This window comes from Giraffa tippelskirchi, chromosome 4 (assembly GCF_054371585.1).
Source record: "Giraffa tippelskirchi isolate mGirTip1 chromosome 4, T2T-mGirTip1v1.2.pri, whole genome shotgun sequence".
Lineage (NCBI taxonomy): Eukaryota > Metazoa > Chordata > Mammalia > Artiodactyla > Giraffidae > Giraffa > Giraffa tippelskirchi.
Genome location: NC_137278.1, coordinates 81586954 through 81659042, shown reverse-complemented (window position 1 = coordinate 81659042; position 72089 = coordinate 81586954).

Sequence of the window (72089 nt, the reverse complement as noted above, 5' to 3'; positions counted from 1 at the left end):
AATCCCAACTGTATGTCAGTAGCTTTAGCGGGATAAGATTCTGCAACTATGAAATAAGATCAGGATGCTTTATTAAAAAGAGACATTCACTGGGGAAAAAAAGCTCTCAGAAATTAAAAATATGACAGCAAAAATGGAAAACTCGATAAAGGAGTTGAAAGATATAGTTGAAGAAATTTTCTAGCAAGTAAAGCAAAAAGAAATAGAAAATAGAAAAGTTTTTAAAAGTTAAGAAATACTATTCTAAGGAGTCCAATATGCAAACAAGAGTCCCAGAAAAAAAGAAAAGGGCAAAATGAAGGTAGAAAATCAACAACAAAAAAATAATTTGCGACGATTTTCCTCAGTTGGAAGATACGAGTTTTCATATTGAAAGGATCCATCAAGTGCCCGGGCCGGTAAATAAAAATAGACTCATATCAGTGCAAATCATTGTGAAGTTTCAGAATGTTTGAGACAAGGATGAGGTCCTACAAGCTTTCACAGAAAAAAAGCACATTTAAAGAAACAACTTAGAATGGTATCATTCTTCTTAGTTGCAATGTTAGATGTTAGAACAGAGGAACCATGCCTTCATAATTCTGAAAGAAAATAACTTCTAACCCAGAATTCTACACTCAAAGCCTCTGTAAAGTCTGAACTTCCCTGATGGTCCAGTTACTAAGATCCTACCCTCCCAATTCAGGGGGCTCAGGTTCAATCCCTGGTTGAGGAACTAAAATCTCACTTGCCACAGCTAAGAAAGAGTTCACGCAACACGATTAAAGATCGAAAATCCTGCATGCCACGACTAAAACTTCGCACAGTCAAATAAATAAACAAAAATATTTTTTAAAACATCAGAGAAGTCTGAGGATAAAATAAGGACTATTTCGACTTTCTAGGTTTTTTAAAAGTGTACTTCTCTTCACCTTTTCTCAAGAAGTTTTGGTAAGTTACACTCACCCTAATTTGAGCTGAAGAAGAGGAAACCATAAGATTCAGGAAAGAGGGGACCCAACATGGGAGAAAAGCCCATGGCGTTCCCAGGATAGTGTGGAAGCATGACTCGGGATGACAGCTGTGACCCTTCTAGGAAGGGTAGCTGGACCATATAGGGATGGGTCAGAAGGCTCCAGAAGATTTCTCCAAGATAAAATCAATTACCCTTGTGATGTATTTGGACATACTGGCAAGAGACTGGGGCAGCTGATGGAGAGTTTGAGGTTGTGGTAGTGAAAGTGCATAAAAAATTAGATGAATAAAAAAAATTATTAGTTTTAGGGAAAATAAAAAGTTGTTCAAGAAAGGAAACTTATACGTTTACATGGCTTAGCTGTGGATACCATTTACACAGACATAAAAATGTAAACACTAAACATTGAGCTAAGCAAGATTATAATATAATTGCAATGGGAGGATGAGGAAACTGGATGAGCATGTGAAGATGAAGGAAAATAAAGAAGAGTTAAGTTCTCTGTTGTCCATGATAGAAAGTCAACAGATAATGCCTAAAACTGAAAGAGCAAGAAGTAGCAATATGAGTGTGTTATTTAGAATTAAATATGGAGATTCTGTCATTAGAGTTGGAAATCATTCCCAATGTGGGGAAAAAAAAGAGAAGGTATGGGAAATGTTCATTTCTATAACAAATCTGGTAGAACAGTTTGATTCAATAAAATATGACATTTATAACTTTGATAAACAGGCAAATGGAAAATGATTGAATAGTGTAGATGATTCTCCATGCCATCCCACTTACAAAGTGGTTTCCTCCCTGGGGTAAAAGTGACACCGAAGACATGGGTCTGCCCGCCTCTATCCCATATTGCCTCAGCTCCCACGTGCCTCTCATTCGGGGGTTTTCAAAGGTAATGCTAGCAACACCTGACTTGACCATACTTGCTGACTTTGGAACTCAATGCTTGCTTAAGACATGTCTACTCTTTATGAAAGGGACTTCCTGGCTTCAGTTAGAGGTTATTCTGTATTTCTTACACATCATATAGGTTCTGTATGTCCCATTCCTTTCAACTCCCAGAAACGGCATACAAACAAACCAACCACAGTTACACAGTCACATACCCAAGGGCCTATGAGATTGATGAATGATTGAAGTGGCTGGAGCCAAGGTTTAGGGAAGGCTCCCTGGAGGAAGCAGTCAACATTTTACATTCTGTTCCTTAAAAGAGTGCACCAACGATCTTCTTGCTGCATTGAATTAAAGCCTGCTTGAATTGATGCTTTTTAGTATTTTCTTTTTAAATGTAGTTGAACACACAAAGTCATAGCTGAAGGAACTGATATTTTCAATGCCTAGTACTGAGGCATTATGTAATAGGAGAAGTATGTGTCTGCTGTGTAGCTGATATGCCTCATAATGGGGAGAGGGGCTCCAAGAGAGTCTGCAGAAATGCCAGATTGTGAGCAGCAAGTGGAGAAATAATAGGACTTGGGTTGTTTGGTTTTCTTGGCTACATCTTTCGCTCCACTTCCCCCAGTTTCACTGTCACCTCCCAGTGGGGCTACCGGGAGCCACATGAGAGCAGTCTCTCCGGCAAGGCAGAAGCAAACAAGGAACGAGGGAACATAAGACTTGAAGCAGTAGTTGCTTTTTGGCAAAATAAAGAGCTTGTGATAACCTCATTCCAAGCTTTAACATATCTTGTGCCAAAAATGCAAAATGCCAAGTGGAAGAAAAGCACTCGACTTCTCAAGGGCCCCATCCAAGAACCCTCACAAACCCATTCAAACATGATTGCACTCATTATCACCTCCCAACATGTTCAGGGCCCCCATGAGCCCCCAGAGGGGCACTCGGGTTTCTTTCAGGCTGTGATCCAAGCTTGCAAAATTTTGTCAAAGAGCTCATGTGTGGTGATGTCTTAGAATGCCCCATTCTCAAGTTCAGCCACCCCAAAGAGGTGGCATTTTCGTGCAAACAATAGGAGGCTGCAAAGCACAATTTGGAATAGGATGTGTTGTAACGTTAAAGATTTTCCTTGGGGTGAGGAAGGGCACTTCAACAAAGCTAAAGTTAGGTGGGGAAACACTATACATGCAAGTTAATAACATCTCTCCACCATGTTTAAGGAAGAAAATAAATCTGATGAGGTATTGTGTAGGTATGTCAGTTTAGGTCCTCTAGGAAGCAGACACTGTGATGGGAAACAGGAGTGTAAGATTTACTGGGAATAATGTCTGTGAAAACTAAAGAAGGAGAAAGCAGTTTTGGGCAGGGAATGTCTTTAGACTGTGATACAGATCTGATCAAACCAGTCAATACAAAAGGAACTCAGTCCTGAATATAAATTGGAGGGACTGATGCTGAGGCTGATGTTCCAATATTTTGGCCACCTGAGGCCAAGAGCTGCCTCATTGGAAAAGACCCTGATGCTGGGAAAGATTGAAGGCAGGAGAAGGGGCAACACAGGATGAGATTGTTGGATGGCATCACCAACTCAAAGGACATGAGTTTGAGCAAACTGTGAAGTCCCAACACATTATTCTTTTTAAATTCATCATCAGCAATTTTTTAAATTGATGTTCTACTCTATACCAGGTACTATGCTTGGCCTCTACCTATGTAGAGTTCAGAGTAATAGAATAGAATAATTAAAACAATACATGATAAAGACTAATGGAAGTGCATGTGAATGGTAGCAGAAGCTCAGGGAAAGAAGAGCAAAAATATACAATGATTTAGGTGTCTGTTTGACCCTTGGAAGGGGCCCTGCCAATCTATTTCATACCACACTGACATGAGCATGTGTGTAACTCAGGTAGGCTCCCAAAATGGGTTGCAATAGGTTAAGTAAGTGATTAGTAAACATCTTTGCTTCCCTGGCGGCTCAGTGGCAAAAAAATCTGCCTGTAAGGTGGGTGACCCAAGTTCAATTGCTGGGTCTGGAAGATCCCCTGGAGAAGGAAATGGCAACCTGCTCCTGTATTCTTGCCTAGAGAATCCCATGGACAGAGGAGCATGGAGAGCTACAGTCCATAGGGTTGCAAATAGTCAGACATGACTGAGTGACTAACACACGCGCACACACACACACACACACAAAACCATTTCTAGAGCAGAAAATTTTCTGTTGAAAAAGAGGTCAAGGTCTCAGCTACTAAATTTAGACAACGCTGGGACCCAAAGCACTTCCCAGGTGGCTCAGTGCTAAAGAATTCACCTGCCAATGCAGGAGACACTGAAGATGCGGGTTTGATCCTTGGGTCGGGAAAATCTCTTGGAGAAGGAAATGGCAACCCACTCCAGTATTTTGCCTGGAAAAGCTCATGGACAGAGAAGCCTGGCAGGCTATAGTCCATGGAGTAGCAGAGAGTCCCACCAGACTTGGCGAAAGAGAGCGTGCGCACGCGTGCATGCATGCACACACAAACACACACACACACACACACACACACGCACACATGCGCACACACACACGGGACCAAAAGCAGTCCATTTTTAGAAAATGGAGTACCTATTCCAGCCCAAACAAACTAGACCTCAACTCCAGGTGGAAAAAGCCATGCTGCTTTCAGCCATGGAAGCAAAAAGTTCATGGGCTCAGAGACAATATTTCCACCTAGAACGGCTGTGTGTGCTGTCCGAATTTTTTCGACGCTATGGACTGTAGCCCGCCAGGCTCCTCTGTCCATGGAATTCTTCAGGCAAGAATACTGGAGTGGGTTGCCATGTCCTCCTCCAGGGGATCTTCCCAACTGAAAAATGGAGTCAGCATCTCTTCTGCACTGGCAGGCGGGTTCTTTACCACTAGCGCCATCTTGGGAAGCAACGTTTAGGGGACTTCTTTCCGTCATTGTGATTTCTTTTCCAGTTAGGCCTCATAGACATGAGGTCTGGGGAGTAAATGGTGGCTAAAAAGTTCACATGTTCAACCAGACCTTAATGTGCATTGTTCTAGAGTAAAGCTCTGTGGTCAGTTTTGGCGAGATGGCCTGGAGTATAAAACATGACCACTATTCTTAAGGGGCAAATAGTCCCAGGTCTTGAAAAACCCACCAGTTTCCAGGGAGCTCTCTTTTACTTTGGGACTGTTTCTGGGCTCCTTCACATCACATGATAGCTCAGATCAAGTGACTTCAAACTGAGTCTACTTCCTGCCTGGGCCTGGGATACCACTATTAGCACTACCACTTCCAAAGGGCTAAATTTTTTGGTCTGTGGCTTTACTGCTACTATTATCCCACTGATTTTACACTGAAAGGCCTTAACATTGCCTGAAGTCATTACACCCAACTGATGAGTTGGTTGGACCCCCTATTACTCTACCAATCATAGACCTGGATGCAAACTAGTCTTTGTCAACTCATATTAATGTGCAATTATCTGCAGTGGCTCAGAAATCATGGCATTTTTCAGAATTGTCACGCATGTCTTGAGCTGTTTTTATAACAACAGGGAAAAATAGATCCACCCTTTGTGAACTGATACAAAACCAACTTCCAAGTGCAGGATGACTTGCATCTAAATGCTGAAAAAATGTACAAAAATATATCATATTATATTCCCAAAGCTGACCCTTTGTTTCCTTGTCCTGGAGTGGGGTAACTGGAATTCTGTTATGTTTTCTTTATTCTTTTCCTTTTTAATCCTTTTTAATCCTGGGATTTTACCTATAAATCACCCCACTGGTGAGAGTGGCTCTGCTATGAACCACATGCTTCATCAAAAGTAAACCTCACTTGCTTCTTCTTACTGTGGCCCCCCAACAGATCGAGGAAAATAGTTCTGTTTTCACAGTGAAATCACAGACATAAATCTCTCAAATCTAGCTCATCTCTTTGTGAGGACTCCTTCACATTCATTTTCTGGCAAAGAGATTGAAAGAGAGATTCCTTCTAGAAAACTCAAAAGCTGGGGGAGAGGAGTGCTTTTAGCGACCCTTGGCTCCATGGTGACAAGTGCATTGGGATCCCAAATGGCAGGTCCAAACCTAAATTCGCATGCAAACAACAAGGCAAACCTCTCAGATTTTTTTCTTCTACTCCCTTATTGTATTTCCTTCACCCGCTCCTCCCTGGCTCTGCTGCTTAGTTTGTTTTTAACATACGATCTACAGTAATGGGGGAGATAGAGCACTAAGCTTGGAGTTAGAAAGAACCAGGCTCAAAGGCTCCTTCTCTGCTTTCTTACTATGTGACTCACAGTGCCATCTCTCAGCCTATTTCCATAGCTGTAGTTGAGGAATAATCACTTCTCAGGGTTATTGGGGGAATCAAATGACATAACATATATTAGGTTGGCCAAAAAGTCATTTGGGTTTTTCTGCAACATCTTACAGAAAATTCATACCAACTTTTTGACCAAGCCAATATAAACTTTATATTAATAAAACCCACCAGTTTATATTAATTAAACCCACAAGTCCTTACTCCCCTAACCAAATGCTTGTCAGAAATAAGACTCAACTAGTAGGTCTACTCAGGAGAACTCGCTTCCCCAATGGTGGGACAGCTGATTTGTCAACAGAAATCAGCTGCAATGACCAGCCAGGAAGGTCTAAGCTTAGAGTGGGGACCACTCAGCCCGACAGGAGTATCAGCTACCATCTGCTCCTGGAGAATCCAAACTAAAGCTTTCTGCAGGAGCTAGAGAATTCATTTCCTTCTCCTTTTTCTTTTTCCTGTATTTAGAGGGCCTAACATTGTCCCAGAAGAAGCAAATTAGATAAACCAGTTTACGTGAGTGAATAAATTGGTCGAACTATTTCCCCTCAGCCTGGCAGATATTCCTACCATACCTTTGCAACAACCTCTTCTTTACACTCTCTCCTGCCACACTTATACCTCCTTACTTCCTGCCTACATCATTGCTGCCAAAAATAATCACTTCAAAAATGGCCTAAAGGATTGCTAAATGAAATGAACGGGTTGCATCACTCAAACTAAGATTGAGGGAACCCCCACGAACTCTCTCTCCCATGATGAATCATGTGGAAAGTCCTCAGCCTTTACATCAAGGGCATCCGCATTTGGTCCCATTGGGCTTTCCATCCTCAGCTCTTGCTAGGTCCCAGTGTGAACTTGAACAGCAAGCAGAGGGGTCTTCCCTACTCTCCATCTGTCTTTACTCCTCTGCCCCAACCTCAGTTTGAACTTCTCCTTTTCTTCTTTCTATACCCAATTTTCACTCATTCTTCAAGGGCCATCACAACCCCTCTGTCACCGTGCTTTCCCATAGACAGGCAGCACCTGCGAACTTTGGGTTCAGATAGTTTGGGGTTTGAATCCGCCTCTCTGCTACTTGTTACAATAGTTGTAGAATGTGGAACAAATCCCTCATACTTTCTTTGCCTCAGATTCCATATTTATAAAGTATGTCCTGTAGGATAACCCCAGCTGACTGTGTTGTCAGAAGGATCAAATGAGATGAAATATAGAGCGTGGTGGCTGGTAAGTAGTAACCAATCAATAAACAAAGATCAGTATTCTTTTTTAATTAAAAAAAAAAACACTTTTTGTTTTATGTTGAAGTATAGCTGACTAACAATGTTGTGATAGTTTCAGGTGGAAAGCAAAGGAACTCAGCCATACATATGCAAGTATCCCTTCTCCCACAAACTCCCCTCCCATTTTAGTTGCCACATAACATTGAGCAGAGTCCCCTGTGCTATATAGTAGGACCTTGTCGGTTATCCATTTTAAATCTAGCAATGTGTACATGGTCATCCGAGCTCCGGAATGATCTCTTCCTTCCTTTCTTGCCCCTGGCAACTGTAAGTTTGTTCTCTAAGTTTGTGGGTCTGTTTCTGTTTTGTAAATGAGTTCATTTGTATCATTTCCTCCTAGATTCTGCATGTAAGGGATGTCACATGATAGTTCTTCTCTGATTTACTTCACTCAGCATGACAATCCCTAGGTCCATCCATGTTGCTGCAAATGATAGTATAATGGCCATTATTTTTATTTTCCTATAATATCTGCCACATCTCAAACTTATTGTCAGCTAATGGCAGTGCTGTACAACTTGATAGCATTACATTTAATTCATGACCAACTGCAGATATTAAGTTTGTGAAGACCTTTGTCGGGGAAGAATTTCCAGTTGAGAAACATGTGACCTTATAAGAAAAACAGGATTAGGGAAGCTGAGGTCATGTGTGAATCTATAAAATTTATTATACATTTTTACATTCATTAAAATAAGTCAGTAAAGGCAGAACATTAAACAAAGAAGCTATAGTCATATTTTATGAGTATCACATTAGTGAGAATTGATTTCCACCTACTCCATCTTGCTCCCTGGAAACTTTCTGGGGCACTTTGACCTGCAGAGTCAAAAGGATGCTTATGTATTCAGTTTGCTTTGTAACAGCTAATGCCGACGTCATGAGGTGTTCTGATCTGGGCCTGTTCCTTCAACGACATGTTTAATGCATTTTTGATCTGGTGACTTGGAACTACTGATTCCTGCTTCTCAGATTCTTTCTTCCAATCCTGCTCCCTCAGCCCATCTTATACCATCTCAGCAACCTTGAAGAAACTGATTCATACCAGCATTCTTTTCCCTGCTTCCCCAAATGAAGAATATACTGAATCTGGATGAAGAGTTAAGTCTATTTCCATGCAGGGTTTCTACCTCATTCTCAAAGCTGTACTCAGCTTAGGAGAGGAAATCAGGTGTTGTGTAGACACATTGCCTGGAAGGAGAGACCTCACTGCCGGGGGCTTCTGAGGGAGTGTCTTGGGGACATAACTTCTATTCTTAATAATCCCTTCCTTCTCTTCCCTTTTTTCTGGCCTCAGCTCTTTACCTCTTTGCCCTCCTCAGGCCTCCACTTGCCTCATTTTCTCCTGGGAGCCCTTTCCTGCTCCAGGAATAACTTGGCTCCCTGCCCCAAGACTCTTCTGGTGATGCAGCATTGGTGGTGTCTGGCATTCTCGAATCTCCTGGGTTTTCCTTCCTGTGACCGCGGGCTCCTGGGAAGGGAGGGAGGAGAGTGGTTCTGATTCTCTCCGGGGGAAAAGGTGCTTCCACTCTGTCCTGAGATTTCGCCTTCCAAATTTCTGAAGTTAAACACACCTCACTGTGGAGATTCATCTCTCTGCAGAGTCTCTCAAATGGGCTCCATTTGTAGCTCTCCTAGTAACATAACGTGATTCTTTCTCACCAGAACCTAGAGCCTCATCTACTACTATCAAGTGAGTATTTGATGGCAGCAGGAGAAAGAGAAGGTGAGTCACTAGGTTTGGGGGAGTGTCATTAAAAACTTTTGCAAGAAGCATTTGCAGCTACTTCTGGTTTCTCTCGGCTGGTTGCATTTGTTTTCTCCCAAGCCCTATTCTGGCAGGGCCATCTGTGACTTATGCTTGGAGTTATGGAAGGTGGCTTTCTCTTCCCTTTCACACACTAACTGAGTATCATGTTGCCCTTCTGTTTCCGTCTCTGCCTTTCTGCATCAATTTTCAGCTTATCTGAATTCTCATTGTGTATGCTCATGGGGGCCAATTCCATTACATTGCTCCACAAAAGAGTCCCTGGACTCCCTTTTCTAGAGTAATTTAGCTGACTTCAGTATGAATCAAAAGAAGCTGACTTCAATATGAATCAAAAAGGAAAGATGTTTGGCAACATTTTGATAGCAATTATAGCAATTAAGGGAGTACACTGTCATGGGCTAGCTGTGGGTGCCAGGCACCAATGCCTCAGCTACAGTGAATGTCAGATGAGAGCCTAGGGACCCCTGGGCATGGAGGGCATTGCTCAAGACTAACTCTTGGTGGTTAGAGGGGGGGCCTTTGACCTCACAGAAGGGTTAAGTCTCACATTATCATTTAAGGAACTTATGGCCTAATAACTGATAAACTTAATTACCTTAGCTTTCTTACTATCTTTAATAAAACTCCTTAATGATAAAGAGTTAATGGTCCTACAGGTTTTGTGTTTAACATGCTGTACAATTAATCAGCAAATGAGACCTTTCTTATTTTTGTGAAGGAGAATGATCAAGGAATTGAAAATAAGTAAAGATTTAAGAAGTTGCTAGACCAGTACCACCAACTAGAACTAAGGATGAGTGTTTTTCCTACTTCAAGTCCTGAGTTAGATTCCTCAGCTAGGTCTACATGAATCACGCTAAGCAGAGTTGTGAGAGTCATATCTGGTGAATTAATGACTGCTCAGCAGCTTGCTTCAGCTCAGCTATATTTTCCCACATTCACTGGATAATTTTCCAACACCTTTGAAATGATTAATTGGATCTTACCTAAGGGAAGCTGCATTTCTGAGTGGTGGAAAGTTCAAAAAAGTAAGACATTAAGAAGGTGTTGTTTTTGTTTTTTTTTGCAAACTTGAGGCCACCAATGCTTATTCCAAACTTAAAATCTTTCAAGATCAAAAGTCCGTCTTGAGGATAAAGCATACCAAAACCATAGAGAAACGTTAGTTTTGGCAAGATGAGCAAAGAGAAGTGGGCAGAAAGGAAGCAAACAAAATACAGAGAGGAAATTCTACCTTAACTCTCCTCACAGAAGTTTCATTAAAAAACAACAAACAATCATCCAGCCATCGCTTTATATCAATAAAAAAATAATTAAAGGGAAAATATTTAAAATGAGTGACCTCTGCAGGTTCTGATCTTTTCAACATATGAAATTCTGAAATTAAAAAGTTTTGTGACTTCCCTGGTGGTCCAGTGGCTAAGACTCTGTGCTCTCAATGCAGGGCACCCGGGTTTGATCCTGGTCAGGGAACTAGATCCCACTTGCCACAACTAAAAGATTCCCTGTGCTGCAACTAAGACCCAGCACAATCAAATAAATAAATATATATATATTTAAGAGAATCCATTTTAAAAAAGAGTTTTGTGAAATTTAATCCCTTAGGAAATTAATCAGAAGGTCCAAATGCTCACAGTCTCAGGGGTTGGCATGAGTGGTTCTCTCCTTCTAGGTGAGACATACACTCACTCTGTGTAAATGTGAGAATGCCATTACATGAAACCCCATCCCTGACACACAATGTTTCAATTTAGTGGGCTTTAGCAAGGGTACCAAGTCCAAGAATGCGAGAGAGTTAAGAAAGCATTAGGTTTTGTTTGCCTAACAGAAACAGCAGAAATACAGTTCCAATCCCATACCAAAGCTATTGACTTCCATTGACTTTAAAACATAAAACCACCTCTGGGACAACATTAAACACACCAATATTCGCTTTAGAGGGGTGTCAGAAGGAGAAGAGAGAGAGAAAGGACCTGAGAAAATATTTGAAGAGATAATAGCTGAAAACTTCCCAAACATGGGAAGGGAAGTAGTCTGTCAAGTCCAGGAAGCACAGAGTTCCAGGCAGGATAAACCCAAGGAGGAACACACCAAGACACATAGTAATCAAGCTGACAAAATTACAGACAGAGATAAAATGTTAACAGCAACAAGGGAAAAATGACCCAAAAAATACAAGGGAACTCCCATCAGGCTTTCAGCTGATTTCTCAACAGAAACCCTACAAACCAGAAGGGAATGGCATGATATATTTAAAGTGATGAAAGGGAAGAACCTACAACCAAGAATACTCTACCCAGCAAAACTCTCCTTCAGATTTGATGGAGAAATCAAAAGCTTTCCAGACAAGCAAAAATTAAGAGAATTCAGCACCACAAAACCAGCTTTACAACAAATGCTAAAGCGACTTCTCTAGGCGGGAATCATAAGAGAGGGAAAAGACCTACAGAAAATAAACCCAAAACAATTAAGAAAACAGTAACAGGATCACACATATTGATACTTACCTTAAATGTAAATGGATTAAATGCACCAACCAAAAGACATAGACTGACTGGGTGGATGAAAACATGCGCATGTATGCACTTCCACTTACCACATCACTCACCTTGACCACCCCCAAGTTGTATGTAATTATCTTATATTGTTAAGTTAATCATGTTCCCATTATTGCTTGCAATTGTAATTATCTTTTATTTTTTGTCTGGCTATTGATTGTGAAAACTGATAAACATCTTTTACTATTGTGATTATGTAACTATTACTCACTTAACACCATTGTATCATGATTGGTCAACAGAAAAATAATAGAACTCTGTATCACCAAAACTAGTATCTAATACAAAAACCTGTAATCACTTTCTAAAATTCAGATGTGTATCAGAATTATCTTGAAATTTTTGAAAAACGCAATGCCCAGATATTGCTTTTTTTCTCCAGAGCTCCAGATACATTTCTAATGATCAGTCATGTTTAAAAACAGTAGGACTATATGATGATCTTTTACTTTTATCTAGTTTGTTTCACTTTTTCTATTTCGTATTCAGTGCTCCTATTTCATTTAGTTTATGTCCTCCAATTTCTCCATCTGTTTTTGACATTCTTTCTCAACTCTTTATCAAGTGTAGTAGAAAAACTATTGTATACATATATATGTATGATATATATATATATTTTATAAAACTTATGAATTTTTGCCTAACTAAAAAAATTATGACATCTTGATTCCACTTGGTTGGCTTAGTATGAATAGAATGCTAAATTTCTAATTAAAAATAGATATGCAACAATAAAATAAAGTTTACAGTATAGCATAGGGAACTATAGTCAGTATCTTGTAATAACCTATGATGGAAAATAATTTCAAAAATAATATATGTGTATTTTGTGTAACTGAATCACCTTGCTGTGCACCTGAAGCATTGTAAGTCAACTACACTTCAATAAAGTATATATATTTAAAAAAACATAAAACCATATCAGGTTATATAATTACACTATTTGCAGAATTGAATCAAGTATAAAAACATTTTATCTGCAACAACAGACTGGTTCCAAATAGGGAAAGGAGTATGTCAAGGCTGTATATTGCCACCCTGCTTATTTAACATATATGCAGAGAACATCATGAGAAATGCTGGGCTGGATGAAGCACAAGCTGGAATCAAGATTGCTGGGAGAAATATCAATAACCTCAGATATGCAGGTGACACTTTTTATGGCAGAAAGCGAAGAAGAATTGAAGAGCCTCTTGATGAAAGTGAGAGGAGAGTGAAAAAGTTGGCTTAAAACTCAACATTCAGAAAACTAAGATCGTGGCATCCGGCCCCATCACTTCAGGGCAAATAGATGGGGAAACAGTGAAAACAGTGGCAGACTTTATTTTGGAGGGCTCCAAAATCACTGCAGATGGTGACTGCAGCCATGAAATTAAAAGACGCTTACTCCTTGGAAGAAAAGTTATGACCAATCTAGATAAAAAGCAGAGACATTACTTTGCCAACAAAGTTCTGTCTAATCAAAGCTATGGTTTTTCCAGTAGTCATGTATGGATGTGAGAGCTGGACTATAAAGAAAGCTGAGCACCAAAAAATGGATGATTTTGAACTGAGGCATTGGAGAAGACTCTTGAGAGTCCCTTGGACTGCAAGGAGATCCAACCAGTCCAATCTAAAGGAAATCAGTCCTGAATATTCATTGGAAGGACTGATGCTGAAGCTGAAACTCCAATGCTTTGGCCACCTGATGCGAAGAACTGACTCATTTGAAAAGACTCTGATGCTGGGAAAGATTGAAGGTGGGAGGAGAAGGGGACGACAGAGGATGAGATGGTTGGATGGCATCACCGACTCAATGGACATGAGTTTGAGTAAACTCCGGGAATTGGTGATGGACAGGGAAGCCTGGCATGCTGTAGTCCATGGGGTCGCAAAGAGTTGGACACGACTGAACGACTGAACTGACTGAACATACTTGCCAATGGAAAACACACAGGGGTGGGGTAGAGAACTGCTCCTTTTTCATGTTTTATCCCACTCCAAATTTACCTGGTCTCAAGGAGCTAGTACTCTAGGTAAGTTGAGTTCTATACATTCCACAGTGGTGATTCCTTTAGCTAGTAGAACTCATGAGAGTCGGGTAAATAATGGAAACTATGCTTCACAGTGAAAACTCCAAAAATCTGCCCTGTACAGAAAGTTTAAGCCCAACCATAGCATTTGGTCTGCTCTCAAAGAAAGAAGGAAATCCAACCACAGCCTGTACTCAGGTATACCTGAATTTATGGTTTATTTTTCTGCTTGCTCTATTCTCCATGGGACAGATCTGAGTATGTTTCATTTCTACTGAAAGCAACCCAACTCCAGGTCACAAAAATCAATAGGAGCCCTGTACTTATTTTGGCTGTAAAGCTAGAGAACAAGGTGAGAAATGGTCCCTAAGTTAATACAAGGAAATTGAGTACACAGACACAGACTCACCCATATACAGGCAATTGACTTCACTTCCATGCAGGCTGCCAGAGGAAGCTTATTGTTAACCAAGTTGGCATGAGCACAGAAAGTAATCAGCTGTCATGAACATAATAAAAATGACCACTCTTCTCCACTATCCTCCAAAAATGGTGAAGAGAGACTAACAAAATTAATCTGAATAAGATCTGCGGATATCATCAGCTACAGCAGTTCTCATTCCTGGCTGAGATTTCAGTGATTTGGCAAGTCATTAAAAAATATAGGCATATACCTACCTTACAGCACTTTGGGGAGAGAGTAAAGAGGGAGAGTAACAGGTTGATCTGTAATAGGTGAAGGGAGCATTCCTGTCCTGAAGTCTCAGATCTGGGTCCTCTCTCTAGAGAATATCTCAAGTGTTATATAGCAAGTTTAGATGGTGTGTGTGTACGTCTATGCGGGCAGGGTGTGTGGATGTTTAATATTAATATCCCAGGGGTATAGCTGCTGAGGAGTTGTTCACTCTCAGAAGCAAGTACAAAGAATCCAGACTTTATATATGATTCACCTTAGATCATTCTCAATATTAATAGAGTAATCTCTTTTCACCTGGACAAAGAAAGACCTTGCTCTGGGTACAGTATGAATATTTTTACAAAGAAACTTCCAGAGATCTGGAGCGATGCTTCATATCTGCCCCAGAGATTCAAGCAAACAACATTTATCCACATGCAAATATCTCATTGGGGCAATTCTGACTCCTGGTTGCTCTACTCCTCTGGGAAAGCTCTAGAAATCCATGGGAAGGATTCATTTCAACCTTCTGTGTGTCTCTGAAAGTTGCCAGAAGTCTCTATTCTGTCTGAAGTGTTAAGTCAGGAGAACACGCCCATCAGAGTAAGAGTGGGCTCTACTGCCACACGGTAAGTGCCGAGTTAACCTTCTTACAGACATCGTCACATTTCACCCTCACAATGAATTCAGGGAAGAACCTGATGTTTTCTGTGTTTTACAGACAAGAAGACTGAGACACAAAGGACAAGAGTGATTTGCCCAAGACTGTGTCACGCAGACACCTAACGCCGAGCTCCTGTTCTTAAGCACAGATTTCTCTGCATTGGGAACGGTTTCCAAGGCCAGCCCAGTTCTTGTCAGTTCCTGAACTAGGTAAGTGAAATCTCTGGGAAGGTCCAATTCCATGCAGCAAAACCCCAAGGGGGAAGTATGACATAATCTGCATGGAATTAAAAAGGCCCTTTCTTCCATGACCTACATGCTTCTTCTGTATGTTCTTCCTGACACATATATTCTCAACAATATGTTCCTGACACACACATTGTGGACCCTGACTTTAGCAGAACTATCTCTCCTGCCTAGCCGACCAGTTGCTAACCAAGGATCATTTATATAGAAGTTTATTTCTTCCTTTGCTACATGGTGCTAAGAACACGGACTTCTAAGTCACTTAAAAGTGTAAATGCTGGGCCACTGGCATAATTACCTTTGTTCAAGATGTGATTGAGCCAGAGGCTGGCCCAGCGCTGAGACCCAGTGTGGGGAAGGATCTGTGGGCCTGTGTACAAAACTGAGTGACTGAATGTGCACGTGAGCGCGCGCACACACACACACACACACACACACAGCACACCCGAGGTGTGACTGTGTGATAAGCTAGAGGCTGTGAACTGACCATTGTGGCTCAGGTGACAGACAGAGCAAAGTCCTTCAGCTGAGTATGTGGAGGGTCATCTTCCTTTGAAAACTATTGGGAAAGCATTCTGTATGCCAGCACCCGGGCAGCTGCCAGAGAAGGGACCCCTGGGATGGGGGTTCCAAGTGGAGCTCTGCCTCCCATGGTCCTCAGTTTCCACTGGCATTGTTTCTCCGCTGCCCGTGCCCATGAGATAACTGATTCCAAGCCTCTTCCATGCCCATCTCCCTGGGGCAACCTCATATTGATACTGTGTGCTGAGTGGAGGTTATCAGAAGAGCTTTAATGAGAAGGGATTTGGCCAGACAGATTGGGAGCCGCCTTCACTGCATGTAATGTTGGAAGTGAGTCAGGCAGGTCCCGAAGAATTCCAACTGCTTGAGGCAAGTTGGCACCCGGATGTCCAGGCTTCTGGGGAAGCAGAGCCCTGGACATCTGCCCTGCTTCAGTGTGTTGCACCCAGACTGCCCTGGGTACCGTCTCCTCAGCCATCAGCACCCCTCGGTCATGATGAGTGCTCCGAGACAGGCCTGGACTGGACATTTAACAAGCGTTGGGAGCCCTGGACTCACTGAAGAGAGGTTGATCTCTTGTGGAGGGTTGAACTGGACTTCTAGAAGGTGGATCACACAGTGGGTAGAGTCCTGTAGCTGAGTTCCTACAGCCTGGGTTCCAGGGTTGCCTTGGTCTTGGGATTAAGCTTTCCACACGGCCTGGAACAACAGACTGGTTCAAAACTGGGATAGGAGTATTTCAAGGCTATATATTGTCACCCTACTTATTTAACTTACATGTGGAGTACATCATGCAAAGGGCTGGATGAACTACAAGCTGGAATCAAGATTACCAGGAGAAATACCAACAACCTCAGATATGCAGATGATACCACTCTAATGGCAGGAAGTGAAGAGGAACTAAAGAGCTTCCTGATGGGGGTGAAAGAGGAGAGTGAAAAAGCTGGCTTAAAACTCAACATTCAAAAAACTAAGATCATGGCATCCAGCCCCATCACTTCATGGCAAATGGAAGGGAAAAAAGTAGAAGTAGTGACAGATTTTATTTTCTTGAGCACCAGAATCACTGCAGATGGTGACTGATGCTTGCTCATTGGAAGGAAAATTATGATAAACCTAGACAACATATTAAAAAGCAGAGACATCATTTTGCCAACAAAAGTTCATATAGTCAAAACTATGGTTTTACCACTAGTCATATATGGATGTGAGAGTTGGACCATAAGGAAAGCTGCATATGCATGCTCCATCATGTCTGACTCTTTGCGACCCCACAGACAGTAACCTGCCAGGCTCCTCTGTCCATGGAATTTTCCAGGCAAAAGATACTGGAGTGGGCTGCCATTTCCTTCTCCAAAATAAAACTGAGTGCTGAGGAACAGATGCTTTCAAATTGTGGTGCTGGAGAAGACCCTTAAGAGTTCCTTGGACAGCAAGGAAATCAAACCAGTCAATCCTAAAGGAAATCAATCCTGGATATTCATTGGAAGGACTGATGCTGAAGCTGAAGCTCCAATACTTTGGCCACCTGATGTGAAGAACCAACTCATTCGAAAAGACCCTGATGCTGGGAAAGATTGAGGGTAAAAGGATGAGGGGGCAGCAGAGAATGAGATGGTTAAATAGCATCACCAACTCAATGGACATGAGTTTGAGCAAACTCCGGGAGAAGGACAGGGGAAGTCTGGCATGCTGCAGTCCATGGGGTCACAAAGAGTCGGACATGACTTAGCAACTGAACAATGACAACAGCGAAAGTTCACCTCGATTGAATTCAACAGGCATTTCTTCCAAAGGACATCTATTCTCATTCTTAGTCATTTAAAACATCGGAACTCCCCAGCCATCCTGCCCTCACACAAATGCTGAGTAAGAGATTGCTTCTACAGTGACTCTGAGAGACTTCAGGACGACTCGGGTGATTTGACAAACTTCCCCACTGCACTCCTAAATCTTGGCCTATTAATGACTCATTTGTGACCAAGTATTAATTTTTAACAATGCAAACCTGCCTCAGATGGATAAATAGTGAACAGCTTTCCCATTCACATGTTTTTAGAGAAGTAAAGGGACAGAATACTGGATCAGCAGGTGAAACTCCAACAAGGAGAATGTTTGCTCAAGAAGAAGTGTCATCATTTTGCCATGTGGGGGTCATGGCCTCCCCAGGCCCTTACAGGTCCGGCCTTAGGAGTCTTTGCATTAGTGTCAGCAAAACACAGAGAAGGGGTTTCAACCTTCACTGAGACTCAGGCAGTGAACACTCTAAAAAATCTACTGTGAATGTGTGGGAAAAAAGGGAATTTTGAGCTGCTGTTTAATCAGGTGAAAACCATTTTGATGCTTCTCTATTTGACACTTTCCAATTTTCTCAGCCCCTGAATTTAGTCTCCTGGTTACTGGGGAAATACATTTTTTCCCTCTGAATCTATATCTGCCCTATAATTACCTCTAATCAAGAGCTGTAATGTTGCTTTAGTTTCATATAGAAGAATCATAAAACTGGTCAGAGAGGCTCTTGTGATAAAGACAGGAATCTGAAAATACCAGGAGGCCTGAGCATGGGCTTGTCAGATCAGGCCAGTTCCTGACCATGAGCCTGCTGGCCCCTTGGCTTCCATGATACTCACGCTTATTCTGCTGGGCTGGGTGCCCCTGCCTTAGAGATGTCACCTACACTTGCGTGTCACACCTGGAATCAGTGCCTATTCTGCTTCTGAGTCTTAAATGATGAGGAATTGACCTGTTTGTAGGAGGGGCCCCCGCCACGCAGATCTCTGTCCAGGGCTTCAGGGGCATTTGGGAAGCCATTGCCAGGGTTGTAATGCCTCGGGCTGGGGAGTGGAGATTTGCCCCACCTCAGAAATACCAGAGGGAAAGGCAGAGGGCAGGAAGAGAAGTGTGTCCAGGAGAGGTACCCCAAAGCCTGGGTCAATCAGCTAATTGAGGATTGACCCTGGAAAAAGGGCAAAGTCTGTAAAGCATAGTTTTTAGTCTACAAACATTCATTTAGCAACTATCATACGCCAAGCCCTGTAATAAGCCGTGGGGAAACATCAGTGAACAAGAAACAAGAAGTTATAGTTTAAATATCAGCCTGGAATCAAGCTGTCGCCCCACCTCCAGGGTCCCCTTCTTCTTCTCAAAAATGTCCCTGCACCAGCCAGCCTGTGTCACATGGAGACCAGACACCTACCTGCATTTCTATTCTTTGAAGACACCATTCCTAAGCTCCCCTAAATCCCTTTTCTCTTGCACCCTCATCCCTTGAGTTCTTTAAAATACCTATTTGCTGGGGAAGTTAAATCTAGTGACTGATCACTTAGATTCTGTTACCTTTATTCCCAAAGGTGTTTACTTTTAAAAGAGGGCACCCTGGAGGAGGAAATGGCAATCCACTCCAGTATTCTTGCCTGGAAAATTCCACAGACAGAAGAGCCTGGCAGGCTATAGTCCATGGGGTCGCAAAGAATCAGATACGACTGAGTACATACACACACACACACACATGCACCGGAGAGCAGAGTTTTATCCCAAAGAATCATACTTCTGATGGCAGAATTTCTGTCACAGGGACAGAATGGTTACAAAATTTTTTTTTAAATACTGACATTATTTTAATATTCCCTTCTATTCACTTAATTTCACAGCAATCATATGAAGTCGTTGTTAATAAGTAGATAAGAATATGAAATTCAGAAAGTCCTAGTTTTTACACAAGGTCACACATCAAGAGAATAACAAAAGTGAAACATGGAAGCAAGGTCTCTGACTCCAAAGCAGGGGTCTTTCCATTGCACCACAAGTGCTTCCCCTGGCAATTACTTCATGCAAGTGTTTGGGCCATCACCTGGCTCGAATTAGGGGCAGAGATAGACTTTGATGGGGTAGCAATATTTATGAGACTTTCTGTAACTCAAACAGGTACCTTGGGAATCACTTTTAGTTTTCCTAGGTGATCTGCCAAAAGTATTACCTCTTCTATTTTACCTCTAAACCTAACTTAAGCTCCCTTCTAAAATTTTGAGGTGTGAGGAAAGGATTGGATAGTGGCTTATGGAATCATGCCAGTGTTCTCAGTGTCCTTGGGCATGGCTTAGGGATCGGCCTGTCCTTCTCCTACCTTCCATGAATAGACGGATCAGTCTTGGTTGTTAAGAACGTCTCTGAGTGGTCCAGCAGCATGGGAAAAACATGGCCTGTCTGGTGGCCTTGGCCCAGCTCTGGCCATAAAAAGGGATTTCATATCATTAGCAGCTTTCCTTTCACAGTTTGTTGTCATGAAATGTCTTGGCAGCTGAAATGACAGTGGGGATTCCCTCCTCATCAGTGATTTCAGAGTGAGTCAGAAAACACCCCATACTAAGAGCAGCCATGGTGCAGCTGTATTGACTGCTTTAATTTGGGGCACTGACAATAGCAAGTTGAGATGCTGGAAATGCGTGTGGCAGTGGTCAGCTGGCGACCAGATGGCAAGTTGAAATTAACTTTACATGGCAGGTCTAGTGGATAAGCTGGTTGTGTCTGGATGCCTAGCTTTGTCAACATTACTAGTAGGCTCTGCTACCAAGGCTGAGCTGGAGATCGTGGGGTAAGTAGAGGCACCCTAGGTGGTCCCAATGAAGAGTGTGGGGTGTGTATGTACACACATATATTAAATATATATACACATATGTATATATACACATATGTACAAAATATAAATAAATAAATTTATTTTTACTCAGTATTTGTTGTCTATCTTCCAAAGAGGATGGAAAATATAATTATATCCACCCCTGAACAAGTTGCATTTGAGGTCAGGACATGAAGTTCAAGTATGCTTTCTAGTAGAACAGAGTATTTCACTAGTGTGTCAGAGTTGAAGATAATAGCTCCCAAGTTCATTTGAAATGTTCCCTCCTTTAAAGACCAAAGCAGAGTGAATAAACCTATTGGCTAATTGAGTCTCTCTGTTGACAACTAAAGTGACATCCTTGGCTTATGCTGTGAGTGAAAATTCAGGCACTGCCCCACATTAAACTTGAAGTTTTGTTTTCTTTTGCTTTGGGTCTATTGACTTGATTACCACCAATAGGTAGAGTTCACTCCAGTCCCACCTCTGCCTATTTACCAAGTAGAAGTTGCAGAATAGAGGTGAAGGTGGTTTAGTGTAGAATTTTAACTCTGCCGTTTGCCTGGGGCAGTGTGTAGCGAGTATCCTCCAAGGTGGCCACCAGTGACTTCTGAATCCTGGTATTCACACCCTTGTGTAATTCCCTCCCCTTGGCTATTCACTGGCATCTAGCAGATACAGAAAAGTGATGAGATGTCAATTCTGAGATTAGAGCATAAAAGGATTGTGGTTTCCAGCTTGAATGCAAAGGTTCTCACTTTCTCTCATTCTCTCTCTTTTTCTCTTTGATCTTTCTTTCTGTGGGAACCATGCTGTGAATTAGGCTGGAGAAAAAAGACAAGAGACTTGCCAGTAACTACATCAGGGAGCATGAAAGTAAATTCCCTCCCCTTTTTGTCCCCTCTCTGGCATTCAGATGAAACCACAGCCCTGGCCAACAGCTTGCCTGCAACCTCAGAGAGACCTTGACCCAGAGGCACTCGGTGAAGCTGTGCCCAGATTTCTGATCAACAGAAAGTGTAATAGATGTTTGTAGTTTGAAAACACTAAGTATTTTTTTTTGAACGAGGAGTGTCATTTACTAAGCAGGAGTAGAAAGCCAACACAGGGAGCACTGGACGACAAGGTGATTCCCCCATTAACCACTGAGTGGGTGGGCCAAGTCATCACAGGACTCAGTGGACAGTACACTCGAGTTCTAAGTGAATCCTGATATTTGTGGGGGAGTTTTTCTAAACTTGAGTAGTGGAATCACCACCTGTGACTCACTGTGCATACAGGGAGCTCCTCAGACACATTTCCACCACTGGCTAGAGTAGTTTAAAGGCAGTCTTGGTCCAGAGGCAAGGGTTCCACCACAGACTTACTAAAATAGAATCTCTAGGGTGGACCTGGATCTGTATTTCTGGAAAATCATCCCAGTAATTTTGCCGTTTAGTTCATTTTAGAAATCACTGGAATAAATAACCTTTCCAGATCGTGTTCTGTGTTGGATCTCTGTGGTTCTCTGTGTTAAGGGAGCTTCACATCTCATGCAGGTAATGCCCAGTAGTGAGCTTAGCATACTTGTGTGTTCTAAAAGTGGGTGTCAGATGCTTGTAGGACTCAGAAATTTGAGCAGTACTACAAAGGAATTCCCTTGTAGCTCAGCTGGTAAAAAATCTGCTTGCAATGCAGGAGACCAGGTTCAATCCCTGGGTTGGGAAGATCTCCTGGAGAAGGAAATGGCAACCCACTCCAATATTCTTGTCTGGAGAATCCCATGGGCAGAGGAGTCTGATGGTCTACAGTCCATGGGGTTGCAAGAGTTGGACACGAGTTAGCAACTAAACCACCACCACCCACAAAGGAATGCTTGTATATCTGAGTCTAATCATAGAAGTCATGAAGATTCTAGCATGATTCCACAAGTGGTTTGTTCTCTAACAACTCAAACATCAGTGATACGTTGCTGAAGTTAACTATTTTCAGAGACACTGTGGGGAAAGAGACACTGGAATTAGAGCCAGAATCAGGTTTAGTGCTGGCTCCTCTGCTTTGCTGCTGTGTGACCTTGGGCAAGTTAATTAATCTCTCTGAGCATACTTTTCCACTTTATTTTTAGAACTTTGTTGGGGTTTTTCCCCCCCGACTATAAAAGTAATATAGCCTCCTTCTAAAAATAGGGAACATGCAGAAAACTATTTTTAAAATCCAAAATTATACATAACCTAGAAACCTTTGATAGCTACAGTCCTATTTTCCCCAGTCTAGTTTAAATGGGTTTAGGCACATGTTTTTATATAACTATGATCATGCTATTAGGTAAGCCTTTCATCCTGCTTTTTCATTTAACCTTTGTATTCTGAACATTTTCTCACATCATTAAAAGTTCCTCAAAGATATCACTTCCAGGAGCCTTATAGTACTCTACTATGTAAGTGTATCATGACTGTTTTCTGTGGTTAAATATTTCAGTTATTTCCAAGTTTTCACCTTAATAAAAATATTGTGAGAAACATCTTTGTTTACAATATTTGTCCACAATTCCTATTACTTTCTTAGAAGGAACTCTCAGAAATGAAATCACTGCATCCAAAGGTTTAAATACTTTTAAAGGTTCTGATACATGTTGCAAATTGCCCTTCAGAAAGGTTTAACCAGCATGTGCTTCCACTAATAGAAAGAGAAATTCCATCTTGATGCAACCTTGCCAGCATAAATGTTATTTTTAAATATTGCTGCTTTGATGATCTACATGACTTTGTTAGTTTGATAGTTGAAGTATGCTTTCCTGTTATAATGCGTACTTCTTATATTGTTAGTAAGATCAAGCATTTTTCCTATATTTAGTACTTCTTTGGTAAAATGAAAATGATGTTCCCTACCTATATCATAGGGTTGTGGGGAAATTTTATGAAATGGTGATTGTGACTATTTTTTAATAAATGCAATGATATGATATGTTCATATAAATCCTATGGTCTCAATGTAGTTGATAGCTACTTTATATGGAGATAAGGCTGTGGGATTGAGGGTAAATCCCGTAGTCCTCCTGCATCCCATACATTTCTGCATCATATAATCAGAGTTCAGTAGCACTGAGCTGTAATAAAGGAATACTCATAGATAGCAAACATATGCACTACCCATTGCACAGCTATCTCCACATTATCACTCTCGGTAATGGTAGGTGTTGGGGGAGGGATGACTTGGTTGGTTATGCACGTGTGGTGCTCAGTTGTGTCCCACTCTAAGCGATCCCATGGAATGTAGCCCACCAGGCTCCTCTGTCCATGAAATTCTCCAGGCAAGAATACTGGAGTGGGTTGTCATTTCCTTCTACAAGGGATCTTCCTGACCCAGGGATCCAACCAGGGTCTCCTGCATTGCAGGCAGATTTTTTTACCACCCCTTGGTTGGTTATCTGTTTGTTAACATTACCTCTTCGTAGCCACTTCAACCTCCTTTGCCAGCCACACTCCTGAGTTACTGCTCAAATTTGGGTCACAGCAGCTGCAGGCACTTTCTACAGTAAGAACCAAGACACCACCCCTTTTGACATGCCCTAAAAACTGCCAGGGGCTTCCCCAGTGGCTTAGCAGTAAAGAATCTGGCTGCAATGCAGGAGACGCAGGTTTGATCTCTGGCTCCAGAAGATCCCCAGGAGGAGGGCATGGCAACCCACTCCAGTATTCTTGCCTGAAGAATCCCATGAACAAAGGACTCTGGCCGGCTACAGTCCATAGGGTTGCAGAGTTGGACACGAATGAAGTGACTTAGCACACATGCAAAAACCTCCTAGGTCTGCCTAGAGGTAGAAACTACTTGATTTCAATACACGGAATGAAGGTGAGCACCAAAAGAAAGCTACAATTCCCAGAATTTCTATGTTATTAATAAGTGAATGACTCATATAGTATTGTTTAGTCAGCTTGATTTTCTCACTTATTCAAAGAGGAAAATTAATAAAAAAATAAAATAAATTCTTAAAAAGAAATGAAAAAAGGGGAAATTAATGAATAAAAACCATTAGAATAAAAGCCTGAAAACACTGAGAAATCTCCTTCAACAAATTCAACATAAAGCAACTAAGATGTTAACTAATATGTGGGTTTCAGAGGAGAAATGCGGTAGATTTAAAATACAATCAATGTTCAGTCAGACTATAACTTCCCTTTCAGAGGCCTGGAATTCAGTCTTCCTTTTTTCCAAGAATTCTGTTCTTTGTGCTGGTGATCACAAGCTCAAAAGTGGAAGTCATGAGGGTAGAATCTGTTCTTTCTTATTTATAATTAAAAAAAATTAAAAAGGGTGTTTGGGGACCACTTGCGTAAGTGCCTATAAATCCACAGTAAGGAATTTTGCCTTAGTACCTCTAAACAGACTATTCCTTTTTCTCTAAATTTATGGAGGAACTTTAAAGGCATCTTGTGTACATAGTTCCACTGTCTGTGCTTTAATTCAATGGGACTTTTGGCCGTGTATGGATTGCGAAGTTAGATATTTTGGGTTCAATGTTCTTTGGTACATTTTTTCCAGATATGACTTCATTTTATTTATACAACCTCATAGTGTCTTATAAACTTGCTCTTTTTCATTATCTTCTGAAATCTCTTGCAATAAATAGTGGTTGCAGAGGGGGGAAAAAAAATCAGTCTCCTAAACTTTTTCACTGAGAGAGCCGCCATTTTGTCCAGAAGGGTAGCTCAATTATCACAGTCGTCATTCTGATGACCAGAACCTGCAGTCCCCTTGAAGTGAGGGTTTCTACGATGCCCAGCAAGTGTTTGTCAGGGGAGCCTACATTAATTGTCCCACATTGCACCTGGGGTTTGTAGAATTGGAGAAGATGGAATTAGGGTGGCACTGGGCTTACCACAGAGCAATGTTCTTCCAGCTTGCGGCTGGTTTGAAACAATCATTACCTCTGGAAACAGAAGGCATGATCAGATGAACCACAATGGAGAAAGAGTCCTCAGGGAATTCATCAGTTTGGAAACAGCCGTTTCTGAACTTCGTATCCCATATATGGCAACACCAAATTCTTTGGAGTGGGATGAACTCAAGGAAGGACTTGTTTGACTACTTAAGCTTCCCTCTTGCTGCAAGTTCTCTGGCCAGTGTAGAGCTTTCTGCCACTTTATTATTGAAAATACTATTACTATATTAAGGATGTAGTAGTATAATAACAGCTAGTGTTCATGCATACTAAGTCACTTCAGTCGTGTCCAACTCTTTGTGACCCAGTGGACTGTATCCCTCCAGGCTCTTCTGTCCATAGGATTCTCCAGGTAAGAATACTGGAATGGGTTGCCATGCCCTCTTCCTGGGGATCTTCCCAGTCCAGGGAATGAACCCACCTCTCTCTTGTTTCCTGGATTGGCAGGCAGGTTCTTTGCCCCTAATGCCACTTGGGAAACCCCAACTAATGTTCATGGGAGTTACAAAACGCCAGACACTGAGTGAAGGTTTTCCGTGTTTTATCTCGTTTAATCCTCACAATGCCTCATCGAGCCAGCAGCTACCATTATGTCACCTTGGAGCCGTGGAGACTGGGTCTGAGATAATATGTCCAGGTGCTTGTTCCACTGGAATTCAAACAGGCAGTCAGGTCCCAGAGCCCATGTTCCTCGTGATCATGATGACGGCAAGTAGTACAAACAGTGTGCTGACATTGAACAGTCCCAAGACTAGACTCAGCGTCGCTCACTTCCTATCAGAGAGTAAAGGGAAAGGCATCCACCTGGAGGAGATGTGCTGCAGACGCCAAGATCAGCACTTTGCATCTGGTCTTTCAGCACACCATCTGACAAGTAAGTTCCCCCTTTCTAATGCTGTGACTGGGAGGGGAAGGCAAAACAGAAAGAAATGGAAATGCAATATTTCTTTCCCTATTGGTCACAAAGGAAAGATTCTCTGAAAGTTGAGAAGCAGATGGTTCAGGGCAAAAATCAACAAGTTTGATGTCTGGGATTAAAGACCAGATGCCACTACACAACCTTTAGAAGCCTCTAGAGGGACTTCAGAGAAACGGCCCAAAGTAGCTTGTCTCCCTTCATGAAGAAAGCAGACTCAGTGTTCTGTGACCTCTTTGCAGCCAGGTTCTCCCCCTACCAGACTGTTCTCTGGACAACACTTTGGGAAATGAAAGTAATTTTTTAGGTGGCCAGGAACAGAGAAATCTTTTTTTTTTCAACTTTAAAACTTAAAGAAATTAAATTGCATAGTTGATTTACAGTGCTGTGTTAGTTTCAGGTGTACAGTACAGTAATTCAGAGCCTGTTTGAAAAATCCTGGAGACTGAGGCAGGGGCCACCACAGAGCTGGTCAGCAAGGGCCATATCACACAGACATGGCCCTTGGAGAACAAATCATGCGTGGGCCATTCTCAAAACAGGGACACTCTGGGGATTCAAACAACCATTCCACGTAGGCACAGAGGGTCTTCCAAAGACTGTCCTCCAGAGCAGGAGTCTCTTCCTAAATGATTTACCAGCAGCAGGGTAGAAGCTGCCCTAAGAAGACTCTAGAAAACCAAGCTTCCAACTCAGTGTTGTTCTATGTATACACTCTTTGCCCCTGACTTCTTGCTACACACATCTTAGTTAGCACTAATTATAAGCAAATACAAGGGCAGATCATGAGAGTGGAAAGACGCAGTCATTTGATAATGGTCATAATTAGCAGTTGAATACACTGCATTCTTCTAAATACACTATTTCATTTGATTCTCATCACAACTCTGTAGGGTAAGTAAAAGTGAAACAGTGATGAATACCCTATTGAGCACATGATACGTGCCAAGCACAAGTTTCTGCTGTACAATGAAGTGAATCAGCTGTATGTATACACATATTTCCTCCCTCTTTAGCCTTCCTCTCTCCCCATATCCCACCCTTCTAGGTCATCACAGAGCTCTGAGCTGAGCTCCCTGTGCTATACAGCAGCTTCCCACTAAATACCTATTTTACACATGGTAGTGTATATACGTCATTGTGTTCCACCTTCCCTTTCCCCTCTATGTCCACAAGTCTGCCCTCTTCATCTGCAAGATAGTGACTCTTTTGACCAGCACTTGCTGGGTTGAAATCTCAGCTCTGTTGTATTTGTCTGTTGTCACAAGAGAAAAAAAGTCATGTGACTGAGCATACCAGGTGCAGACACTCACCTGGGTGAAGGCATTTCGAGGGGTCTGATTTGTAGAGGTCAAATGTTGTGTCCAAGGTCACTCAGCTGCAAATGACGTGTTTGTTTCCTAGGGCTGCTCTAACAAATGACCGCAAACTGGGTGGCTTAGTTCAGTTCAGCGCTCAGTTGTGTCCGACTCTCTGCAACCCCATAAACCGCAGCACACCAGGCCTTCCTGTCCATGACTAACTCCTTAAGTCCACCCAAACCCATGTCCATCGAGTCGGTGATGCCATCTAGCCATCTCATCCTCTGTCGTCCCCTTCTCCTCCTGCCCTCAATCTTTCCCAGCATCAGGGTCTTTTCCAATGAGTCAGCTCTTCGCGTCGGGTGGCCAAAGTGGAGTTTCAGCTTCAACATCAGTCCTTCCAATGAACACCCAGGACTGATCTCCTTTAGGATGGACTGATTGTATCTCCTTGCAGTCCAAGGGACTCTCAAGAGTCTTCTCCAACACCACACTTCAAAAGCATCAATTCTTCGGCGCTCAGCTTTCTTAATAGTCCAACTCTCACATCCATATATAACCACTGGAAAAACCATAGCCTTGAATAGATGGACCTTTGTTGGCAAAGTAATGTCTCTGCTTTTTAATATGCTATCTAGGTTGATCATAACTTTCCTTCCAAGGAGTAAGCATCTTTTAATTTTATGGCTGCAATCACCATCAGCAGTGATTTTGGAGCCCAGAAAAATAAAGTCTGTGGAAATGTATTCTCTCACAGTTCTGGGGTCCAAAAGTCCAAAGTCAAGGGGCCAGCAGGGCCACACTCCCTCCAGAGTCTCTAAGAAGAAACACTTCTGTCTTATTCTAGCTTCTGGTGGCTCCAGGTGTTCCCTGGCCTGTGACAGCATCACTCCAGTCTCTGCCTCCATCCTCACATGACCTTCTCCTCTTCTGCATCTGTGTCTTCTCCTCGTTGGATACAGGACTCATCCTGCAGGGTGATCTCATCTCAGAGATCCTCAATGTATTGACATCCTCCGAGACCCTTTTCCCCAATAAGGCCACAGTCACAGGTTCCTGGGGTTAGGAGGTGCTCTTATCTTTTTTTTTGCAGGAGGCACCATTTAACCCACTACAGCTGAGCAGCTGGCGTTCAACCAGGCAGGCCAGCTCTAGAAGGTAGCCTCGTAACCATAATGCTACTCCCTCTCTCACACGCTGACTTTTCCCAGGTGTCAAGAAAATGCCTGCTAAGTCCATCTGAGCTTTTCACAGATCATCGCAGGTCTGAAGGGCTCATTTTTCTGGGTTGATATCCTGTCCTTGTTTTGGAAGAGCAACATGTAAAGTCCAGACTCTCCGACGCACGTCCTGATTGAGGAGAGGAAAAACAGCATATTGGGTTTCTTTTAAAAGAGGACTGAAGTCAACTTCGCAAACGTTAAAAGCTTATATATTTAAGAAATTTCAGGCACAAGTATAAAACCTCATTGACTCCAAACCACAGTTGACAGAACCACCATTGACAAAGAATTACTCCCCGCGCAGTGAAAATCTGACAAAACACAGCAATAGTCCAAATGACGGTGTTAGGTCATTACCCAGACGCCAGCAGAGTGAGACTTCCACCATCGTTCCTCTGTGATGAGGGAAAACAAGTTTTGAAATGAAGCCTGCAGCTTAAGTGTAGAAAACTTAAAGCTGTAGACAATCAATATTGTCATTTAAAGGGTGAACTTTATTTCTTTTGAGGTAAAGCGAAGAGCCCAGGCAAAGCACTCACTCTATCAGATATGATTTGAAACAGCTGAAAAATAAACTTCTGACAATAAGATTTTAGGACAGAAACACTGCCAGAGCTCTAAGTGCCTTCGAGAATAATAGAAAGTAAACAATGCCAGAGGCCAGACGAACAAAAGGAAAATTCTTACTTCGTTTGTTCTCATCAAATACCGTAGAAAAATAGTCTGTGCTTAGGCAGTTCTCCTGGAGTCCAAATTCCTGCCCTGTGATCATCATTCTGTTTAAGCTCCGTGCTTTCAGGCTGTCATAAAATGCCTTACACTGCTGGAAGGGGCCAAGATGGTTTTCAGTCTAAAGCCATTGAGAGCCTCAAGGCAGATTCTAAAGGCCTTCACCACCTGAGCCTGGCCATCTGGGCTCTTCCTTCCACTGCTGTGACATTGTCTTGGCATCTGACCCCTGAGGGAGAGCTGAGTCCATTAGTGGAATCCTCTTGCCTTCAGCAACTTCAATTAGCCAAGAGTATGGCATGAAGCGGAGGTGCTGGTAATAGAAAACAACAGATCATAGGAAAGCCCTCTGGATTAGGCCAGTAAGCAGAGGCTCTTTTTGTCCAACACCCAGACCTGCCTTATGAACAACCTCACTGGTCAATGAGGGAATGAGGAATGGGTGAGTGACAAACTGGGCTGTTGCTTCTAAACAGAGCCTTGACTGAATCAACATGCATGTGGCGATTAGCTGACTAGCAGCAGGATTTTATTAACACTATCTGTGCTGAAGCTTGCTGATGAACACGGTCCCAGAGGCACATGTTGGGATGAGGATCTCCTGATAACTTACTCCTTTGGATGGAGTCCAAGAGGGCCACGTGCCCTGTGGAACTCTACACCGTAACCGGGCAGGCTTCAGAGAGATTCCAGGGCAGTGATGACAGCACTTATTTGGGCTGCAGGTTATCTGCTCATCCTCCCCTGCTTCTCTCTAGGCCTAGGGACATGGTTGGTGTCAGATGACAAGGGTCTGGTTCCCTTTACTAGAACGAGCTTTTCATGTCATGCACCCTCCAGAAGATCTGAAAAGTCTTTTCTCTTGGCCACTAGTTAGGAAAGAAGGCATCATAACCTGGCATAGCAGTGGGGATCTCTGAGTCGGGGCTTGCTGTTCATCTTGGTACTATTTGTGGAAGCTCTTGGGACAAATGTCCAAAAACCTCTTTAGAGCTCTTGCAATTAATCCTAAAGTTCTGGTTGCCAGTCTTGGGTAGAAACATATGGATTACAAATGGTTTGGTTATTATTATTTCAAGAAAAAGCTAATGCATTATAATGACGGTTGTAGTACAATAGTGAGACAGTATGGGTAGGGAGAGAACTTGTCATATTTTTTGGTGTCTTTTGTTCCACTTGTGGAAAATGACATTTTAAAGGGAACTGACGGGACATTTTTATGAAGTCAATGTATCACAACTGTCTTTCCCCCATCCAAGTTCTGAACTATGTAAGAGACAAGGAATAAGGCAGAGGGTGGTTAAGATATCACCGTAATGAGAACAGCTGAGATGTATGGCATGGCTAGCTCTGCGCCCTGAATTAGGAAGCATTGCCACATGGGCAGTCTTAGAAAACTTGTCTCCCCTGAGGGACCAAAGACCAAGACAGCGCAGAGCAGAATGTGAGCTTCTACCAGGAAGGGAGAGAGGAAGGGCCTGGATGACACCTGTTTTCCCTTCCGCTCGTTCCCACCAGGAACTTGCACAATCTCCCTGGAGTGTTCGCGGTGAGGTAAGAAAATGCCATTTAGGGGAAATCTCCATCCCTGGAAACCAGGGAGGAGTGAGAAAGTGTTCTCCCATTAATAGGAACTTAAATGGTTAAATCTGTCTTCTCAATACAAACATTCATTTGCAGCCAAATAAATTCCTCTTGTGTTCTCGGGGTGATTTCTCCAGCAGAGGCCTGTGGCACATGGGGAATTTTCACCAAGAGCAGAGCTCTCATGGGTCCAGAGCTTTATCTACAGCTTAACGATTCTAAGATTTGTATCCCCCTCCACAAGCCACGGAGAAGGCAATGGCACCCCACTCTAGCACTCTTGCCTGGAAAATCCCATGGACGGAGGAGCCTGGTGGGCTGCAGTCCATGGGGTCATGAAGAATCAGACACAACTGAGTGACCTCACTTTCACTTCCCACTTTCATGCACTGGAGAAGGAAATGGCAACCCACTCCAGTGTTCTTGCCTGGAGAATCCCAGGGACGGGGAAGCCTGGTGGGCTGCTGTCTATGGGGTCACACAGAGTCAGACATGACTGAAGCGACTTAGCAGCAGCAGCAGCCACAAGCCACTACTAAAACCATCAGCTCAAAGCTGCCATGGATACATCCCATGAGGGCAGCCCCAGACCTGAGTTTCATTTGTTTGGAGTCTGACATTTTTCATTATGAACATTAGTTATTCACACCCCAGCTTCACTTAGAATCACCTAGGGAGAGCTTTCAAAAACAACTGATGACCAGGTCTTCCCTCAAGCCAATAATACTGGAAACTCTAGGGGTGAGCTTGGCATGGATGAATTTTACAAAGCTCTCCAAGGGGTCCTAACATGCAGTCTAGCTAGAGAATCCCTAATGGTGATGACTTCCATTTGTCAGGATTGGAAATTACTGCCACTCAGGTTGGCAGAATTCTGAAGTAGGAAGTGTAGACTCGTGGTTAAAACTGTTTGCTCTGGAGTCAGGCATTTTGAGTTTGAATCCTGACTCCCTTCCTTACTGAGTGTTAGTTAAGTTACTTAAACATTCTTAGTCTCTTCAAGATGACCAATGTTGCTGTTCACTTGCTAAGTCATGTGTGACTCTTTGCAACCCCATAAATGGCAGCATGCCAGGCTTCCCTGTCCTTCACTATCTCCTGGACTTTGTTATCTTGTGTCTATTGAGTCGATGATGCCATCCAACCATCTCATCCTCTGATGTCCTCTTCTCCTCCTGCCCTCAATCTTTCCCAGCATCAGGGTCTTTTCCAATGAGTCGGCTCTTTTTATCAGGTGGCCAAAGTATTAGAGTTTCAGCTTCACCATCAGTCCTTCCAATGAATATTCAGTGTTGATATCCTTTAGGATTGATTGGTTTGATCTCCTTGCTGTCCAAGGGACTCTCAAGAGTCTTTTCCAGCACCACAGTTGAAAAGCATCAATTCTTTGGCACTCAGGCCTCTTTAAGGTGACCAAGGACATCCATTAAAAGAAACTCACTCCAATGAGTATCATTGTGCAGCCTTGGTCTTCATCTTTTATGATCACTAACCCCAGAAGGGCTCCTTCTGTTTGACCCAACACCCCTTCAGGTCTGTTGCAAATGGTAACAGAATATAGAACACAGTTCTTCCATGCCCGAGTCCCTGTGGGTCTTAGGCTCTGGAGCACCTGAAATGGAAGGTGTCATCCTAAAGTCAGGAGCTGGGTTTCCCGTGTCAAAAAGTTTCCCTATCACTCACTGTCCCATGATATAAACTTTTTTGTTTATTAAATTCATAATATTAATATTATTAATTCATATTGGTTAAATTTTTAGACTCTCAAAAACTTAGTTGTTGGTCCATATTACAGCTATCCAGCCTGTAAGGATCAACTCTTCTTGCTTTTATCTTCAGAAAATCACATACTGATGACTTCACAAATAGTTCTTGAATATGGGAATAATTAGGGTCTTGGAAGAATTCTGTTCATATAACCAAGAACTCTTAGGTCTTAATTTTATAGCTAAAAGGGACCTAAGTGACCCAGATCTTGGAGCTGAAAGGTGACTTGCCTTGGGCCACGCAGGCATAGGGACAAGGCTCGAATCTGAAATCTTGTTCCAAGTCCATTTCTCTTTTTCACTTTGTCACATTGCCTCTCTTTGTGACTCTCTAAACTACTCCCCTCTCTTTTCTAAATCCATCTCTTTCCAGTTTCTCTTTCTGATGCAAATGTTCCAAATTCAGAGAAGGAAAATGGAAGAAATGTTTGAATATAAATTTGGGGCTTCCATGTTTGGGTTGCTTTGGAGAATTCTTTTTCTTGCTTCGTAGCTTGTTTCTGTGTCAACTCAAGGCCCAAACGTTTCCCCAAGCATTTGAATCAGCCACAGCTTGGTCCTCTGCCATCCTCCCCCTCAGCCTGGCAGTGCTAATTGTAACCCATAGGCAGTGACACTGCTGCCATGCTCCCTGGAAAGGAGCCAAATGAGCCAAATAGAACTGCAGGGATGGGGGGAACCTCTCAGTCTGGGAAGCCAAGGCAATACCTGTCACTGCTGTCATTGGCTTGAGGCCAGTGTCCCTTACTGCTGCTTTGATGGCTTTGGCCGTAAACACTCTCCTTACAAAGGAGGCTGTCACAGGCTCCAGCCGCGGGAGCCTTCCAGCCAGGGTTTCAGGAAACTGGGGTGAAATGGACAGAACGAGAGTTGGTCCAAAGACTGAATTAGACAGGAGGTTCCCACTGCTTGGAAATCTATCTGTGTGTTCCAGAGGCTTGCAGAACAAAGACCTACACATGGTTATTTTGGCAAGAACAGGAAGGTTTAGATTATCCTTTTCCACCCCGTGAAAGTGGCCACCTAAGATGTGCACACTGAAGGAACATCTGTTTTAGTACTAACAGAGCCTCAGTGCAGGCCTCCCCGTGGTCTTCAGAGCAGGCCCAGCACTAGTGATGGGAGAGCCGCAGCTGTCGGAGGCACACGTTGTGAATGGCTTTGTCTCTCCCTTTCATCTTCTGTTTCCTAAGTGACAGTGGACACTGAGTGTGCTCTGATGGGCTCCGTTCCCACCAGCTCCCACCAACAAGCAACTCTGCAATATCCCATAAGGCCATGTCTTGCCTCCCTTAGGTGTTATTTTTGGAGCAGGCATTTGGGAAGACCAAACAAAATATCCAGCATGAATCTTTGCACATCTTTCATATGCTGGGTGTCTGAGTGGTGGAATCGGATCTGGCGGGTTATGCTGCATGGAAGACAGCTTCCCCAGGGCATCTGGAGCCCAGGTGTGTGGTTTCACCCCTGAGTCCCAGGTAGAGATATGAATGAGCAGAGAAAGCCAGGCACATGCAGCTCACCCACCCTTATTCCACAGAAATGACTTTACTCTCTGATGTACAAGGTCAAGATCTAATTTCATTTGCAGGTCAAGGTTAGCCACAATTGAACAGACAAACACGTTAAGAATGATGGAATCTTGTACCTTCTTGTTGACCGTTTCATGTGACATAATGGTTAAGAGTTTGCATTCTGAAATCAGAGAGACCTAAGCTCAAGTACCTACTTTGACTGACTTTCTGTTGTGACCTTAGGAAAGAACGCAAAGCAATTTATCCACACTGCAGTTCTCCATCTAGAAAATAAAGATAATTACAGTTCTTACCCAGGAGTATTGTTGTAATGACTGAGAAGGAGAACACTTGTGAAAACCTAAAATGCCACAATGTCAGTCACGCCACAAAAGCACAATTAATTTATTATTATCCATCTTCAAAGCATGGACTTCCTTTCACCCTACCTCTTTCCAAATAGAGCTGTCCATTCTGTCCACTGTGAGAATGTCCTTATCCTAAACCAAAATTTCACTCACCTTATCCTCTGATCTTTGCATTTTAATCAACCTTTGGAGCCACTTGTTAAAAATAAAATCCCTTTTCATAATGGCGGTGACTGGGCTACTGCCTCGCACAGCCCTAAAGGATATCCTTTACATTGCAGTCTGTGTAAATGGCACCCCCTGGTGCCTGCCCTACAGGAGAGGAAAATAGGAAGGATGGAGGGGAAGAAGGGTTGTAGAGAGATGCACCATATCATTTTTAACGAAAATGCTAGAGAAGAAAAAAGGATGAGAATGTTCCTCCTTCTCCAGGCAAAGCAGCTACAACCCTATTAACACTTGTCCACATAAAAAGATTTCACATCAAAGCCCATTACCCTTGGATCGTACCCCTCTGAAAGTGAGACCCCTAGAATTAAGTCCACATTCCAAGGGAGACATGACCAGGGCTAAAGAGAACAGAGCTTGACCTCCTTTGTTTTGCTAGATACTATAATTAAGGCTTCCCTTACAGCTCAGTTGGTAAAGAATCTGCCTGCAATGCAGGAGACTGCAGTTTGATTCCTGGGTCAGGAAGATCTGCTGGAGAAGGGATAGGATACCCATTCCAGTGTTCTTGGGCTTTCCTTGTGGCTCAGCTGGTAAAGAAACTGCCTGCAATGCGGGAGACCTGGGTTCAATCCCTGGGTTGGGAAGATCCCCTGGCGAAGGGAAAGGCTACCCACTCCAGTATTCTGGGCTGGAGAATTTCGTGGACTGTATAGTCCATGGGGTAGCAAAGAGTCAGACACAGCTGAGCAACTTTCACTTTCATAATTATGGTACCACTGAGATAAAAGGCAGTCTTGGTACTTATAACAATTATTTTCCAGATGATGACTTTGGCCTTTAATCACATATTATCTTGCAATATCTCATTTGTTTTTAATTGTCACTCACCTTTTATTTATTTGTGTCTTTTCATACTGTCTATATTGGGAGCTCCTTGAGATGTATTTGTGTTTTGAATACTTTAATGACTCCTGTTAAGTCTAGCACAATGTCAGGATCAATCATAAAAAAAAAAATTGTATCTAATCTGAAAACTTAAGTAGAATCAAAGGAAAGACAATATTTGCTAAATTTAAAATGGCCACCGAGGCAATGGAATAAATCGATTCCGTGCGTATCCTAGCATTCCTGGGATAAAGAACCCTGGAAAAAATGGTGGTAATTTCTTATTTGGCTAGTGAATCATAATTCTCCAAAGTACAAGCATGACGCTTATGGGAGCCCTTAGTGATAATTCTTCACGTGTGGTTTTCTCTCTCACATGTTTTTTCATATGCAGTGATTTTCAAACTACACTCTGCGGAGCCCCAGGGGTTCCACAGGGATGTCCTGGGGATGTGTGGGAGTGGCAGAAAAAGAGCACAGAGGGTGGGGCTGCTGTCAGCCCTCTATCTCCCCCTGAGCTGTTGGCCTTTAACTGTTGTATGCATTGGACTTCTCTGTAATATTTCCTTTGGGAGAAAAAAAGTTTAAAAATCATCAGTTAAACCGCTCCCTGGTCCCCCTTCAGAGTGGTAGGGAATACGATCACTTCCATGTTCCCTCTTATGTAACAGATTTCAAGGTGAAGTGGATTTGAAGAAATTAGGTTTTTAATTGCTACATCTGGCCCTACTATGTTTAAAACTCTCAATAGTCCTGGTCTCCAGGGAAAACAGCCACCCCATCCCCATTCTTGTCAAGCCTTCCCGCTCCCCGCCACATACCCAGCTGGAGGTGGAATCAGATGGGGAGGAAGCCTGGGGATCTGACCGACACCGTCTAAGCAGTGTCGCCCATTTGGGATTTGCTTCAGGTTCAGGCAGGTTCTTTGAGAATACCAGTTCTCTTCTGTTTTGATGATGGGAAAAAAAGGATCTAGTCTACTTTCTGAAAGGGAACTCTCATGTATTTTCCTTACTCAGAGATGACAGTCAGATATCTAAAACTGGGTTATACACTGTCCCTTGGTTGGTGATCTTTGTGGAAGTTTCTGAAGGGAGAAGGCAGGGTGGGCAAATATATTTCCTTTCTCCACTTCTCAGCCAAATTCCTGGGGGTCCACTGGGGAGAAGCCAAGCTAGGGCACTCTAATCTCTACCATGGGCTCCCAGATTATATTTTCTGACTGTCAGGCCTTCTCCAAGAATCATATTTTAATAAGGATTTGGGGTTCATACCAAACTCTCATTATTTTATGTGCTATAAATATTTAGAAATATCTTAACTCTGCTGGTCCATTGTTTCTTTATCTGCAAGATGGAGATAATAATATTTTTCACAGAGGGCACTCGGCCTGTTTAAATGAAGATGGATGACAAAATAACTAGGAGAAGTCTGGAAGAATGTTGGAAGGGGTAAGTAACAAAAATGTATTGGCTGAGATGGGTGACCCACACTCTGGAGTACTGCGAAGGAGAGGGACAAGGAACCCCACGTGGTGAAAATGTCATCACACTAGAGAAGGGGACTTGCTGTGATGTCTTCACTCCCCTAATACTTGTGGAGCAGCAGGAAAAACCTGAACTATGTTCAGTATAAAAAAATACACGGACTGAAACATAAGGAAATATTTCCATTTGTCTTTTCTTTCAGCGTTATCACAAATAAAACCAGTCTGTGACCAATAAAAACATACAAGCTTTCCTCCTAATCTGTGTTGTGTGCTCAGATGCTCAGTTGTGTCTGACTCTGCGACCCCAGGGACTGTAGTTGCGTTTAACATACCAGGAAAAAGGAGCTTCTTTGAAAGTAACTTTAGTTAAGAAATGTATCTTTTCTTTTAGAAGGATTCCACCCAACTTGGTATTTTTGACTGCATTTGAGGGAACTCAAGATGCACTGTCTCCTATCTGTGCTGCTATTAAATTCAGAAGAGGGTTAAAGAATAATAGCGTATAAAAGCCTGTTAGACCTCTTTATTTCTCTGCAACTAATCTCATAAGTCCTCATCCTACTGGGCCAGGCATGGGGAGGGAGAAGAAGAGACAAAAGACAGAAACTTTTCTATTTACAGGAGTCTTTGGATTTGAAACAGTCTCTTAAAGTTCAAATTGATGCTTTAGGGTAACCTAGGTATCTTTGGGAAAATGTTTTATCACTTAGGTTTCCTACCTCCCTCAACCAAGATGGCATCTGGCTAAAGAGGGAAGCCGTGTCCTCATGGTGACGGGGAAAAGGATCCACCAACTGGGTCTCTGACCCAGTGTGCTTGACTAGGTCTGTACCCTGGGCTCTTGTATGATATCTGTGGTGCAAGTCCATGGCTGGTGAAACTCATGGTCTGTTTGCTGTTGGCTCTCATCCCCTTAAATGGTCTGGTTTGGGGTATTGGTGGCATCTGATTGCTGGCTCTATGGTGTAGCATGTTCACAGTCTTGAACAACTAACTAGATGTCCACTACCTTTCTGGAGCTCCAGAGCCATGACCTTTTTCTCCCCCACACCTAGACAGAGTTTACTCCACAGTCACTGTGTGGGGTTCTTTTCCCCATGGGACAGCTTCACGCAGGGCCAGTACAACTTTCTCTTGGCCCCAAGAAACCTAGGAATTCACACATCTTAACCTAATTTTTGGAGAAAATCTATGGCCTGTCCCCAATCGTTATGCTAGCACTTCACCTTTTCCAATCTACCACTCAAGCAATGTCCTATTTAAGTAGGAATTCTTTAAAAAGACTTAACATTTTCTCAGTCTGCCCAGGGAACCCTCTCTCCTCTGGGATTCCCTTCAAGTTATTTTACTTCTTAGAATCCTTTCTGGAGTTTTGCTTCCGCTTCCAATCTTAAAGGGATTCTCCTGCATAATAGCCTTCTCTTTCCTGAAGCAGTATCCACCCACTTCCTTCCCCAGGGTCATAATGCTGCAAGAGATCTGTCAAAGGAAAACACAGCAGGAAGCATTTATTGTTACCATTAGCCTCTTCACACATTGTTTTATTTAATCCTTGCAATAACACTCAGGGGTACTGCCCCCATTTGCAGATGAGGAGACTGAGGTTCAGAGTAGCTACTCACTTACCCAAATGATTGAGCCAGGATTGAAAGCAAATCCTGTGTATTCCATCTTGTTAGACTCCTCCAAAGGATCTGTAGGCAGCAGACACTGATGAGTTGTTCTCCACTGACAAGAAGTTGCTATTCTGCTGGGTGTCCCCAGCACTTCAATCTGATTTGTCTTTCACATTCGCTCCTTGACTCCCATCTGCAGTGAAATGCAGGAGAGAAGAACTTTGCAGCCTTTTAAGGTACTTGATCAATAAGTCACTTAGTATAGAATTAACATATCATCACCGCAATTACAAGTTGTTTCTCTGGGAAAACAAATGAGTTGCTCACTTATTTATCACCACTCCCTGTGGAAAGAGCTAGCGACCATGGCGAAGTACAGAGTTTACCATAAACAATAAAAGGTGAGTGCAGAGGCTTTTTAAAACAAGACCAAACATTTGGCTGGAGCCCAGAAGACATTACTCTTTGTCCATTAGGATTCTCTCCTACACAGTTTTCCAGAGGAGGATGAAATTCCTTGGGTCATGTTATAAACATTCATCTTCTAAATCACGCCCATAATAGAAAGAACAGAAGACGAAGCATGTGCTGTAAGTCATTTGCCTGCAGAATGTGCTCTGCACACGGTAATATAACATGTGGGGTCAACCCCTGCGTCAAAGACCAAATACACAAGTGTAAAGAGATGGGAGGAAAAAGACAGACTCCACATGGCCAGCCTGGGGGAGCGCGGGGTGTCCCTCTAGGGAGGGGAGTCTTGGAAAAGGCTTGTTGGGGAGGAGCTGAGGGGAACCTGGAATCACTGGACTTTGCAGCTATTTGGGGCAGAGATTGGAATAAGTGTGTGAGGGAGGGGCAGGGCTCAGTGGAGAAGGGAAGTGAGCATGCTGGGGAAATCCAGAGATTTCTTGGCTGGTGTATGATTAGATATAGTCTAGAAAGGGTCCATAGTTTGTACCTACTGGCCGAACAGGCAGACAGAAGATAATTTCTTCCCCTCTCTCTCATTAGTCCTTAACTCTCCAGCCAAATACATCCTTCTGCTTTTTTTTTTTTTTTTAATATATATTATTTATTTGGCTGCACCAGGTCTTAGTAACAGCATGTAGCATCTTCCTTGGTGGCGTCTTTAGTTGTAGCATGTGGGAGTTTTTTGGGTTTTTTTAAGTTGTAGCCTGTGCACTCTTAGTTGAGGCATGTGGGATCTAGTTCCCTGACCAGGGATCGATTTCAGGTCCCCTGCACTGAGAGCGCAGAGTCTTAGTCACTGGACTACCAGGGAAGTCCCCATCCTTCTGCTTTTTTATCCCTGACAAGGAACCAAGTAATATACACCTTTAGTCTGAGCCCTGCATTCCCTGCATGAATGCAGGAACCCTCCCTAGATGACTGGCCCTTGTAACTGATAAACTAATTTGCTCCATCTTTTTACCTCTCTCCCCACAAGTTCACAACCCCTGTCTTACCTGAGCTCTTTAATTCAAGCATCAAAACCCAGTGAAGCAACGGTGATAGAACACTAGGCAAGGAGTCTGAAAACAGGTTCTGCCTAATTCACTGAATGATCAAGAGTAATTATTATAATAATGAGTAAATATCTATTGATCAATTGAGCATTTAATAGGTTGGGTCCTATGCTAAGCACTTACAGTTATTATTTTAGGGAAATTATCATCATAATTTTAATTTTTAAAAACTTTGATATTTATTTATTTATTTGGCCGTGCCCGGTCTTCATTGCCAAACATGGGATTTTTAGCTGTGGCATGCAAACTCTTAGCTGTGGCATATTTGATCTAGTTCCCTGAAAAGGGATCAAACCAGGGCCCTCTGCATTGGGAGTGTGGAGTCTTAGCCACTGGATTACCAGGGAAGTCCTGATCACCATTATTTTTAAATTTTCCGGTAACTGGAAGCTTTGGTACCTCATTAACTTGTCTCCTTTTTTCCCATGGTTATTAAATTTGAAAATAAAACAAAACTCCACAAAAGCATTTCCTGATTCTCAGGGTCAGGAGGAGGAAGGGATTGTGTGCGTGTCAGAATCTTCTGGCATCTTCTTCAGTGAAATCCAAGTGGGAGGCAGAGGGTAGCAGTAGAAAAGGGCAGATGGGCAGATCCTTAGGGGACAGGAAGAGAGGAAGGAAGATGCTGCCCTGGGAGACACATGTCTATGCACTGAGCAGTGACCACTCCCTTTGGCACTGCTGAATAATCAGAGGCCTATGCTCAAATCTCTGCCTTTGTACACATTTCCTAGGTAACAGTGGGACGTGACTTCACCTTGATGAGCTTTGCCTCCTGCTTTGTAAGATTAGCAGTGGCCAGTTACCAAGCACAGAGGATAGAACCATGGTTCAGGCTCTTTCTCCTTGACAGACTAGCTGTGTGTGACCTTGAGTGAGTCATTGAACATCTTCTGAGCTCATAGCCTTATCTAAAATGGAAACATCGACCTGTTTCTCTACTTTACAGATGAATATAATAATGCTGGGTCCAGGGCTTTTTAAGCTCAAGGACATATTTATGAAGCAAAGGGATTGAAAGGTGATGTCAAAGGTCCCTTTTACCTAAGACAAATTCAGATTTTACAATGCAGTGTTCTTATTCACAGAGAACAGCCTTGCAAATCCTCCAGCAGTGCCACTGCTCCACGTGACTACCCCTCATTTCCAGCAGTTGTAGGTGAGGAAAGGCTCCTCCGGGTGCTTATTCACCAGGCATCGTTATCTTATTTCTCCACTGATCAGAGTCTGGCCAAAGAATAAAAGATTTCTCCCTCAATCTGGCAGTTGTTTTCTTCTTCACTCTAAAGACACTAAGCAAGGTCAAGTTCATGGAACTGAATTCCTTAGGAAAGGATTCCCTTATAGTCTGGAAGAAATTAGTTCATAGTTAGGATGGGTGTGTCGAGACCCTTGTGACTCTCTCATCATTCTTATAAATTAAACTAAAGTTTGATAGTATTGACCCAGGCATTAACCATGACTGTTTTTTATGGGCTGTTTCAGGTGCCCTTTGTGAATTTCATGATCCTTTCTTATAGAATGGGTGGAGTGCTTTGTTTTAAAGTTATTGATTTAAATTAATCATAGCTCATCCTATCCAAACACTGGACTGTGTACACAGGTGGACAGGCTATTCATCTTTAGGCATTTAAATCCTGCCTACTCTTGCATATTGGTATAGATAGACTATCAAGCTGCAAAAATATAAGGATCATTTCCCAATGAGACCTCTCATCTCATACTGCTTCTAAAAGGTTATCAAAATAAAACAGAAACTTTCAGCTTTGGAACCTATACTCTGATTTTTAAAAAGTGGTTAATGATGGTGAAATAAACTGAATTCTATATTTGGAGTAATCAAATTTGATCTTTTTGGAAAGTCCCAACTCCACTAAATATTAACTATGCATTCATGAATAAGTCACTTCAATTTTTTTAATAGTAAAATTGCTTTTTTATTTTTTTGATGTGGACCATTTTTAAAGTCTTTATTGAATTTGTTGCAATATTGCTTCTGTTTTATGATCTTCTGAACATCAGCTCAGTGTCCTCATCTTAAGATGAGGATCAGGTATAAAACTATACTACATCATTTTAAAATATATATTTATTTTAATTCTAATATGCAAGATCTATTATTCCTCATGAGGTATAATATGAGGGTAAAGGAGTGCCTTTTGTTTCTCCTTGTTTTTAACATAGTGGACATGGTAGATGTTTGACGTGTATTTATTAGATGGAATGGAACAGAGTTAATTGTAAGTGGTGCTAACTTGGAACATCAGGTTGATTTCCCAGCAGTATCACTACTGAACCTCTTCCTTTTACAGAAGAAGGAACTGGGAGGGCAGGGGACCTCTCCCCAGAAAATTCAGCCAGTAGGCCCTTGGCACATTATCTTTCATGGTGGACCTCAGACTAGAGACCATTTCACCTAAATCTCAGACCACTCTTTTTCACTGCACAGTAGCACAAGATTTTTGACCTAGCAATCAATAGAAAGGAGCCACCATTAAATGAGGGAGGGAGGATGGAAGAGAAACAGATGAGATGAGGGTACAAATAAAGAGTTGGTATTTGGAAGTGTGAAGTTTGACATCCATATCAGTTATTCAAGTGGAGATGTCAAGTGGGAAACTGGGTAAAGTCTATGGTTCAAGAGACAGGTCATGCTGGATAGACAAATTTGGACATTATTAATGGACAGATGGTATTTAAAGTCATGGGATTGTATAAGGTAATCTAGGGAGGACCTGCACTTAGAGAAGAGTTCCCAGGATTGAATCCTAGGGCATTCCAGCAGCTGGAGGTCAGGAATATGAGAAGAGCCTTATAAAGTAAAGGACACTGAGAAGGTACATTCCTTGAGATAGGAAGGAAAATAAAGAGAAGTGGGGGAACTGAGGGCTATGCAAAGAAATTGTTTCAAAAGGGAAGGAGTGACCAACTGTGTCAAATAATGAGAACTGAGGTATGATTATCAGTCTTGGCAGCATGAGGGCTGTCAGTGAATTTGGCAAGAGCTGTTTTCATAGAGTTGTGGAGATGAAAGCCTGATTGGAAGTATTTAAGAGTGAATGGGAGAAGAGGAAGTGGCAACTGTAAACATAGATGACTCTTTGTAGAAGATTGAGTACTAGTAGTAGCAGCAGCAGTAGGAATAATAGTAAAAGAAGAGCAGAGACATGGGAGATGGGGCTGCACAGAGAATCAAGGGAATGCTCAGATGATGCTGGAAATGAGCCCAGTGCAGAGAGCTCTGAAAGAAGAGGAGAATGACTGGAGTTGATGAGAGGAGAAGGGAGCCAGTGACCCTACAGAGGATTTAGCCCCAAGTAGGAGCCCAGGCAGTTCATTCATTGTATCAAGAGGGCAGACTGAGTATGGTGGTATAGATCCACTTGGTAGCAACTGTCAAAATTCTCTTCTGGGAATTCCTATTTTCTCAGTGAGATGAGGGAAGAGATTGTTAGCTGAAAGGGGAGGATAGAAAAAGTATCGGAAGGTTGGAGAAAGAGAAGAGTTCTGAAGTAATTGTGGAGGAGAATAACGACCTAGAGAACTGAAATAGGACTGCTGGACCACTTGTGCACTGCCTGGCATGGAGTCAGGCTCTATACATCTTCTCTGAATGAAAGATGACCCGAGACCCTCAGGAAGGAGCCAACTTGAGACTTCGAGTCCCAATATAGTGCATGACTCAGTCCATCAGATTTGAGTCCATATTCAATAATGCATATTTGGCCATTTTCCTGAAGTTCCATCGAAGGAAACTATAAACATTGTGATTTAAGATCTTTCCTGGCAACCCAGAAGAGGGCTCCAACCTATGCCAAGTAACAGAATCACAGACTCACCCTGGAAAGCTCCTTTCTCAAATAGAGATTTTTATTGCCACATTGCTTCTCCCAGTATAGTACTGTTCTCTCTATTGGTACCTTTACTTCCCTTACAGGTTTTTTTCTAAACATCAGTTTCCCAGCATCCATCATTTTTATAGCCCCTCTTCCCATTTTCCACACAAAATTTTTTTTCCTCTTACATTTTCCTTAGGAAAGTTGCATTAATTTCATATGTTTACAAACTTTTACTATCCCATAAAGGTACTTTTCTCTACCCCCAGAGATGTATCTAGTCAGAGAAACAAAATACGTGAACCAAAGGCTTAGCATTCTTTTAAGCTAATTCATCCACATTAGCAAGGTCTCCTGAGTCTTTGACTGCCTTCTAAATGGATGATTCACCTGCTTGTGGAGAATTTCAATAATTTTTTGGTAATGGTCTTTGGTTTTCAGCCAGAGGGTGCCTCTGGAAACATATCTTTGTGAAGTTTTGAGACTCACAAACTTTGACTACAGTAATTCTCTAGGGATCTAACCCAGGTTCTGTTTTTTCTCTTCCTTCTTCTTTTTTTTTTTTTTTTTAATTTATTCTCAGGCCATTTTGATTAAGACCAATCCTTCTTTGGAGCAAGAAAAACATCTCCAGAATTTACCCAACTGTAGGACTTAATTTTTTCAAGATCAATGAAGGCAGCAGCTAGAAACTATACTGCTTTAGATAGATTTAGATACATAAATAGATAAGGAATTCTAATTTACTTTTGGAAATATCAAAACAGAGATACACAAAAATATGATAAAACAAACTCTACACTTTCTTTCTGAAGCATATCATTTAGTAGTTCTTTTAGCAATAAACTTTTTGAGTTTTTATCTGAAAATGTCCATATTTTACCCCCACTCCTGAGTGATAAGTTAGCTAGCTGTAGGATTCTAGTATGACTTTAATTTTTGCTCAGCACATTGATGTATTACTCCATTGTCATCTGGTTTCTATTGCAACTATTAAGAAGTCTAAGTCTAAATATTTCTTTTTAGATAAATTATCTCTTAACTTGGGTTCCTTTCAGAATTTTCTTTTGTATAAGTGTTCTGCATTTCCACCCTGATGCATCTAACATGTGAATTTGACTTTTTATTTCTCCTCTTTGGAGCATTGGACTTCTTATTGTATTTCTGAGGACTTACACCATCAATTATGGAAATCCCTAGTCACTGGGTTTGTTTGTTTTCTTTAAATGTTTGCTTTCTTTTTATCCCCTTTCCTTTTCCCCTTCTGAAACTCCTATTAGGCATAGGTTGGACTTTTTTTCCCTCCATGCTTTTCACATCTATTTTATGGTTTCAGTTTCTTTATTTCTCTTTGTTAATTCTCCTCAGAAAGATCTTCTAATTTTCTGATCCCCTATGCATCTGTTTCTAATCTTTTGTTTTATTTCTTCACTGATATTTTAATATTAATGTTTTTTACCTCTATAAATTCCATTTTTATTGTATCTTTCTTTTCTTATGCTTCTGATTTCTTATTTTATGCTCTTAATTATTTAAATATTTATTTTAAAGTCTCTGGGCAATTGTTCTATTATCTGAAGTATTTGAGCCTCCAATCCTTTCATTAGCTAGATTTTCTTATTCATGTTGGATTTTTTTAACTTATGTGTTTTATAACCTTGATGGTGAATTCATTCTTAGTGGGAATCTTGTTTTCATGTGAGACTTGCCTGCAGTCTTGATTGTGGGAGCAACCCTCCAGAGGGGTATGAACAGGAGTAGGGGACAACTTGCTTCTCATTTGCTTCTGCAGGTGCCCCATAGGCATCACTGGCTCTAGATTTGGGGTTTCTGGCACCTGAGTGTTGCCTGTATTTGAACCACTAATTTTCCAGTAGTGCAGGCCAAGGGTTTCCATTTCCCTAAGCACTTCTATTCACTCAGAGCCTAAACAGAACTGGATGATCTCCTTGGGCCACTGGGCAGAATATTTTCTAGTCCAAACTTTCACTGGAATCCATTAGAAGTCCAGACTTCATACAGACATCTCAACTCCTTATATGAGAATCTTGTCTTTGTCCTTTCATGGTTATTAAAATCCAACCTATGGCAGTGCCTGACCAATTACCATGCCCTCCTCATGGTGGCTGCGGCACATACACACAAGCCTGCCCTCCCGGGTTTTCAGTTTCTCTCTATTTTTTTGGCATCCAGGTAACTCTATATTGAAAATTAAAGCAGACATAAGAGAGAACTCTCATAAACTTCCACTCCGCATCTACCTATCTATTAGCAACTGCTGCTGCTGCTTCTAAGTCGCTTCAGTCGTGTCCAACTCTGTGTGACCCCATAGACAGCAGCCCACCAGGCTTCCCCGTCCCTGGGATTCTCCAGGCAAGAACACTGGAGTGGGTTGCCACTTCCTTCTCCAATGCAAGAAAGTGAGAAGTGAAAGTGAAGTTGCTCAGTCGTGTCCAACTCTTCATGACCCCATGGACTGCAGCCCACCAGGCTCCTCCATCCATGGGATTTTCCAGGCAAGAGTACTGGAGTGGGGTGCATTGCCTTCTCCGCTATTAGCAACTACCCTCCACTTTTTCTCCAGTTACCATGGAAGAACCATTTGTGCCAAAAGGCCAATCCCTCCACTTGGACACTAGCTCCCATGCCCTCTCACTTATGCAAGAACAGCATTTCAGTAATTCTCCTCTCTCTCCCCTGCCCTCACTTTCTATTTTTCCTGGACTATGCATATCAGCATACATATGGTGTTATTTCTTCTATCTTAAAAAAACCAACAAAAACCTCAATCCTCTTCCTGTCCACCTGCTGCCCCATTGCTCTGCCTTCTTTAGAGAAAACTTCTCAAAGTTTCTTCCTCCAATTTCTCTTCTCCATATCATTCCAATCAAGGCTTATCTTCAATATTTCACCAAAACCACTGTCTTCAAGGTCACCAATGATGTCCACATTGCTGATTCAGTTCTCAGTCAGCATCTTACTTGACCTAGTAGCAGAATTTGATGTGGTAAATCATTCCCTTCTCCTGGAAATCTTTTATCTCTTGGTGTTCCAGACTCCTCATTTTATTTGTTTTTCTTTTTTTCTCATCAGTATTTCTCAGCCTCCTTTGCTGATTCTTCATTTTCCCTCCAAAGAATAACTTTGGAATACCCCAGAGTTCAGTATTTGAACATCTCTTTTCTAGCCACATTCAGTCTATGGATGACCTCATTCCAATCTCAAGCCTTTAAATGCCATTTGTATGCTGACAACTGTGAGTATAACCCTCTAGCTCATCTTTCTCCTAAATTCTAAATTCATATGTCAAACTTCCCAGTCAACATCTCCAATAGAGTGTCCAGTGGACATATCAATCATATCTACTCCAAAACTGACCTCTTGATCTTTTCTATCAATCTTGCTCTATCCTCCACAAAGGCTAGGAATAGAGAAGATACAGGAAAATGAGACCAAAAATATAATACCCAGATCAGGCTACTAATTGTGGAGTCAAGCTAATGCAAGCAACTTGCATGCATGCTAAGTCTCTTCAGTCATGTGCAACTCTTTGGACTGTAGCCTGCCAGGCTCCTCTGTCCATGGGATTCTCCAGGCGAGAAACTGGAGTGGGTTGTCATGCCCTCCTCCAGGAGATCTTCCTGACCCAGGGATTGTACTTGAGTCTCTTATGTCTCCTGCATTGGCAGGCAACATGAGAAGTGTCATGGCACATGCAGTGCCAGCTGGGAAGATACCTTTAAAACTCTGTCTTATGTTCTCTCCCCTAACCCTGCCTTCTGCTTCAGTAGTGTGTGGGAGGTGAGTCCTGGTCAAAAAAAAAAAAAGAAAAAAGTTCTCTGTTATCCTTGGAAAAATAAAGTCAATCAATGCTTGTATTTTCCTGATTCGGTGCTCCTCAACCAATGTTGTTACACTCCCTATGTAACCCTGGCCAAATTTCTTAACTTCCAGAACTGCTTCCCTTTGCTAAAGATGGGGTCATCCCATCACACAGAGCTTGCACAAAGCCATTAAAAGTTAGCTTCCTGGCACTGAGAAGTAGGTGGGAAACTCACTTGACCAAGGAAGAGTAAGTTATCTATTCTACCATTTTCATTAACTTTAAATTGCCAGAGAAAGAGAGCATGCCCTTGTTCCTTCTCATACTACAGTCTCAGCTTAAATGTCACTTTTTCAGGAAGGTCTGTCTTCACTACCATAGACAAAGTAGGTGGTGCCCTGGGTTATTCTTCAGCACATTTCCTGTTGTTGCCTCTACAGTCCTAATCAGGATGTGAAATTATTTAATTAACGTATGTGCCAAGTTATTCCTTATCTATATCCTCACCCTCAAGACACTCCCGGAGGTCAGAGCCCCTCTCTGCTTTTCTGCTCTTGTGTGTCCTGTGTCCTTAAATTTGCTAAATCTTGTTTCTTGAGGTTCAGAGCCATGAGTTTGAAAGCTCTTTTCTCCTATTTAAAGGTTCTGAAATAAATTATATTCTTAGTTTCGTCCTTCCTGCTGCTAGAATGAAATATAGTTTAATTTTCTTAACTTATCAAAGCCTTTAATATAAAGCACAGAAATGGTGAGTTTTAGCATTTGAAACTCTGTGAATAATTATTGGGTGGAGCTATCCTCACAAGGAAATTTTCAACTTTCTCCATGAAATAAAACCCCCAAAATGTGTTACTATGGCAATCTACCTCCTTACTGAGAAGCAGAAGAAACCTATGAATTAACATCACCCACTCCCCTGTATCATGCATCCTCCCTGAAATCAGCCTCAATGTGCTTGGAAATACATCGAATGTAAGCTTAGTGTCATGTTTGTCACCTGCATACATGGGGAAAAAATGCACACACACAAGCTATAATTTAGCAGCATCAGAAGAGCCACTGTTCTTAAAAAAAAAAAGAAAGAAAGAAATTGCATTTAAACATAGTAGAAGGCAGTCATATCAACAGCATTAGAAAAGAGCTGTATACTAATTTGGGAAAACTTCTTCTTTTTCCTATCGCCCTAGTCCCAGCAGGCTGAGTGGATTCTATTGGGAGGCTCTCTGTGTAACCAATTCTACCATCTTGAGGCAAATTCAGTGGTCAGGTCCAGTTCCAATCATTTTCCTTTTCACAAACAGAAAGTCACAGCCACTCTTTGCAGTCAGAGCAGAGGCAGTAACATCTAGCACTCTCCTGGAAACTACAGAAAAGGCTCAAGAAGCGCCCACCCCCACACTTGCTCCTGGTTGAGTTCCCAAGAGGCCCTGAAAGTGAAAGTCACTCAGTTGTGTCTGACTCTTTGTAACCCCATGGACTATACAGTCCTTGGAATTCTCCAGGCCAGAACACTGGAGTGGGTAGCCTTTCCCTTCTCCAGGGGATCTTCCCAACCCAGAGATAAAACCCAGGTCTCCTGCATGGCAGGTGGATTCTTTACCAGCTGAGCCACAAGGAAAGCCCAAGAATACTGGAGTGGGTAGCCTATCCCTTCTCCAGCGGATCTTCCCAACCCAGAAATTGAACTGGGATATCTTGTATTGCAGGAGGATTCTTTACCAATGGAGCTATCAGGGAAGTCCCAAGAGAACCTATTTGGTCCCAATATTTCCTCAGAAGTACCGACAGCAGAAGGTCGTTCATTAGATAATGCCATTTCTCTTGGCATAGGTCCCTTCAGAAGAATCCGCAAGTCCCACTCAGAGTGCCAGCAGTTGTTCTGGCTCTTTTCAGCAGTCAGGACCAAGATTATCAAGGACCCTTCCCTATTACAATACTCTGTGGCCTTGGAGATGATACTGCAACTCCTCCAAACAATCTAAATTGCTCTTTAGCTATGAGTAGACCCATCAGCTTAGAGGCCACATCTTGAAGGCAGCCCAAAAAAATTGGCTTTTTATTGTTGTTTTAGAATTTACAGGGTTTTTCCTAGGTATGAGGAACTGTACTAAGCCTTATCCATGCATTTGCACATTTAATTTCTACAATAATCCATAAGGTAGGTACTAATACTAGCATTTCCATCACCAGTGAAAAACCTGCAGTTTAGTGAGTGTAAGTAAATTCCCCAAATTCCATGCATGAAGCAAAACCAGGACTCAAGATTGAGTTGACTTGACATCCAGATGAATACTCTTAGCCACCACACTACAGGTCCAGTGGATGGAATGCCTCCGATATGCTGCAGCTGGACTGAAGTTTCAGCCAGGAGGAGAAAATGTGGTGAGACTGACTTAGAGAGACCACAGTAGAAACTGCTTCTGAAGAGCAGACTGTAGCTATTCAAACAGGTCCAGGACCAACAGCATCATGTTCCTGATGCAGCACCTCAGGCCTACCCAGACCTACTGACTCAGAGTCTGCCTGTTAACAAGATCCTGGGAGAGTCTCAAGCTTATTAAAGGATGAGAAGCATGTGTTGATTTTGCAGATCCTCTAAAGAAAACTTGTAGAAGAATAAGTCTATGACTGTAACAGAGACTGGAAATGTGAGCTCATGGAACACAGGGGTGGTGAGTCCAGTTTTAACCACCAGGGTGTATAAAAAAGTTAAGCATATGACATATTTATTGAATAAATGAGTAGATAAAGAAATGATGAAGGCACTTTGTGGTCCTGTGCCACACAGATCCCTTTTATTCATTCACCCCAACTTCCTTCACATGATGCAGGTTAGTAGGTCTGGGTTTGAGGTTTGGCCCTCCCTCTTCTAATTTTGGGCATCTTACCTCTGCTCTATGCTTTAGTTTCTCCAGTTGGAAGCAAAATAGAACACAAAGGATAAGACAATAGGAGGATGCAGAGCTGTGAAGACCTGACCCTATTGGCTGGATGTGGGGTAATCTGAAGAGCCATTTGAGCTCCAGATCCTGTGTGGTCTCTTCACTACAGTACATCCTACAGCTCTGACCACTCCTGCTTCCTTCTCTACCCTTCAACAGGTGTTTGTTTCAAAAGCAAACATCCAAATAAGCATTCGGCATGCTAAGCTCCATCTCTGAGTCTGCTTCCCTGGGACCAAGCCATGGTCCCCATTAAAGGAAAGCCAGTCACCATCTAAGCATTGAAGGTGGTTTTGTGTGAATTTATTGAGCAGCTGCTGGGTTGGGGAACACAGGAAACTAATATCCTCAGGCATTTATGACATGGCTGGAACTCTGTGTTACAACTCTGTTACAGAGAATATCCCATATTCTGATACTGTTGTTGTTCAGTTGCTAAGTCGTGTCTGACTCTTTGTAACTCTATGGACTGCAGCATGACAGTCTTCCCTGTCCTTCCCTGTCTCCAGAGTTTGCTCAGACTCATGTCTATTGAGTAAGTGATGCCATCCAACCATCTCATCTTCTGTCACCCCCTTCTTCTCCTGCCCTCAATTTTTCCCAGTATCAGGGTCTTTTCCAGTGAGGTGGCTCTTCGCATCAGGTGCCCAAAGCATTGGAACTTCAGCTTCAACATCAGTCCTTCCAATGAATAATCAGGACTGATCTCCTTTAGGATGGACTGGTTTGATCTCCTTGCAGTCCAAGGAACTCTCAAGAGTCTTCTCCAACACCACAGTTCAAAAGCATCAATTCTTCAGTGCTCAGCCTTCTTTATGGTCCAGCTCTCACATCCATACATGACCACTGGAAAAACCATAGCTTTGACTGTATGGACCTTTGCTGGCAAAGTGACATCTCTGCTTTTTAATACACTTGTATAGCTTTGTCATAGCTTTCCTTCCGAGGAGCAGGCATCTTTTAATTTCACTTAATTTTCAGTTAATTTCATTTAATTTTTATTTCATTTCATTATGATACTACTCGTACTTAATACCTTGCTGTTGCAGTATTTATTTTTATTTTTGTTGTATGGGATTTTTGTTGTTATTGTGTTTGATCTCTGGTTGGTGGAACTGAGACACAGAACAGGGGTGACCTGTTTAAAACTGGAAGAGGCAGTGCCAGAACTCCAGTACAGTCCTCCTAATTATCCCATGTCCAGTGACATGGAAGCAGGGAGGAAGGGCTAGAAGGGATAAAAGTGGCTTTGAGAGCCTTCCATGTGAAAAAGATGTCAGAAGACGCTTACAGAAGTCAGCAGATTATTAAAAAAGAAAAAAGAAAAAACAGTCACTATTGTATTATTTAAGTCTATTGAAAGCTCTTGTTCACTGTGCAAAGGGTCATTGGAACACTTTGGTTGGGTTAACCTTGGTCATAAGATTGGTTTACTGCCAGTACACTAGGACCAAAGTTTGGCAAACACCAGTGACCCGGAACCTCAAAGCCTCAATCAAGCCTCAAGGGGAACTCCTTGAGCGAAGGCACTCTGCTCTCCATCTATGTATTTCCCCATCACCTGGCCAGGACAGAACACAGAGTTAGTGACCAATGAACATCTGCGCAGTGACCAAATGGATAGGTCATGTCTTGGCAGTGAATACCACCTGCCTTAGAGCCTACAAAATGGTGATTCTAAAGAGAAAAAAAAAAGCTGCATTTGGGGACAGACTTCAAACTCTTCATGCACAGACCCCACAGAGGCTGAACTCTCCAGACCCTGTGAGACCCAGAGCATTACAGCCTATGTCACCTTCTTCTCAGCGTTCTTCTGACCATTACAGCCCATGCCACACAGGTTAGGACTGGATTACAGAGCCTTTACCTGCCTAAGTCAGCATCCAAGTCTTATACCCAGGGTAAGGCAAACCTCCAAGAGAGTCACGGGCTTGTTGTGGATTACAGAGCTCTCATCCACCCCGAGCCTCCTGCCCGGGAGGTGGGAACCACAGGTGTTGCCCACCAGGATCTGGGCCAACTCTCCTTGGCAGGAGTGATGGCTATTGTTGGTCCTGCAGGGCTGTTCAGGGACAGGAGCTATGTCAGGGCTCCTAAGGCTGAGTCAGATTTAGGTGCTTCTCAGGTGGCGCTAAGGGTAAAGAACCCGCCCACCAATGCAGGAGACATAAAAGATGTGGTTTGTTCAATCCCTGGGCAGGGAAGATCCCCTGGAGAAGGAAATGTTGACCCACTCCAGTATTCTTGCCTGGACAATGCCATGGACAGAGGAGCTATAGTCTATGGGGTCACAGAGTCGGACATGACCAAAGAGACTAACAGCATGAATGCCACTCACTGGGTAGCAGGGGCTCCCGGAATTAGTCTGTCCCTGGGACCCCAAGGCTGTTTTTCCACTTCCATCATTTGCTCCTGAACCTTCGTTCTGCAAAGGAGGCATTTCCTGCTCAAGTCATGCTGGTAAATAGACTGTTTATAAGAGGAAATTTTGGTTCACATCCGAGCAGTGCAGCCCAGGGCCAGGAAAGTCATTGCAGCTCCAGCTTGAGGTGCCCAGCGTGTGGCTCCTGCGACACAGCCAGGATGCTGCATGTCAGTAGGGTGGTGGGCAGCCTCTCTGAGGACAGGAGCCTCGGAGGGGAAAACCATCACCTTGGGTCCAGGGAAGGTGGAGGGCGGAGCCAGGGGTGCAAAAATGTTTCCTCCTTCAGAGTCTGAAACAGGAAGACAAACCTGCTGGACAAAAAAATCTTTATGTTTCGTTCATTCTGTTTACAGATGTCTCAACCCTACAGAGTGATGAGAGAGGTAGGTCAGGTGCGGCCACTGGCAAATGGTCAGCAAAGCCTTCCTTCCGCTGACTGTGGCCTCAATGATCACCTTCCTCTCACTTCTCCTGTCCGTTCCCCCTCAGGTGACATGCAGTCTCTAAGCCCTTGAACCACCTCTCTGCATGGACGGTCTAGGGGTAACTTAAGAGACAAGTCTCTACCATCTCTGGGAGAGAAAAGGGTGAAGGCAAGTTCAATGAGTTGGCCAAGGTGCTGTGCCCAAGGCTAGCAGGCTGTCCAGACAGTCCCCTGGGCCATCAGGGTCAGAGAGCAACCCTCCCCCACACAGCAAAGATGTTCTGCCATCCTGGGCACCGAGCATCTGAAGAAATTCAAACTCATTTCCCGACCTAAGAATGACATTCAGGAGGGCCAATCGGAAACTGGAAAACAAGTGGCAAGAGCCTCGCCACCCACTAGCCCACCAGGCCATCTGCCAGAGCTTAGTGAGCACAGGCACTGGGGATACTGCTCTGCTCGCCTCTCCACTCAGCCCTGTTCTTACACTTCCCCTCCTTTGCTCCAAGCTCCCGATCCCATCCAGGCCCAGAGGAGGTCACAGAGCATCCTACCATGATTTGACCACTCCTGGCAGTGGGAATGATGGTTGGCTGTGGAGAACCCGAGAGGCCAGCTAGACGCCAGCAGGGAGGAGTTGGGTGAGAGGCTTGAGCAGCTGCCTGGAGCCCAGTTTTCCCCACTGGTGCTCTCCTCCGGATGCTACACGCCCCTCATCCAGTCTGCAGGCCTCCACTCCCGCCCTCCCCCAACCCAGCCTCTATTCTGCAGCCGGAAGGAGCATTTCCAGACCCAAATCCAGACACATTGCTCCTCAGTTGAAACCTATGATGGTTCCCCAAGGCCCTCAGACTCAGCCTGACCTTGAAGTCCTCCCGACCAATCTCCTAGCTCTCTCCAGTCTCTCTCCATGTCTGCCACCTTGCGCCCCAGGCCCCTAACCTCCCCAGCTCCCAGAATCCATTCTACTTCCTCTTATCTGTAAGGGGTAGCTGCAAGCTGGCTGGCCCTTAGGCTCAGAACACCCTCACCAGCATCTTCTCATCCCACACCTGCAGATTGTCTGATCAACACTTACTCATGCTTCCATGTCTGTCCTCTGCCATCCTTCCCTGGGCCAAGTGAGGCTAGGTGGTCCTCCAATAGAACTCTGAGACCCACCTCACTGAAATGTGGACCAATCGCCTGATGCTCATCTCTGTTCTCAGCTGGCCAATAAGCTCCACGAGGCACTACACCTTTTCTTGTTTTGCTATGTTTTACCGTTGGGCCAATGCTTAAATGGCCCACAAATATTTATTAGATGAAAGAAGTTTTTAATTGATTAATTAACAAAAGGCCTAGAAAACAATTTGGACAAATGCTCCAGATCTGCTTTGCTAGCTTTTCACTCCCTCCAAGGCTCCCTCCAGGCATTACTGGGGGCAGGGATGATGCTCTTGGTACCAGAATTCTAGTCTTACCACCACCCTCTATAGGACTCAAGGCAGGTTGCTTCCCCTCATGCCCTCAGTTTCTCTATCTATTCTCTTCCTGCAACTAAAGCAATCAAAGGCAGCTTGATCAACTGAATTCTTTCTTTAAAATGTTTATTTTGCTGCAGTAAGAAAAAAAATTGAGATCTACCCTCTTAACAAAGGTTTAAATGTACAATACAGTGTTGTTCGTTAGGTACAATATTGTATGGTTGACTCCTTTTGGTGTGGGCTTGGCTACTGACTGCCCCCGCCCTCTGTGCCCTGCGTGCCCATCTGAGCTGCTACATTCCGTGACACAAGGGTCCCGTGGCTGGGTGTGCAGCAGTTTGACCAAGGGAGAAAGTGTGCGCTGGGAAACAGCCTGGCAGGGTGGGGATAGAAACCAGGGAAGTTTCCCAAGATTCTTCAGAGATGTTGCCCTTCTTACCTCTGGGAAGCAATCTGTCATTTCTCAGGGACCCGAGGATACAGAGAACAGGCTCTGTGCCCCACACAAACACCCTCACAGAGGTTGGGGGCCAAAGCAGGGGACGTACCCAGGAAACAAAGCAACACAGGAAGATGGCAGAAGAGACATTTGTCTGGGGGCCTGTGATCCAACAACCTGTACCTTTTCCAACCTGGCTTCAGAACAGATAGTATGGGTCCTACCTTTCTGCTCCTCACCCCTCCTAACCTACTAGTCACCATAAAACTTCAACCAAGCACCTGTCTGTCTTGGAGACATGTAAAAAATATGTGGGTGAATGCATTAAAAACAAATAGTTAAAAATGGATTCATGAATCAAAATTCCATTTTAAATTCTACCATAAATGATAATCATTGATCGACATTGCCTGAGCCTGAGTCCCTAACACCAAAGAAAAATCACACCCATTGTTATTGGCTTATTGGCAATGATGACCTAAAAGCGAATCACCTTCTATCACAGACTATGAACAGAGCTACAAATGTTCTTTCCTGATGTTTTCAATAAAGATAAATGGACTCACTATCAAAAGTTAAACCAAAAGAGTTTTAGGAAATACAAGTCCTCCCAGCCCTGGAGAAGGGGGTGATCAGAGCTTTGGGCAGAGAGGACCTGTGTCTCTTCCTTTTCAGGCTGTGGGGCAGGTTTATTTCAGCCCCCTCCTTGGAACATGCCTTTTTCTCCTCCTGCATTCCTAGCTTTCCAGGCTAGTTGAGCTTCCTAATTTGGAAGTTGCCACAGAGCAAACAAACCCTGACAGTACATGGTTGTCCTGCTGTGAACTCCCAGAGAGGCAGTGGTCCTGGTTACATAACAGGCGCCTCGATTAACCCCTCCAGAAGCCTCCCAAGGCCCTATGCTGAGTGGGAGATGAGGTTCTTGGCCCAGCCCGTCCCCAGTTCACTGAAGCAGTGACATCCAAGCCCGTGCTCTATACCGGTAGACGTTCTGCTAGTCCTGGCCTCTGTCTGCTCTTTCTGCCTCTCCCACCCTCTCACAGCCATGGCTGTGCCAGGACTCTCACTTCGGGGCAACGCTGGAAGGCAGGGATTTCATTTCTTTTGCATTCGCCCTGATGCTTAACTCACTGCTGTACTTTTCAAGGGCAGACAAGCAGCAAATATGCAAAGACAGAGACTGAGCTAAAGACAGGGGGAGCTGAAGGAGAGCCAAAGAAAGATCCTTTGCCTCTCACCAGTTTGAGCCTGTTCTGGGGGCTCTTGCAGTCGAGTTCAGGCAGGTAGGTGTCCACACCACAGGCAGGTGAGTGTCCACCCCACAGGCAGGGCGTGACAGATGATGTTCCCAGCTCCTGCTTGGAGGTCTGACCTCATCAGTCTGGCATCTCCACCAGATACAGCAGGTTGATAGTGGGGTTGCTGGTCACAGTGTATATTATACAAAATTTATTTTTGTATTTAATTATATATAATTGTTTTATCATTAAAGGACATTTTAAGCAAGAATATAAACCATCCCTGACTCCCACAACACAGCAACTGATTTTACTCTTAGCAAATCCTTCTGATAGGCTTTAGGTATTTTATTTGGGGATTGGACTGAGAGCAGCAAATTCTTGTTCAAATCGAAAGGGATTCTTGTAGCTAGTGTGTGCGTGTGTGCTACAATCTTCAGTCTCTTGCAGCCTCAGAGCTCTTTGAGGAGGAGGACATTACTTTCACTTTGATGTCTCAGTGTTAAATCCAGTGCCTGATACTCAGTAATCGCTGGCTACACGTTTGTTAAATAAACAAACAAATCACCCCAATATTAGGACCTCACCAGAAGCATACATTTAAATCAAGAGGAGGGGGACTTCCCTGGTGGCTCAGTGATAAAGAATCCATCTGCCAATGCAACAGACACGGGTTCTATCCCTGATCCTGGAAGATCCCACATGGAGCAACTAAGACCATGCACCACAACTATTAACCCTATGCTCTAGAGCCAGGGAGCCACAGCTACTGAGCACAAGCTCTGCAACAAGAGAAGTCACTGCAATGAGAAACCCACAAACCACAACTAGAAAGTAGCCCCCACTCCCCACGACTAGAGAAAAGTCCACTCAGCAACGAAGACCCAGCACAGCCAAAAAATAAATATATAAATAAAATTATAAATCAAGAGAAGGGCAACGTATTATTATTTTAATTTTGGATAAATTAAAAATCTTGTAAAAATAGAAAGCATGGCCAGAATGGGGCATCAGAATGTCAACCAGCAGCACCGAGGTCAAAGCTGGAAGGGAATAAACGTCGTGCATTGAGTCCTATGGGAGGAAGGACAGAAATGGGAGGAGGAAATTCATGACCAGAATGCTCAAAAGCCAGGGAACGAGAAAACCATGGGTCGAGGCAGGTGGTTGAGAACTAGGTCTGTGAATTGACGGGGTCTGCCAGAGGGGTTCACGGTGTTGTGGGATAAGTGTGGAGGCTTGTGGGAAACTCACCAGGTTGAGTAGTAACTGCTGCTCATTGATCTTCAGCTGCTTTATGTTCTTAAAATAGAAATTCTGCTTCTGAGGGTATAGTCATAATTCCTAGTGAGGAAATTATTCTCTGGGGGAAAATAGCAGTGACCATGTGATCATAGCATTATTGCTTACATATGGCACAAAAGAATATCTTTCATCAAGGCAACAGGACTTCTGTCCCTATGCACAGATTGGATCAAACAATGGATCTCTTTCATTATAATTTATATTGTTTATTTCTTAATACATCCTTACATTTATACACAATGTTATCTATTTAATTCACACCTGAAATCTAAATGCCTTGATTGAAGCTCAAAGGAAAATTCTAGGAAGGGCTTCATTTACCACTCAAGTATATCCAGAATAATCATTTCTTTGGTGAGAGGATGGCCTTCTTTTCTGGCATATCTGACCTCCTCTGTAATGCAAGGACAACTTGGATGCACTGGAGTGACCTGCAGAGTGGTGTACTCTGTCATCCAATTGGAAAAACCAAGTTGATGTTTATTCCCAGATCAAAGCATCTCTAATAATTCTTGACAAAGCCTATATATTTTTTTGTTGTTCAGTTGCTAAGTCATGTCCGACTCTTTGTGACCCCATAAATGGCAGCATGCCAGGCTTTCCTGTCCTTCACTATCTTCCAGAGTTTACTCAAACCCATGTCCATTGAGTCAGTGATGCCATCCAACCATCTCACCCTCTGTCATCCCCTTCTCCTCTTGTCCTCAATCTTTCCCAGCATCAGGGTCTTTTCCAATGAGTTGGCTCTTCTCATCAGGTGGCCAAAGTATTGGAGCTTCAGCATCAGTCCTTCCAATGAATATTCAGGGTTAATTTCCTTTAGAATTGACTAGTTTGATCTTGCTGTCCACGGAACTCTCAAGAGTCTTCTCCAGCACCACAGTTCGAAAGCATCAACTCTTCAGCACTCAGCCTGTATCTTGGAGTACTGGAATTCTATAAGCCTTATTTTAAAAAATTACTATACATTTTTATGATATAAAATCTTTCTTAAAGGTTCAGGCCAATCTGTCTGGGAAGACATGTGGAGTAGGAGTGAATCTGCATGATGGATAAAGTGGGTGTGAGTCTCCAGATTGTAAATGAGTTAGATAATGACACTGGAGAAGTCATAAATATCTGTGAATAAGTAATAAAGTGACATTTTGGAAGTACTTCCAACAAGTCAACTTTGTTTTGAATCTCATCCATCTCCTAGAACCCTCCTAATCCAGTGGAATCCTATCCTACTGAAGCCTAATCCTATAGAATAGTCCTTCCTAAAGTCTCTCACGTCCTTTGTTTCCTTGGGCCCCTGCCACTCTTTGGGTCCTCATCACATCACACCTGGATTATTGCAACAGCCTCTTCATCGATCTTCCTGTCTCCAATTTCTTCCTGCCTGTTATCCATTCCTCGTGCTGCCACAGGGCTCAGGACTTGTTTTTTCCCCTACCATACCACTTTCAACATGCTCTGGCTCTGTTCAGAGACCTCTGTTTCCCATTGCCTTCTGAGTGACGTCTCCATCCACAGTACAGAAGTCAAGGTCCTCCAGGTTCCAGTTCACCTGTCCAAACTTCTCTCCTCAAAGCATCAGCCAGATGGTCACCCCCTCCTCAGCAGACCTGGGCCTCTCTATTCATTGGTCCCCATGGCCACCTCCACTCAGCTCATCCCTAGAAGGCCTTTTCCCTTCCTCTCTGTCTCTTCAAACACAAACTTTCTATAAGGGCTCCATTCCCTAAAGCCTCTTCCAACATTTCCAGTCCATCCTGGTCTAATTGAGTAGCTTTCAGCCATTTCTGTCGTGTCTGACTCTTTGCAACCTCATGGACTGTAGCCCACAAGGCTCCTCTGTCCATGGAATTCTCCAGGCAGGAATACTGAAGTGAGTTGTCATGCCCTCCTCCAGGGGATCTTCCTGACCCAGAGCCTGAGCCCATGTCTCTAAAGTCTCCTTCATTGGCAGGCAGGTTTTTCACTGTTAGAGACATCTGGGAAGCCCTTTCTTGTATTACTAATTCTATTTCAATAGATACTTACTGGAGATGCAGAGTAACTTAACTCAAAGTTAAAAAAAACACGATTAGAGATCTTCCAGGTAACAACAGTGGAAATCTACAGTGGAAAGCTTCTATAGGGTCAGAGAGAGGCATGTATATGAGTATGTCCTCAACCCCAGCTCTGTGTCCACACTGCCTCTATCTCAGAAAGGCGGCAGGGAAGCTTGTGCTGGCTCTTCTGATTAACCCAAGGCCACAATGTCCTCCTAAGTGCCACAGCTTTTAAGGCTCCCACCTGAGATGGGATTCCAGCATGCCAAACTCTGAAAGCCAATGGTGCTTATATCCAGGAGACCCATCAGATTATAGAGAACAATGGAATGATTCTCTACGATGGGAAAAATGTCCATCTCCCAGGCTTACCTTGGAAGGAGATTGACTGTTTACAACCCCCTACCCGAGGGTCCAGCTTTTAATTTGCAGTCCTCCATGAAAGCCAGGGAGCCAGTGGGTCCTTCCACCACCTTCTCCTTCTACCTCATCCCAACTAGGAAACCAGGTGCCAATATCTCTCTAAAAGGAGCTTGTATTTATGCTTGGTGCCCCAGCTTTTGAGGCTGCTGTTCAAAGGATACTATTGGATCATTAAAATTTGCTGACTAGAATGTGTGTTTTCACCAAAAAAACAAAAGGAAATGTATAAGGTGATGAATGTGTTAATTAACTTAATTAGCTTGATGGTGGGAATCCTGTCACCATGTATACATATATCAAATCATCTGACTATAGGTTTTAAATATATGACAATTTTATTGGCCAATCATACCTCAATAAAGTTGAAAAATAAAATAAAAATTGGGACTACCCTGGTGTTACAGTGGCTAAGAGTCCAAGCAACCAATGCAGGAAGCCCAGGAGATCCCACATGAGGCAACTAAGAGCCTGGGCTACCCAGGTGGCTCAGTGAGTTAAGAATCTGCTTGCAACTCAGGAGGTGTGGGTTCAATCCCTGGGTCAGGAAGATTCCGCTGGAGGAGGGCATGGCAACCCACTCTAGTATCTGGAGAATACCATGGATAGAGGAGGCTGGTGGGCTACAGTCCATGGGGGTCTTAAAGAGTCGGACATGACAGAAATGGTTGAACACACACACACACAGCTAAGAGCTGCATACCAGAACTAAGACACAGCACAGCCAAATAAATATTTTTTTTAATCAGTTCAGTTCAGTTGCTCAGTCGTGTCTGACTCTTTGTGACCCCATGAACCGCAGCACGCCAGGCCTCCCTGTCCATCACCAACTCCCAGAGTCCACCCAAACCCATGTCCATCGAGTCAGTGATGCCATCCAGCCATCTCATCCTCTGTTGTCCCCTTCTCCTCCTGCCTCCAATTCTTCCCAGCATCAGGGTCTTTTCCAATGAGTCAGCTCTTCGCATGAGGTGGCCAAAGTATTGGAGTTTCAGCTTCAACATCAGTCCTTCCAATGAACATCCAGGACTGATCTCCTTTAGGACGGACTGGTTGGATCTCCTTTCAGTCCAAGGGACTCTCAAGAGTCTTCTCCAACACCACGGTTCAAAAGCATCAATTCTTCAGCGCTCAGCTTTCTTCACCATCCAACTCTCACATCCATACATGACTACTGGAAAAACCATAGCCTTGAATAGATGGAACTTTGTTGGCAAAGTAATGTCTCTGCTTTTTAATATGCTATCTAGGTTGGTCATAACCTTCCTTCCAAAGAGTAAGCGTCTTTTAATTTCATGGCTGCAGTCACCATCAGCAGTGATTTTAGAGCCCCCAAAAATAAAGACTGACACTGTTTCCCCATCTATTTCCCATGAAGTAATGGGATCAGATGCCATGATCTTAGTTTTCTGAATGTTGAGCTTTAAGCCAACTTTTTCACTCTCTTCTTTCACTTTCATCAAGAGGCTCTTTAGTTCTTCTTCACTTTCTGCCATAAGGGTGGTGTCATCTGCATATCTGAGGTTATTTATATTTCTCCTGGCAATCTTGATTCCAGCTTGTGTTTCTTCCAGCCCAGCATTTCTCATGATGTACTCTGCATAGAAATTAAATAAGCAGGGTGACAATATACAGCCTTGACGTACTCCTTTTCCTACTTGGAACCAGTCTGTTGTTCCATGTCCAGTTCTAACTGTTGCTTCCTGACCTGCATACAGGTTTCTCAAGAGGCAGGTCAGGTGGTCTGGTATTCTCATCTCTTTCAGAATTTTCCACAGGTCATTGTGATCCACACAGTCAAAGGCTTTGGCATCGTCAATAAAGCAGAAATAGATGTTTTTCTGGAACTCTCTTGCTTTTTTGATGATCCAGTGGATGTTGGCAATTTGATCTCTGGTTCCTCTGCCTTTTCTAAAACCAACTTGAACATCTGGAAGTTCACGGTTCACATATTGCTGAAGCCTGGCTTGGAGAATTTTGAGCATTACTTTACTAGTGTGTGAGATGAGTGCAATTGTGTGGTAGTTTGAGCATTCGTTGGCATTGTCTTTCTTGGGGATTGGAATGAAAACTGACCTTTTCCAGTCCTGTGACCACTGCTGAGTTTTCCAAATTTACTGGCATATCGAGTGCAGAACTTTCACAGCATCATTTTTCAGGATTTGAAATAGCTCAACTGGAATTCCATCACCTCTACTAGCTTTGTTCATAGTGATGCTTTCTAAGGCCTACTAGACTTCACATTCCAGGATGTCTGGCTCTAGGTGAGTGATCACACCATCATGATTATCTGGGTTGTGAAGATCTTTTTTGTACAGTTCTTCTGTATATTCTTGCCACCTCTTCTTAATATCTTCTGCTTCTGTTAGGTCCATACCATTTCTGTCCTTTATCGAGCCTATCTTTGCATGAAATGTTCCCTTGGTATCTCTAATTTTCTTGAAGAGATCTCTAGTCTTTCCCATTCTGTTGTTTTCCTCTATTTCTTTGCATTGATCGCTGAGGAAGGCTTTCTTATCTCTCCTTGCTAAATAATGTTTAAGCCCACTAAGATTTCATCCCTAATTATATTCTCCCCCTCATTCTGTCCACCTTTCCAAGAAGCAACTACTGGCCTAAATTGTTGCATGGATAATTCTCTGACTTTTCTTCATAGGTTTTAATTACAGATGATTGTTTTAAACAACATATATGGGGACTTCCCTGGTATTCTAGTGGCCGAGACTCTTTGTTCCCAATGCAGAGGACTAGGGTTCAATCCCTGGTCAGGGAACTAGATCCCACATGCTGCAACTAAGACCCGGAGCAGCCAAATAAATAAATATTTTTGAAACTGTATATGTACATTGTTTACATTTGCATGTCAACCTTCACACATTTTCCACCGAATGCTAACTGATCTCCTGACAGGCTTTCTTACTTCTTGATTTATTCTGTCACCATTCCATTTTCTTCTTTAGTCTCTGGTCAGGTCATTTCACTGCTCAGCAACCTGCAGGGACTCCTCATTCACCACTGAAACAATTCCCTTCACAACCCTTAATATTCTGAGCTTCACAAGGCTTTTAATTTCTCTGAGTCTCAGTTTTGCCATCTGTAATAGGGATCAAAATACCCTATAGGATTGTTTTGAGGATCGTATCAAACAGGTAAAGTACATACCATGAGGCCTGACAGCTAATAGAAATACAGTTCATTGGGGCTGACCTTATTTTTATTACTCCTCCTTGAGCTGTTCTTTTTTTAATGACCATCATTACTCCTCTATGAACTACCCCCCCAGTCATAGCAAGGGCCCCACACATAGCAAGTGCTCATGTTTTCTGAGTGTAAAATATGCCAGTCTCATGACCAACTCGCACACATGTTGATAATACCTGGAGTGGGGATTACTGTTATTAGTAACTGGTCTTTGAAGACCCCCTGAAGGGAGGAAGAGACTGCCTATTCTGAAAGGGAGGAGGGCACCAACAGTTCCTCTCCTGAAGGAAAGTAAATAAGACGTTATAAAACCTTTAAGACATTTTCAGTAGCAGTGTGTGGGTATAGGCTTGGGCCAGGCAGCTCCTCCAGCTGGCTTCTGTCAAGCATTCGTTGGCTGCCCTCAAAGCCATGCTGCCTGCTCCGGCAGACCACAGGGTTAGCTGAGGCCCAAGTTGGAGGGAGGGAACCCGTTCCTCTGATGTGCACACTTGCCTCGGGGCCTGGAACCTGTTCCTTGGTGAGTTGTCAAAGGACTATTTTAGATCCTGTAGAGTTGGCAGGAGTCCCTGGTACACCCATGTCTTTGTGTATGAGCTGCTTGTCACTTGCCTCTTTTCCCCGGGGATTTTTCAGAGGACAGAAGAAATGAAGGGCTGTAAATGACTGAGATTCTTTAGGTATGGTTGTATTTATGGACAGTTTTGAAAGGTCATCACCTTATTGAGAAATGGCATGTTTCTTATCTTCTGAGAAAAACTGTTCTGTTTAATCGGAGACATGGTACTATACGTGACTCTGGAGTAGGGCAACATGTAATCGGTCTTAGCAAAAATACACCCCGAGAAGCCATGGTCCCTACAGAGCCACTTCATCTTTAATTTGGTTTGTTTCCCCAGAAGGTCCTTCTTATCCCACCCTCTCCACTACCACTGCCTGAACTTCAGACTTGTTAAGGGAAGTCACCATTTGTTTTCTAAGGAGTGCCATGTTTTAAAAGCCAAGTACATATTGAAAACCAGAAAAACTTCATACGTGTACAATTATTTGAACTTCACTGCACATTTATAGGAATATATTTCTGTATATCATATCAACAAATAGAATAGTGTTCTTTGATAAAAAATGTATATCAACTACTCAAAAAATGATAAAAGTTGATCTTCTTTCTTGGGTAGCACAGAGAGACTTATCAAATGCCAATGGTTATGCTAACATTTACTTTAGCAAAGAGGTAATTACAAGGATTGAAAAACCTATTGAACCCATCAGATTGTCCACACATCAGCTGGTTTTCATCCAAACCAGTTTATAATCCAAAACAGCGAAGTCTTTACTTTAGACGCAACCAAGGTCATACCCTTTTGGGATCTTTGTTTTTAAAAAGGTTCCCTGGCCTGAGTGACCCCAGCCAAGTTTCACGTTGTCTTGAACTTAGGAGTGTGGCTCTGATGCTAATGTCAGCAGAATGAGGCTAGGAACTGGTCAATGGTTCTATTTGCAGTTTTCACCCATGAAAGTGTGTCTATGGAGAAAGACATAGCCTCTCATGGTTTCCAGACCCACTGACTCGTAAATTACATTTGTATAGTAAATTCATAGGGTTCTGAGGGAGTAATAGGTTATCCTGGCTTTTGCATATTTTGTATGAAAGCTCAGGTAACTTACAAAGTAAGCCTTTTCTCAAAGATCTTAGCTACTGTTTGTGATTTGACATTGAAAATACAGACATATTAGATGATTGAAACTTCTTGCTGACTTTTGTGAAAAAAGAATCAACTATCACTCAGATGCACTTCACTCTACACAAAAATGTCAATAGTTGCATGCAGAGCCAATATTCTGTTTCCCACTGGCACTCATCTCTGAGAAACTTTGTCTTAGTTTCAGCTAGAACTCCACTTGGCAGTGACCACTATCACTAAGGTTGTGCCTTGCCCATACTTGGAATTATTCAGTAAATAACTGCTGAGAGAAACTGGACAACTATTTATTTATTCATTCATTCATTTTTATTTATTTATTTGGCTGTGACTGGCCTTTGTTGTAGCATGTGGGATCTAGTTCCCTGACCAGGGATTGAACCTGGGCCCCTAAACTGGGAGCACAAAGTCTTAGCCACTGGACTACCATGCAAGTCCTGGAACTTTCTATTTAAATAAAACTAGTGTTTTGTAAGACAATTCTTTTGTGTGCCTAAAAATCCTTTGTAAAATAACTACTCTTACTTACTCATTATGTAATTTTGAGCTTTCATCAGATAGTTTCCTTAAAGCCCAGCTAGAACACCTATGTAGTTTTGCCACATCATCGTGTAAAGTTTCAGGTTTGGACTTTCACACTTTCAGCTAAACTTTGTTTCCCAGAAAAGGTAACTGTCTGTTCCATTCTTCTCCTTTATACCATTAGTTCCATTTGGGTGACATTTATTGAAGTGCTTCTATATGCTGGGCACCATGCTGGACTTTGTTGATCTCAAAGTAAGAAGACTATCAGTGGAGGAGATGTCTTTGCAAGCAAGTCATTGCAACAAGGTCAGATATTTGCCCACAGAGACACACCAGGAGGAGAGACTGACCACCTTGCTTGAAGGAGTCAGAGAAACTTCCACAAGGAGGTGACATGTGAGCTTGATTCTGCAATAGTTGATCAGGGAAAAGAGAAGGAGGGAAGGACTTTGAGGTAAGTACATATATATGTATGTGTGTTTGTGTGTGTGTATATATATATCATCATGAAAATGCAGGGATGATATGAAGAGTATCTGGTGGTACAAGGTGTGGAGTGGCAATTCACAAAACATTCATGCACACATATTCATAATCAAATGCCCACTATATTGCAAGCACTGGGCCAAGTGCATGTTTATTCATTATCTCATCTAAATTTCATGACAATGCTATTTGGTTGGAATTTTTTAATCACTCTTTTATAAATGAGGAAAGTGTTATGGTTGCTGCTTTAGAGGTAAGACTCTGTATGGTGAAGGGACTGACCCAAGACCCTAGAGTCCATTCAGTGTCACTACACAAAAGCTTTTGGTCTCAGTGATTGTGTGAGCAATCACAAGCGAAGACTGTACACATGGACATCACCAGACGGCCAACACCAAAATCAGATTGATTATATTCTTTGCAGCCAAAGATGGAGAAGCTCTATACAGTCAGCAAAAACAAGACTGGGAACTGACTGTGGCTCAGATCATGAACTCCTTATTGCCAAATTCAGACTTAAATTAAAGAAAGTAGGGAAAATCACTAGACCATTCAGGTATGACTTAAATCAAATCCCTTATGATTATACAGCGGAGGTAACAAATAGATTTAAGGGACTAGATCTGATAGACAGAGTGCCTGATGAACTATGGACGGAGGTTCGTGACATTATACAGGAGACAGGGATCAAGACCATCCGCAAGGAAAAGAAATGCAAAAAAGCAAAATGTCTGTCTGAGGAGGCCTTACAAATAGCTGTGAAAAGAAGAGAAGTGAAAAGCAAAGGAGAAAAGGAAAGATATATCCATTTGAACGCAGAGTTCCAAAGAATAGCAAGGAGAGATAAGAAGTCTTCCTCAGTGATCACTGCAAAGAAATAGAGGAACACAATAAAATGAGGAAGACTAGAGATCTCAAGAAAATTAGAGATACCAAGGGAACATTTCCTGAAAGGACAGAAATGGTATGGACTTAACAGAAGCAGAAAATATTAAGAAGAGGTGGCAAGAATACATAGAAGAACTATACAAAAAAGATCTTCATGACCCAGATAATCACGATGATGTGATCACTCACCTAGAGCCAGACATCCTGGAATGTGAAGTCAAGTGGGCCTTAGAAAGCATCACTATGAACAAAGCTAGTAGAGGTGATGGAATTTCAGTTGAGCTATTTCAAATCCTGAAAAATGATGCTGTGAAAGTGCTGCACTCAATATGCCAGCAAATTTGGAAAACTCAGCAGTGGTCACAGGACTGGAAAAGGTCAGGTTTCATTCTAATCCCAAAGAAAGACAATGCCAATGAATGTTCAAATTACCGCACAATTGAATTCATCTCACACACTAGTAAAGTAATGCTCAAAATTCTCCAAGCCAGGCTTCAGCAATATGTGAACCGTGAACTTCCAGATGTTCAAGTTGGTTTTAGAAAAGGCAGAGGAACCAGAAATCAAATTGCCAACATCCGCTGGATCATCAAAAAAGCAAGAGAGTTCCAGAAAAACATCTATTTCTGCTTTATTGACTATGCCAAAGCCTTTGACTGTGTGGATCACAATAAACTGTGGAAAATTCTGAAAGAGATGAGAATACCAGACCACCTGACCTGCCTCTTGAGAAACCTGTATGCAGGTCAGGAAGCAACAGTTAGAACTGGACATGGAACAACAGACTGGGTTCCAAATAGGAAAAGGAGTACATCAAGGCTGTATATTGTCACCCTGCTTATTTAACTTCTATGCAGAGTACATCATGAGAAACGCTGGGCTGGAAGAAACACAAGCTGAAATCAAGATTGCTGGGAGAAATATCAATAACCTCAGATATGCAGATGACATCACCCTTATGGCAGAAAGTGAAGAACTAAAGAGCCTCCTGATGAAAGTGAATGAGGAGAGTGAAAAAATTGGCTTGCTGCTGCTGCTGCTAAGTTGCTTCAGTTGTGTCTGACTCTGTGTGACCCCATAGACGACAGCCCACCAGGCTCCTCTGTCCCTGGGATTCTTCAGGCAAGAATACTGGAGTGGGTTGCCATTTCCTTCTCCAATGCATGCATGTATGCTAAGTCGCTTCAGTCGTGTCCAACTCTGTGTGACCCTATGGACAGAAGCCCACCAGGCTCTTCTGTCCACAGGATTCTCTAGGCAAGAATACTGAAGTGGGTTGCCATTTCCTTCTCCAAAAGTTGGCTTAAAACTCAACATTCGGAAAACTAAGATCATGGCATCTTAGTCCCATCCCTTCATGGCAAATAGATGGGTAAACAGTGGAAACAATGACAGACTTTATTTCTGGTGGCTCCAAAATCACTGCAGATGGTGACTGCAGCCATGAAATTAAAAGACATTTACTCCTTGGAAGGAAAGTTATGACCAACCTACACAGCATATTAAAAAGCAGAGACATTACTTTGCCAACAAAGGTCCGTCTAGTCAAGGCTATTGTTTTTCCAGTAGTCATGTATGGATGTGAGAGCTGGACTATAAAGAAAGCTGAGTGCCGAAGAATCCATACTTTTGAATTGTGGTGTTGAAGACTCCTGAGAGTCCCTTGGACTGCAAGGAGATCCAACCTATCCATCCTAAGGGAGATCAGTCCTGAGTGTTCATTGGAACGACTGGTGATGAAGCTGAAACTCCAATACCTTGGCCACCTGATGCGAAGAGCTGACTCATTTGAAAAGACCCTGATGCTGGGATAGATTGAAGGCAGGAGAAGGGGACGACAGAAGATGAGATCGTTGGATGGCATCACTGACTCAAAGCACATGAGTTTGGGTAAACTCCGGGATTTTGATGGACAGGGAGGCCTGGCGTGCTGCGGTTCATGGGGTTGCAAAGAGTCGGACACGACTGAGCGACTGAACTGAACTGAACTGATTGCATGAGCAGGTTCAGGAAAGGTGATGAAGGCCTCCCCATGCCCTGTAAAAACTGTGGGCAATGGGATGCCATCAATGTGTTTGCAATAGGGCAATGAAGCACTGTTAAATTGTTTCAAAAATATAAAAATGCAGCAGAGAAACCAATTAAGAGGGCATGAAAATAGTTTGGGTAAAGAATAGTGAAGACCTGAACTAAGGTAGGAGTGACAGAGCAGCAAAGATAGAGTTGAGAGAGAATTCAGAAATACAATAGAAAAGATACATGTAGAGTGATGGCTGGCCAGGATTACCAGATTCTTTGTTGAAAGTCATGGGACCTATGCATAACATCTGGTGTAAGAAGAAAATTAACTTACTAAATGATGTAAGAATATCTACATAGTCTTTGGGGAGGGCCAGAGAATCAGATTTGCAAGTGTTGAAGCTCAGAGAAGATCTTGAATTGTGTCAAACTATTCTAGTGGAGACCCTGCCACTGCCATCACTAGGCTTAAGAGCTTCCATATGCCACTCCTTTAGTGTGTGCTTAGTTGCTCAGTTGTTTCTGACTCTTAGGACCTTTTGAACTGTAGCCCTCCAGACTCCTCTGTCCATAGGATTTTTCAGGCAAGAATACTGGAGTGGGTCACAACTGCCTCCTCCAGGGGCTCTTCCCTACCCAGGGATCAAACCCATGTCTTCTGTATCTCCTGCATTTCAGGCAGATTCTTTACCTGCTGAGCCATCAGGGAAGCCCAAGAACTTAGACACCTAGTACTCATTTCCTCTGGCTGCTGTAATAATTACCACACATTTATAGTCTAAGACAACACACATTTATTCTCTTATAGTTCTGAAAGTCAGAAGTCCAAAATGGATCTTACGGGGCTGAACTCAAGGTGTCAGCAGGGCTGCATTACTTTCTGAAGGTTCTACAGAGAGTTGTTCTGCCTTTTCCAGTTTCTAGGGGCCACCTCACTCCTTGACCCATGTCTTCTTCCAACATCCAAAGTCAGCGGAGTGACATCGTCAAAACCCTTTGCCTTTTCTTTTTTTTGGCCGTGCCCTGTAGCATATGGGATCTTATTTCCCAGACCAGGGATCGAACCTGTACCCCCTGCATTGGAAGCGTGGAGTCTTAACCACTGAACCACCAGGGAAATCCCAAACATCTTTGCTTTTGTCACCACGTCTTCTCTCCCTCAGCTTCTATCATCCCATCACCTTCTCTGACACTGATCCTCCTGCTTCCCTCTGACAGGAGCACTATGGATTATGTAGGCCCACCCCCACAATCCAGGAGAATCTCCCGCCTCAGGCTTCTGAGTGCAATTCCATCTGCCCTGTGAGATCACATACTCATATTCATATTCAGGTTCTGAAGATTTGAACATGGCCGTCTTTGGAAGGCTGTTATTCTGCCTTCCACAGAATTTTCCCTCAGATTCTGGGGTCAGGCCTCTATTCGAAGGACCTCAGCACCCCTGTCTGTAAAATGCTGGATGTCATCACACCCGCCCTTATCAGAATGGCCTCAGCACAGGCCTTCTCTCTGCCCAGAGCTTTCAAATCACAGTTGGATGTGATCAGGGGAGCCTGGATCACTGCCTAAACCTTGGCTGTAAGAGAGGCTTGGAGAGCAGGTTCTGGCCTCTTCCTCGAGGATAAGCAGGTTCCTAAGAGAAGGGGTTCAAAAAGTTTCTAAGTGGTCAAAAAGATGACAGATACCTACTGAACCTAGCCAAACCTCAGATTTTGGCTGGGGTTCTGCTTCCAGTACCGTCCCACTGAAGAGACACATTTGCACATTGAAAGAGGGAGCCTAACGCTGTGACTCAGACATATTCAGAGACATAAAAGCCGGTCCCCAAAGCACATGACTGAGGATTCCTGATGGTAAAGGAAGAGCTTGCACAAGCAAGAGACTGGACTTGTGTGTCTCCAAAGACAATGCCAGGACGACAGGGTGAGGTCGTAGCAGAGTGCTCTGTGTCTCTTCAGGACGCTCTGAGACAGACGGGTGCCCCGACAGGCAATGGGTTCGCTGTCACTTAGAGTTTTAAGGCAGAAGCAGGATGACAAGATACTGGGGCACAAAGAGAATTCACATAGCAGCTGAGAATCACACTGAATGGCTTCTAAGTTTTCATCATTTTGTTCTTACTCAATAACCCAGTTGTCGAGGGGACTAAGGGCCGAATCACAATTTTACATGGAAGTAGTATTTTTTTTTAAAGAGAAAATGCTTGATTTTTTTTAAGTCTTGCTCTTAAATTTAATTTTCTGATTCTGATCCCTTATTTTTTTTTTAACAGTAAGTAAGTAACATTTTTAAGCTGTGTAGCATGTTCCCACTCTGACTCCAGAGTCTGGTTTTTATCTCAGCCGTGCTGCCGTGCTACAGGACTTGACGTGCCTTTTGTGTTCGGTAATGTC